The sequence below is a fragment of the Lolium rigidum genome, chromosome 3, assembly GCF_022539505.1.
Source record: "Lolium rigidum isolate FL_2022 chromosome 3, APGP_CSIRO_Lrig_0.1, whole genome shotgun sequence".
Classification (NCBI taxonomy): domain Eukaryota; kingdom Viridiplantae; phylum Streptophyta; class Magnoliopsida; order Poales; family Poaceae; genus Lolium; species Lolium rigidum.
This window is the reverse complement of record NC_061510.1, coordinates 215,265,596-215,337,684: the sequence shown is the minus strand read 5'-3', so window position 1 is coordinate 215,337,684 and position 72,089 is coordinate 215,265,596. Positions and strand designations below refer to the sequence as shown.

Here is a 72,089-nt window from a genome sequence, read left to right as displayed (position 1 = left end):
GGGGCTTGCAACCCAATGGGAACGGGTCTAGCTGGTTATGGTCGAAGCCTCCTTCTGAAAGATCTTGTCTCATTTCTTCTCTTGGGAAGGGTGGGTCGTAAGGTGAAAGTGCACAACCTCTCGAGAGTAAACCTAAGATCTTAGCCGTGTCCCCGGTTACGGACAATTTGAGCTTTCTAGGTAGGGAATGTACGGAAGAATCTCATCACCTTTTCTGAATAAGTTAAAATTTGAGTAGCAACTGTCGGATAGTACATGGGAGATGTAACCATGATACTGTTTATGACATCATTATGAGTTTTTGTAAAATGTTTTGATTTGAAATAAATTGTAGGATAAAATTGGCTTTGCGCAAATTTGCCTGAACTCCACTTGCCAAATATCATGTAGATAGTCATGCCCAAAACTGCCACCATATAAGTGTCATTTGCCAGTACATCATTGTACTGACCTCCATTCGTGGGGCTGCATATTCAAACGTGCAGGTTCGTCTGAGGAGGATTACTAGGTAGGATCTCGAGTCTACATTCCAACATGTCTGCCTGTGGCGCATGAAGACAATGGAGGCTCACTGCAGTTATTTTTCCGTTGTGTTTGCTTTGAACATTTATATTTGAGCTAGTCTATTTTGGCTATGCAATTTGTAAGACTTTATTTTATCTCCTGAGGATCTGCGTTGTAATAAATTTGATACTATTGCTATGATTACTACATCTGAAATGTGTGTGCTATCAGTGATCCCGGGAATAGCACTATACACAGGTATCTTGCCTTTATTTAAAAGGTAGGGTGCTACAGAATGGTATCAGAGCGTAGTGTTGCCTGTAGGATCGAGACCCTAGGATTCGGAAAACCATAGGATAAAACTTATTTGAGTTATAATTTTGAAAATCTAAATTCTTCACTTATCTATTCATTTGATTCTATTCTAACCTTGCCTCACTTTTCGAAATATAGATGGGCACCTTCACCAAGCTCTGGGTCCCTTACCCCGAGGACGACACCCCTTTCAGTGACACGCTGTCTCGGGTGTGCAGGTCTCTGAGTATACTGATACGTCTCCGACGTATCGATAATTTCTTATGTTCTATGCCATATTATTGATGATACCTACATGTTTTATGCACACTTTATGTCATATTCGTGCATTTTCTCGGAACTAACCTATTAACAAGATGCCGAAGTGCCGGTTCTCGTTTTCTGCTGTTTTTGGTTTCAGAAATCCTAGTAACGAAATATTCTCGGAATTGGACGAAACGAAGACCCAGGGGCCTATTTTTCCACGGAGCTTCCGGAAGACCGAAGAACACACGAAGTGGGGCCACGAGGTGGCGACACCACAAGGCGGCGCGGCCCGGGGGGCCCGCGCCGCCCTATGGTGTGGCCCCCTCGTCCGGCCCCCGACTCTGCCCTTCCGCCTACTTAAAGCCTCCGTCGCGAAACCCCCGATGCGAAAACCCACGATACGGAAAACCTTACCGAGACGCCGCCGCCGCCGATCCCATCTCGGGGGATTCTGGAGATCTCCTCCGGCACCCTGCCGGAGAGGGGATTCATCTCCCGGAGGACTCTACACCGCCATGGTCGCCTCCGGAGTGATAAGTGAGTAGTTCACCCCTGGACTATGGGTCCATAGCAGTAGCTAGATGGTTGTCTTCTCCTCATTGTGCTTCATTGTTGGATCTTGTGAGCTGCCTAACATGATCAAGATCATCTATCCGTAATTCTATATGTTGTGTTTGTCGGGATCCGATGGATAGAGAATACCATGTCATGTTAATTATCAAGTTATTACACATGTGTTGTTTATGATCTTGCATGCTCTCCGTTACTAGTAGAGGCTCCGGCCAAGTTTTTACTTTTAACTCCAAGAGGGAGTATTTATGCTCGATAGTGGGTTCATGCCTGCATTGACACCGGGACGAGTGACGTAAAGTTCTAAGGTTGTGTTGTGCTGTTGCCACTAGGGATAAAACATTGGCGCTATGTCCGAGGATGTAGTTGTTGATTACATTACGCACCATACTTAATGCAATTGTCCGTTGCTTTGCAACTTAATACTCGGAGGGGGTTCGGATGATAACCTCGAAGGTGGACTTTTTAGGCATAGATGCAGTTGGATGGCGGTCTATGTACTTTGTCGTAATGCCCAATTAAATCTCACTATACTTATCATGTCATGTATGTGCATTGTTATGCCCTCTCTATTTGTCAATTGCCCGACTGTAATTTGTTCACCCAACATGCTTTTATCTTATGGGAGAGACACCTCTAGTGAACTGTGGACCCCGGTCCATTCTTTTAATACTGAAATACAAATCTGCTCGCAATACTTGTTTTTACTATTTTCTCTCGCAAACAATCATCTTCCACACAATACGGTTAATCCTTTGTTACAGCAAGCCGGTGAGATTGACAACCTCACTGTTTCGTTGGGGCAAAGTACTTTGGTTGTGTTGTGCAGGTTCCACGTTGGCGCCGGAATCTCCGGTGTTGCGCCGCACTACATCCCGCCGCCATCAACCTTCAACGTGCTTCTTGACTCCTACTGGTTCGATTAAACCTTGGTTTCTAACGAGGGAAACTTGCCGCTGTGCGCATCACACCTTCCTCTTGGGGTTCCCAACGGACGTGTCAACTACACGCATCAAGCAAATTTCCGGCGCCGTTGTCGGGGAGATCAAGACACGCCTGCAAGGGGAGTCTCCACTTCCCAATCTCTTTACTTTGTTTTTGTCTTGCTTTATTTTATTTACTACTTTGTTTGCTGCACTTATATCAAAACACAAAAAAATTAGTTGCTAGCTTTACTTTATTTACTGTCTTGTTTGCTATATCAAAAACACAAAAAAATTAGTTTACTTGCATTTACTTTATCTAGTTTGCTTTATTTACTATTGCTAAAATGGCCAACCCTGAAAATACTAAGTTGTGTGACTTCACTAGCACAAATAATAATGATTTCTTATGCACACCTATTGCTCCACCTGCTACTACAGCGGAATTCTTTGAAATTAAACCTCGCTTTACTAAATCTTGTTATGCGAGAGCAATTTTCCAGTGTTAGTTCGATGATGCTGCTGCCCATCTCAATAATTTTGTTGAACTATGTGAAATGCAAAAATATAAAGATGTAGATGGTGACATTATAAAATTAAAATTGTTCCCTTTCTCATTAAGAGGAAGAGCTAAAGATTGGTTGCTATCTCTGCCTAAGAATAGTATTGATTCATGGACTAAATGCAAGGATGCTTTTATTGGTAGATATTATCCCCCTGCTAAAATTATATCTTTGAGGAGTAGCATAATGAATTTTAAACAATTGGATAATGAACATGTTGCTCAAGCTTGGGAAAGAATGAAATCTCTCGGTTAAAAATTGCCCAACCCATGGACTCGACTACTTGGATGATCATCCAAACCTTCTATGCAGGACTAAATTTTTCTTCGCGGAATTTATTGGATTCAGCTGCTGGAGGTACCTTTATGTCCATCACTCTTGGTGAAGCAACAAAGCTTCTTGATAATATGATGGTTAATTACTCTGAATGGCACACGGAAAGAGCTCCACAAGGTAAGAAGGTAAATTCTGTTGAAGAATCCTCTTCCTTGAATGATAAAGTTGATGCTATTATGTCTATGCTTGCGAATGATAGGACTAATGTTGATCCTAATAATGTTCCATTAGCTTCATTGGTTGCCCAAGAAGAACATGTTGATGTAAACTTCATTAAAAATAATAATTTCAACAACAATGCTTATCGGAATAATTCTAGTAATAACTATAGGCCATATCCTTATAATAATGGTAACGGTTATGCTAATTCTTATGGGAATTCTTACAACAATAATAGGAATACACCCCCTGGACTTGAAGCCATGCTTAAAGAATTTATTAGTACACAAACTGCCTTTAACAAATCTGTTGAGGAAAAGCTCAATAAAATTGATATTCTTGTTTCTAGAGTTGATAGTCTTGCCTCCGATGTTGATCTTTTGAAATCGAAAGTTATGCCTAATAGGGATATTGAAAATAAAATTGTTACTACAGCAAATGCCATCCAAGTTAGAATTAATGAGAATATAAGATTAATGGCTGAACTGCGTGCTAGGTGGGATAGAGAAGAAAATGAAAAACTAGCTAAAAAGGAAAATGTAGCTAAAGTTTGGACTATTACCACCACAAGTAATGTTGATTCTTCATATGTTGCTGCACCTCCTACTATCAATGGTAAAATAATTGGTGTTGGCAATGCTTCTACTCCTAGTGCAAAGCGCGCAAAATTACTCGAAACTGCTAAAACTGCTGAAACTGCCTGTGATAAAACTGCTGAAATTTTTTCCAACCTTGGGGATGATAATCCCATTGCTTTAGATTGTAATGATTTAGATTTTGATGATTGCCATATCTCTGAAGTCATAAAGTTCTTGCAAAAACATGCTAAGAGTCCCAATGCTAGTGCTATAAATTTGGCTTTCACAAAACATATTACAAATGCTCTCATAAAAGCTAGAGAAGAGAAACTAAAACTTGAAACTTCTATTCCTAGAAAGCTAGAGGATGGTTGGGAGCCCATCATTAAAATGAGAGTCAAAGATTTTGATTGTAATGCCTTATGTGATCTTGGTGCAAGTATTTCTGTTATGCCTAAAAAAGTCTATGATATGCTTGACTTGCCACCATTGAAGAATTGTTATTTGGATGTTAATCTCGCTGATAATGCTAAAAAGAAACCTTTGGGGAGAGTTGATAATGTTCATATTATGGTTAACAATAACCTTGTCCCCGTTGATTTTGTTGTCTTGGATATTGAATGCAATGCATCTTGCCCCATTATATTGGGAAGACCTTTTCTCCGAACCGTTGGTGCTACTATTGATATGAAGGAAGGTAATATTAAATATCAATTTCCTCTCAAGAAAGGTATGGAACACTTCCCTAGAAAGAGAATGAAGTTACCTTATGATTCTATTATTAGAACAAATTATGATGTTGATGCTTCATCTCTCGATGTTACTTGATATACACTTTCGCGCCTAGGCTGAAAGGCGTTAAAGAAAAGCGCTTATGGGAGACAACCCATGTTTTTACTCCAGTATTTTTGTTTTATATTTGTGTCTTGGAAGTTGTTTACTACTGTAGCAACCTCTCCTTATCTTAGTTTTATGTTTTGTTGTGCCAAGTAAAGTCTTTGATAGAAAAGTAAGTACTAGATTTGGATTACTGCGCGAGTTCCAGATTTCTTTCTTTGTCACGAATCTGGGTCTATCTCCCTGTAGGTAGCTCAGAAAATTACGCCAACTTACGAGCATGATCCACAGATATGTACGCAACTTTCATTCAATTTGAGCATTTTCGTTTGAGCAAGTCTGGTGGCCTAATAAAATCCATCTTTACGGATCAGTTCTGTTTTGACAGATTCTGTCTTTTATTTCGCATTGCCTCTTTTGCTATGTTGGATGAATTTCTTTGATCCACTAATATCCAGTAGCTTTATGCAATGTCCAGAAGTGTTAAGAATGATTGTGTCACCTCTGAACATGTTAATTTTTATTATGCACTAACCCTCTAATGAGTTGTTTCGAGTTTGGTGTGGAGGAAGTTTTCAAGGATCAAGAGAGGAGTATGATGCAATATGATCAAGGAGAGTGAAAGCTCTAAGCTTGGGGATGCCCGGTGGTTCACCCCTGCATATTATAAGAAGACTCAAGCGTCTAAGCTTAGGGATGCCCAAGGCATCCCCTTCTTCATCGACAACATTATCAGGTTCCTCCCCGAAACTATATTTTTATTCGGCCACATCTTATGTACTTTGCTTGGAGCGTCGGTTTGTTTTTGTTTTTTTGTTTTGTTTGAATAAAATGGATCCTAGCATTCACTTTATGGGAGAGAGACACGCTCCGCTGTTGCATATGGACAAATATGTCCTTAGGCTCTACTCATAGTATTCATGGCGAAGTTTCATCTTCGTTAAATTGTTATATGGTTGGAATTGGAAAATGATACATGTAGTAACTCTAAAATGTCTTGGATAATTTGATACTTGGCAATTGTTGTGCTCATGTTTAAGCTCTTGCATCATATACTTTGCACCCATTAATGAAGAAATACTTAGAGCTTGCTAATTTGGTTTGCATATTTGGTTTCTCTAGAGTCTAGATAACATCTAGTATTGAGTTTTGAACAACAAGGAAGACGGTATGGAGTCTTATAATGTTTACCATATGTCTTTTATGTGAGTTTTGCTTGTACCGTTCATCCTTGTGTTTGTTTCAAATAACCTTGCTAGCCTAAACCTTGTATCGAGAGGGAATACTTCTCATGCATCCCAAATCCTTGAGCCAACCACTATGCCATTTGTGTCCACCATACCTACCTACTACATGGTATTTATCCGCCATTCCAAAGTAAATTGCTTGAGTGCTACCTTTAAAATTCCATCATTCACCTTTGCAATATATAGCTCATGGGACAAATAGCTTAAAAACTATTGTAGTATTGAATATGTATTTATGCACTTTATCTCTTATTAAGTTGCTTGTTGAGCGATAACCATGTTTACGGGGACGCCATCAACTATTCTTTGTTGGATATCATGTGAGTTGCTATGCATGTCCGTCTTGTCCGAAGCAAGAGAGATCTACCACCTTCATGGTTGGAGCATGCATGTTGTTAGAGAAGAACTTTGGGCCGCTAACTAAAGCCATGATTCATGGTGGAAGTTTCGGTTTGGACATATATCCTCAATCTCATATGAGAATAATAATTGTTGCCACATGCTTATGCATTAAAGAGGAGTCCATTATATGTTGTCCATGTTGTCCCGGTATGGATGTCTAAGTTGAGAATAATCAAAAGCGAGAAATCCAAAATGCGAGCTTTCTCCTTAGACCTTTGTACGAGGCGGCATGGAGGTACCCCATTGTGACACTTGGTCAAAACATGTGCATTGCAAAGATCCGGTAGTCCAAGTTAATTAGGACAAGGTGCGGGCACTATTAGTATACTATGCATGAGACTTGCAACTTGTAAGATATAATGTACATAACTCATATGCTTTATTACTACCGTTGACAAAATTGTTTCATGTTTTCAAAATAAAAGCTCTAGCACAAATATAGCAATCGATGCTTTCCTCTTTGAAGGACCATTCTCTTTACTTTTATGTTGAGTCAGTTCACCTATTTCTCTCCACCTCAAGAAGCAAACACTTGTGTGAACTGTGCATTGATTCCTACATACTTGCATATTGTACTTGTTATATTACTCTATGTTGACAATTATCCATGAGATATACATGTTACAAGTTGAAAGCAACCGCTGAAACTTAATCTTCCTTTGTGTTGCTTCAATGCCTTTACTTTGATTTATTGCTTTATGAGTTAACTCTTATGCAAGACTTATTAATACTTGTCTTGAAGTACTATTCATGAAAAGTCTTTGCTTTATGATTCACTTGTTTACTCATGTCATTACCATTGTTTTGATCGCTGCATCCACTACATATGTTTACAAATAGTATGATCAAAGTTATGATGGCATATCACTTCAGAAATTATCTTTGTTATCGTTTTACCTCGCTCGGGACGAGCGAGAACTAAGCTTGGGGATGCTTGATACGTCTCCGACGTATCGATAATTTCTTATGTTCTATGCCATATTATTGATGATACCTACATGTTTTATGCACACTTTATGTCATATTCGTGCATTTTCCGGAACTAACCTATTAACAAGATGCCGAAGTGCCGGTTCTCGTTTTTCGCTGTTTTTGGTTTCGAAATCCTAGTAACGAAATATTCTCGGAATTGGACGAAACGAAGACCCGGGGGCCTATTTTTCCACGGAGCTTCCGGAAGACCGAAGAACACACGAAGTGGGGCCACGAGGTGGCGACACCACAAGGCGGCGCGGCCCGGGGGGCCCGCGCCGCCCTATGGTGTGGGCCCCTCGTCAGGCCCCCGACTCTGCCCTTCCGCCTACTTAAAGCCTCCGTCGCGAAACCCCTGATGCGAAAAACCACGATACGGAAAACCTTACTGAGACGCCGCCGATCCCATCTCGGGGGATTCTGGAGATCTCCTCCGGCACCCTGCCGGAGAGGGGATTCATCTCCCGGAGGACTCTACACCGCCATGGTCGCCTCCGGAGTGATGAGTGAGTAGTTCACCCCTGGACTATGGGTCCATAGCAGTAGCTAGATGGTTGTCTTATCCTCATTGTGCTTCATTGTTGGATCTTGTGAGCTGCCTAACATGATCAAGATCATCTATCTGTAATTCTATATGTTGTGTTTGTCGGGATCCGATGGATAGAGAATACCATGTCATGTTAATTATCAAGTTATTACACATGTGTTGTTTATGATCTTGCATGCTCTCCGTTACTAGTAGAGGCTCTGGCCAAGTTTTTACTTTTAACTCCAAGAGGGAGTATTTATGCTCGATAGTGGGTTCATGCCTGCATTGACACCGGGACGAGTGACAGAAAGTTCTAAGGTTGTGTTGTGCTTGTTGCCACTAGGGATAAAACATTGGCGCTATGTCCGAGGATGTAGTTGTTGATTACATTACGCACCATACTTAATGCAATTGTCTCGTTGCTTTGCAACTTAATACTGGAGGGGTTCGGATGATAACCTCGAAGGTGGACTTTTTAGGCATAGATGCGGTTGGATGGCGGTCTATGTACTTTGTCGTAATGCCCAATTAAATCTCACTATACTTATCATGTCATGTATGTGCATTGTTATGCCCTCTCTATTTGTCAATTGCCCGACTGTAATTTGTTCACCCAACATGCTTTTATCTTATGGGAGAGACACCTCTAGTGAGCTGTGGACCCCGAGTCCATTCTTTTAATACTTGAAATACAAATCTGCTGCAATACTTGTTTTTACTATTTTCTCTGCAAACAATCATCTTCCACACAATACGGTTAATCCTTTGTTACAGCAAGCCGGTGAGATTGACAACCTCACTCGTTTCGTTGGGGCAAAGTACTTTGGTTGTGTTGTGCAGGTTCCACGTTGGCGCCGGAATCTCCGGTGTTGCGCCGCACTACATCCCGCCGCCATCAACCTTCAACGTGCTTCTTGACTCCTACTGGTTCGATTAAACCTTGGTTTCTAACTGAGGGAAACTTGCCGATGTGCGCATCACACCTTCCTCTTGGGGTTCCCAACGGACGTGTCAACTACACGCATCATATACGCGCACCCATGTTCCGCGGGAGAGCCGTGATATCTGATGTACACGTCGTGGAACGCTGGGAGATCGAGACCACCATTGAGGGACGTCTTGTTCAGCCAGTTACCGACACCGTGGTCTACCTGAAGACGTATCCAGACTGGGAAGATGGAGTAGTGATGGCAATGCAGGAGGCATTAGCGCGCATCGTCTACAGGTACGAGAACGACATCGATGAGGATTCGGACATCCAATGACTTCGGACGTCGCAACTCCGCGGGATTTTGCTTCGAGGACTAAGGGAAATCGTGAAGGCATGACATGGACGGCAATCCAGTTCGAGGACATGGAGAGGTACGCCCGGAAGATGGAGCATCACCTGCTTATGGAGATGAACAACGCGTGACTCGACCAAGCAAATCCTCCAGGAGAACAATCTGAAGTATTATGAGCTGAAGGAACGAGAGGGATGAACTAGATGCTGAGGTTGTTCAACTCAAGGCGGAGAATGAAAAGCTACAGGATGAGACCTTCAAACAGCAGGCGATAATCTTGGCACTACAGGCGCAGTGCGCGCATCTGGTCAAACAGATACCACCATCGCCACCTCATCCAGCTACTCAGGAGGCAACGACTGTTGAGGGGAACGATTTGAAGAGGAAAGCAAGCGAGGAAGGAAGCCCACTATCTTGCTATGGAGCCGTCAAGAGACGTTAGAAGACCCCTCTAGATTTTTAGAATTCTCATTACGCTCTTATGTATTGTCCTACTACTTGATGTAAGGCAGTACCGTATATCTTAGTCGTATTTTCAAAACTCGATAAGTTTATGTAAAGTTTGAATTTCAAAGTTTTCAGTGTTTTTGTTTGGTTGTGTGCCTTGTTTGTGCATGGGTAGGAAACTTTACTTCCTAGATCTGTCTGTCTTGTTTCTTATCTATGCTAAAACTGTATCAGATGCCGCCAAGACGTGACCCAACTCAGGACGCTCTGAATCAGATGATGACAGCTCAGGCACAGCTCATGCAGTTGATGACCCAGTTCATCCAAACCGCCCAGAATAACAACAACAATCCACCACCACCACCACCTCCACCACCGCCGCCACCTCCACCACCACCACCACCCCCAGTGGATAGACTCGCCAGATTTCTGAGGCTCCGACCAGCTAAGTTCTCCAGTGCCACTGAACCTATTGTAGCTGATGACTGGTTGCGCTCTGTCAACAAGGACTTAGTCACCTGCGAGTGCACGGAGGCTGAGAAGATTAGGTTCACCGCTCACCTGCTGGAAGGACCTGCTGCGATGTGGTGGGAGACTTATCAACTCACCCATCCTATAGATGACTTAGACTGGGAAACCTTCAAGGAGGGATTCCGTATCGCCCACATCTCCTCGGGCATTATGAATCTCAAGAGAGACGAATTCCGCGATCCGAGACGAGGAGGGAGGACTCTGAAGGAATACATGGATGACTTCTGCACCTTGGCGAGGTATGCCCCTGATGACATTGACACAGATGCTAAGAGGAAGGAGAAGTTCCTCAATGGACTAAAGGGAGAACTGAAGATTCCATTGACTGTAGCTTACGCACCCAGTTACCAGTCCCTACTTGATCAAGCCATCGCCCTGGACAATAATATTAAGAAGGAGGAGAACCGCAAGAGGAAGTTTGGCAATAAGGGTCACACTGAGCCATTCCACAAGAAGCACCATCCTTCTGAAGGCAGTGGGAGTCACAACTCACACAAGCATAATGGTCATTTCGGTAAAGGGAATGGCAACAACTACAATTGTCATGGGCACAATGAAGGATTCAAGGGAGACCATTCCAATGGAAATCAAAATGGAAACAATGGCCAGCACCGCCACAATTCAAGGGACTTGTCCCATATCACCTGCTTCAAGTGTAACAAGACCGGACACTTTGCCAATGACTGTCCGGAGAATAAGCTTGTTGATGCCACCAAACCTAATCCACTCCAGAAGGGACAAGCGAACCACCTGTATGTGGAGGAAGTGGTGAATGAACCTAGCACTATGATGGGTATGTCTTCACTCAACTCGTTACATCATTAGTTTTAATTGATAGTGGCGCATCGCATTCATTCATATCAATGGTTCGATTTACATCCCAATTGCATATTGGTGAAATTAGGCTAAACATCTTAAGGGGGTTAGCCTAGATCAGATACTCAGGGTAAAGGAATACTCGCGCCAATACTATATAGTTCTGTTCAGTGGAGTCACCATAGCGACGAAGAGGCAGCTTGGGCAGATAAAGAAAATCTTCGAGAATATCACCCACACCTATTTGCTAGCCTTTTCGAAGCCCGAGGACGTGCTTCATCTTAAGGGGGTTAGTCTGTAACATCCCAGGTTTTTCAAAATTAAAAACTTGCATGCATTCATGTCATTGTTGCATTTGTTTGGTCACATAAAATAATAAGCACAATATGAAACAACTATAGCTTTAAAATCCTAGTGCAAAACTCTTAATTTTCCTACCATGCCATTTTGGCAAAAATCATGTACTATTGTGTCCAAGTCAAAGCCCTGAATTTTACAAAATTTTAGAAACTGGTTTGACCCTATTTGGATTCCTAAATCAAAAGTTATGATGAAAACAGTAAAAAGAAAAAAATGAAAAATGAAAAGAACAAAAAAAAAAAAAACGGTTCGGACTGGCCGAGTCGGGCCAGCCCGACCGCATCGGCCCAAACGGCCTGGCAGACACGGCCCGCGCACGAACCGCCCCCCCCCCCCTTTTTTCCGTTTCTCTCACTGACCGGTGGGACCCACCTACACGCGGGGCCCACACGTCAGCGTCGTCCCCTACCTCGTGTCCGAGGCGGACACTGCCGCCGCCGTCGCCTTGACCTAGATGGGCGCGGAGCCATCCCCACCGTCCGAGGCATCCTCGACGTCCGTGCCCCCGCCCTTAAATACCCCGCGACCCCCGCGCTCTTTTCCCCACACCGCCCCGGCCGCCGCGCCGCCGACGCCGGTGATTGCTCGCCGTAGTGCCGCGCGCACCGCCGCCTTCAGCCGCAGCTCCCGGCCGCCCTAGGCCACCATTGGCCGCGCCACCACCACCATAGTCCCTGCCGCTCCGAGCCGCACGCCGTAGCCACCCCCACCGCCGCCAGAAGCCGTCGTAGCCGCCGTGCCGTCGTCTACCGAGCCGCCCCGCCGCCCCATCGTCGCCGGCTAGGTAAGCTCGGGCCCCTTTTCTTTTCTTTTTTTTTTCCTTTTATTTTCACGCGTTAGATCTAGATCTGGCGGCGCAGATTAGATCCCCATACCGAATCGGTATGGGCGAATCAGATCGCGCCGCGTGGCAGTCCTAGTCAGCGCCCCCGGTCAATTTAGTCAAACGCGGTTTGAATTCGATTTTCAAATCTCAGATTCGATGTAGAACTTGTAAATTCAATATAAAATCAACCACTGGGCCAAATTTTACAAATTTTATATTTTTGGAAAGCTTACAATCTGTAGAACACCATTATGCCATAATATAGTATATGTACTGTGTTAGATTTCGCGTCAAAATTCAAATAGAGAAATAGACCATATTTCACTATAAAAATTGTATAAAATAATCTACTGGTTCAAATTTGATGATTCTGTAGTTTCTGGAATCCTCAGAACTTGTACTTCAACTTGGCATAGGAGTTGTACAACTTTGATACGTGCACAAACTTTCTTTAGTAAAATCTATCCGAATCAGTATTTCGAAGATAATTCAAATTCTATAAATCGTTTTCGAATAATTCCAATTGCACTACTTTTGTATTACTGTATCCTATCCAGGGAGGTCAAACTCATATTTTTACAACACATAATGCTTGCAGTAGCTATTTATTAAGATTGTATATGTTAAGTAGATACTCGGTAAATGATTTTTCTAAATCAAATTAAATGTCCAGAATATTTTATTAACATGACACCTATCGAAAGCACATGATGCAACACTTACACGCCACCTCTCTTGTGAAATTAAATTGTTGCATAGCATGCATGCATACATGTCTATGATTGTGCATATCGAATGTTTGTTTATTCTTGTTGTGCTTGTTTGAGTAGATCGTGGAGGAGGTCAAGGTGGTGCTTGTGATTGCTGTGATTGTGCGGGTTGCTTTGATCAAGGCAAGTGACACTCAAATCCTACCTATTTTATTATGCATTAGTGTTTTTCAAAACTAGTATGCATGGTAGGATTTTGTTTTCGAAAGTTATGCTATGCTTGTTAATCCCAGTAGTGTGTAGCTACCCTTGAACCATTGCTAGGATTTTTAGTTTGCCTAGCAATAACAAAATGCCACTGCTGGTTTTGATTATTCTGGATTGGGAGTATTGAGAATTAAAATTAACAACCCTAATGAAACACCTGGGTGGATTGGTTGTGTGGTGGGCGGCTGCTCAGGGCTCGGATCCCTGGGGATGGACCAGTGGACGGGTGGGTGCCTGAGAGCGCGCGGTTGAATAGTGGTTGCCACCCAGGATTAAAGAGATTAATATGTCGTCCATGTTTTAGTTAGCTTCCAGTGCAGCCTTATGGTATTATGGGCTCTGCCGGGATTAAGTAAGTTGTGAGGCCAAACTTGTTGCTAGACATGATGATGGGGCTTGCAACCCAATGGGAACGGGTCTAGCTGGTTATGGTCGAAGCCTCCTTCTGAAAGATCTTGTCTCATTTCTTCTCTTGGGAAGGGTGGGTCGTAAGGTGAAAGTGCACAACCTCTCGAGAGTAAACCTAAGATCTTAGCCGTGTCCCCGGTTACGGACAATTTGAGCTTTCTAGGCAGGGAATGTACGGAAGAATCTCATCACCTTTTCGAATAAGTTAAAATTTGAGTAGCAAGCTGTCGGATAGTACATGGGAGATGTAACCATGATACTGTTTATGACATCATTATGAGTTTTTGTAAAATGTTTTGATTTGAAATAAATTGTAGGATAAAATTGGCTTTGCGCAAATTTGCCTGAACTCCACTTGCCAAATATCATGTAGATAGTCATGCCCAAAACTGCCACCATATAAGTGTCATTTGCTAGTACATCATTGTACTGACCTCCATTCGTGGGGCTGCATATTCAAACGTGCAGGTTCGTCTGAGGAGGATTACTAGGTAGGATCTCGAGTCTACATTCCAACATGTCTGCCTGTGGCGCATGAAGACAATGGAGGCTCACTCGTAGTTATTTTTCCGTTGTGTTTGCTTTGAACATTTATATTTGAGCTAGTCTATTCCGGCTATGCAATTTGTAAGACTTTATTTTATCTCCCGAGGATCTGCGTTGTAATAAATTTGATACTATTGCTATGATTACTACATCTGAAATGTGTGTGCTATCAGTGATCCCGGGAATAGCACTATACACAGGTATCTTGCCTTTATTTAAAAGGTAGGGTGCTACAAAGGGGATGCCTTGGGCATCCCCAAGCTTAGATGCTTGAGTCTTCTTGAATTATGCAGGGATGAACCACGGGGGCATCCCCAAGCTTAGACTTTTCACTTTTCTTGATCATATTGTATCATCCTCCTCTCTTGACCCTTGAAAACTTCCTCCACACCAAACTCAAAACAAACTCATTAGAGGGTTAGTGCATAATTGAAAATTCATATATTCAGAGGTGACATAATCATTCTTAACACTTATGGAAATTGCACAAAGCTACTGAAAGTTAATGGAACAAAGAAATCCATCAAACATAGCAAAACAGGCAATGCGAAATAAAAGGCAGAATCTATCAAAACAAAACAGTCCGTAAAGACAAATTTTTTTGAGGCACTTAACTTACTCAGATGAAAAAGCTCAAATTGAATGAAAGTTGCGTACATATCTGAGGATCACACACGTAAATTGGCAGATTTTTCTGAGTTACCTACAGATAGGCCTATTGAAATTCGTGACAGCAAGAAATCTGTTTCTGCGCAGTAATCCAAATCTAGTATCATCTTTACTATCAAAGACTTTACTTGGTACAATAATGCAATAAAATAAAGATAAGGCTAACCATAGTGCTAGTATCATAGCTAGTATCATGCATCCTAGCCCCACCAGAAATGCTGATGTGACAGGTAATTATGGATGAGAGAGAAGATTAGAGTATCATAGGTAAATACTGTATCATAGCGCACATCACGAGAAAAGTTAGTATGAAATAAATCTTGTACACAAATTTGTATTGAGATTCTACAAATCAATTAATATAGCAAAACTATGATACTAGTCTATGATACTATGCATTATGGATCTAGTATCATAGAAAAGTATCATATACATGATACTACTATATGATACTACCCACTATGGCCAGCCTAAGGAGAGGTTGCTACAGTAGTAACAACTTCCAAGACACAACAAAACAGTAGCAAAATAAAAACATGGGTTATCTCCCAAGAAGTGCTTTCTTTATAGCCATTAAGATGGGCTCAGTAATTTTAATGATGCACTCGCAAGAAATAAGAGTTGAAGCAAAAGAGAGCATCAAAAGCAAATAAGAAACAATTTTAAGTCTAACCCACTTCCTATGCATAGGAATCTTGTACACAAATAAATTCATGAGGAGAAAAGTGACAAGCATAGGAAGATAAAACACGAGTATCTTCAAAATTTTCAGCATATAGAGGGGAAACTTAATATTATTAAGACGCATATAACCATGTTTCCCTCTCTCATAATAACTTTCAGTAGCATCATTGATGAAATCCACAATATAACCATCACATAAAGCATTCTTATTCACATGCATAAAAGTATCATTACTCTCCACATAAGCATAGTCATTCTTATTAATTGTAGTGGGAGCAAATTCAACAAGGTAGCTATCATTATCACCATAATCATCAAAAATAGGAGGCATAGTATAATCATAATTAATTTTCTCCTCAATAGTAGGTGGATGATAGTCATCATTGTAGTCATCATATATAGGAGGTAAAGTATCATCAAAGTAAACTTTCTCCTCCATGCTTGGCGGACTAAAAATATCATGCTCATCAAAACCAGCTTCCCCAAGCTTAGAATTTTCCATAGCATTAGCAACAATGGTGCTCGAAGCGTTCATAGTAATATCATTGCTACTAGCATGCAAATAAGGTTCCATAGGTTTTTTTAATTTTCGCATCAAACAATCCATGTCTTAACTCAGGAAATAGAATAAAAATCTCACTGTTATTGTCTATTATGCCTAACTAGTGAAAACAAGAAACAAAAAGATGCAATTGCAGGATCTAAAGGAAATAGCTTCGAGCACTCACACACCGGCAAGAGTGCTAGGAAATAGCTTAGTAGTCGGAGGATGTGAATACCTTTTACCTTACCTCCCCGGCAACGGCGCCAGAAAATAGCTTGCTGTCCACAACTGGCGCGTGGTTGACGTGGGAGGTAGAAACCTCTATGGTGTAGCTTTTCTTCGTTCCCCGGCAACGGCGTCAGAAAATAGCTTGATGTCTACGCACGCTTCTATTTCTATAGACAGTGTTGGGCCTCCAAGAGCATAGGTTTGTAGAACAGGAGCAAGTTTCCCTTAAGTGAATCACCCAAGGTTTATCGAACTCAAGGAGGTAGAGGACAAAGATATCCCTCTCAAGCAACCTTGCAATTACGATACAAGAAGTCTCTTGTGTTCCCAACACACCTAATACACTTCTCAGATGTATAGGTGCACTAGTTCGGCGAAGAGATAGTGAAATACAAGTGATATGGATGAATATGAGTGGTAATAACAATCTGAATAAAATATGGCAGCAAGTAAACATGCAGTAGAACAGTAAATAAACGGAGATTCGATGCTTGGAAACAAGGCCTAGGGATCATACTTTCACTAGTGGACACTCTCAACATTGATCACATAACTGAATAAACAAATACTACTTTCTCTACACTCTCTTGTTGGATGACAAACACCATTCATTGTGTAGGGCTACAAGAGCTCCCTCAAGCCGGAGTTAACAAGCTCCACAACATTCGGTGTTCATATTTAAGTAACCTTAGAGTGCATAATAGACCATTGCAATTATACCGAGTACTAACATAGCATGCACACTGTCACCGTCAGGCTATGAAAGGGGGAATAGATCGCATCAATACTATCATAGTAATAATTAACTTCATAATCTACAAGAGATTACAATCATAACCTATGCCAAGTACTACATGATGCACACACTGTCAACATTACATTATGGAGGAGGAATAGAATACTTTAATAACATCACTAGAGTAGCACATAGATGATATTCAACTAGATCACAAAGCTCATGATCACATAAAGATCACATAAGAGAGAGAGAGAGAGAGAGAGAGAGAGATGAACCACATAGCTACGGTATAGCCCTTAGCCTCAGGGGAGAACTACTCCCTCCTCATCATAGGAGACAGCAGCGGTGATGAAGATGGCGGTGGTGTCGATGGAGATGCCTTCCGGGGGCAATTCCCCGTCCCGGCGGCGTGCCGGAACAGAGACTTTTGTCCCCCAAATCTTGGCTTCGCGATGGCGGCGGCTCTGGAACTTTTCTCGTATCATGGCTTATTCGTCTAGGGTTTTCGCGACGGAGACCTTAAGTAGGCGGAAGGGCAGCCTCAGAGGGGCCCTGGTGGGGCCACACCATAGGGGGGCGCGCCCCACCCCTTGGCCGCGCCGCCCTGGCGTGTGGGGTCCCCTGGCTCCTCTCTGGCCCTTCTTCGGTGCTCTGGAACCTTCCGGGAAAAATAAGATGCTGGGCGTTGATTTCGTCCAATTCCGAGAATATTTCCTTACTAGGATTTCTGGAACCAAAAACAGCAGAAAACAGGAACTAACACTTCAGTATCTCGTTAATAGGTTAGTTCCGGAAAATGCATATAGATGATGTAAAGTGTGTATAAAACATGTGAGTATCATCATAAAAGTAGCATGGAACATAAGAAATTATAGATACGTTTGAGATGTATCAGCCATCTTAGAAAATCGATCCACAACAACAAATATACTATCCCTCCCCTTCTGTGTACGAGGCAATACCAAAACGAAATCCATAGAAATATCATCTCAACGTACACTAGGAACAGGAAGAGGCATATATAAACCATGTGGATTAAGTCGAGATTTAGCTTTTTGACATGTAGTGCAGCGTGCCACAAAACTCTCAACATCTCGACGCGTACGTGGCCAAAAGAAGTGTGAAGCAAGTACATCCTCCGTCTTTTTCACACCAAAGTGTCCCATCAATCCTCCTCCATGCGCCTCCTGCAACAACAAAAGATGAACGGAACTATTCGTGATGCATAGCTTGTTAGCACGGAACACAAATCCATCATTGAGGATGAATTTGTTCCATTATCTACCATCTTTACAATTCAGCAACACATCTTTAAAATCAGCATCATGCAAGTATTATTCCTTTATAGTTTCTAATCCAAAAATCTTAAAGTGAAATTGAGATAGCATAATATAACGGCTCGACAAAGCATCAGCAATAACATTATCTTTACCCTTTTTGTGTTTGATAACATAAGGAAAAGACTCAATAAATTCAACCCACTTTGCATGGCGACGATTCAACTTAGCTTGACTACGAATATGCTTCAAAGATTCATGATCGAATGTATAACAAATTCTTTAGGCCATAAATAATGTTGCCAAGTTTCTAATGTCCGAACCAGCGCATATAATTCTTTATCATAAGTAGAATAGTTCAGACTAGGCCCACTCAAATTCTCACTAAAGTATGCAACAGGTTTGCCCTGTTGTAATAACACACCTCCCAAACCAATTCCACTAGCATCACATTCAAGCTCAAAAGTCTTATTGAAATCAGGAAGTTGGAGTAATGGGGCATGTGTTAACTTATCTTTCAGTATCATGAAGGCTTCTTATTGTGCATCGCCCCAAACAAAGGGCACATCCTTCTTTGTAAGCTCATTCAGCGACGCAACAATGGATCCAAAATCTTTCACAAAGAGCCTATAGAAACCAGCGAGGCCAAGAAAACTCCTCACTTGTGTGACCATCTTTGGCTGCGGCCAACTCTCAATTGCCTCAATATTGGCTGGATCAACTTCAATACCCTGCGCAGTAACAACATAGCCAAGAAACACAACTTGATTGGTGCAAAAGATGCATTTCTCAAGATTACCATACAAACGTGCATCACCTAAATCATTGAAAACAACACGTAAATGATCCAAATGATCCTCCAAACATTTGCTATAAATTAGAATATCATCAAAGTATACCACCACAAAACGTCCAATAAAAAAACGTAAAACTTCGTTCATCATTCTCATGAAAGTACTAGGTGCATTAGTTAAACCAAAAGGCATTACTAACCACTCATATAAACCGAACTTAGTTTTAAACGTTGTTTTCCGTTCATCTCCTAATTGCATACGAATTTGGTGATAACACTACGCAAATCAACTTTAGAGAACATAATAGAACCACTCAATTCATCAAGCATATCATCTAAACGAGGTATAGGATGATGGTAATGGTAGTATTATTAATAGCTCTACAATCAGTACACATGCGTGAAGAACCATCTTTCTTAGGTACCAAGATAATAGGAACAGCACATGGGCTAAGAGACTCACGAATGTAACATTTATCTTGTAGAACCTGAATTTGTCGCTGAATCTCTTTGGTCTCTTCATGATTGGTACGATATGGCGCACGGTTGGGCAGCGAAGCACCTGGAATCAAGTCAATCTGGTGTTCTATCCCACAGATAGCTGGTAGTCCAGGTGGAACATCTTGTGGGAACACATCAATGAATTCCTGCAAAAGGTTAGCAACCGCAGGTGGCAAATAAGGAGGCATATCCTCAAATGAAAATATAACTTCTTTGCAAATAATAGCATACCATTGAGTAGTGTTCACATCAAGTTCAGCAATATCAGATTTGCTAGCAAGCAAACAAGGATTTTTCAAGCGAATTTCAGTAGCATGGTTCGAATCAGATTTAGTATTAGTCTTATGTGGCACAAAATCTGCAGCAACAATCTGATTTTCACTCTTATGTTTCTCCTCGTTTTTTACTCTACTAGCTCTAGCAAGATCATCTTTTAATATTTGTTCATGAGTCATAGGTTTGTGACCAATTTTATTTCCATCATGCATAAGAGAATACTGATTAGTTTTACCATTATGAACAGATTCTCTATCAAATTGCGAAGGTCTACCAAGTTACAAAGAACAAGCTTGCATAGGTACAACATCACAATCCACAAAATCAGCATATCTACCAATAGTAAAATGCACACAAGTAGTTCTTGTTACCTTGAGCTTCCGAGAGCTCTCAAACCATTGAATGTAATATGGATGTGTGCGCTGTCTTGTAGGAAGAGAAAGCTTCTCCACCATGTCAACGCTAGCCAGATTATTGCAACTCCCTCTGTCAATGATGATCCATATAGCTCGCTCTTTTACAACGCCTCTTGTTTAAAATAGGTTGTGGCGTTGATCATGCTCAGATTTGTTCAATTGCACGCTCAACACACGCTGTGCAACTAAGTTCCTGTACTGATCAGCAGTGTCAGCTTCCATTACCTCCATCTCTCTCCCAGAATCAGAATTGGCGTCATCACGTGCAGCAATAAGGGTCAATGTATCTTCGTTAAAGTCACTTGCAGAATCATATTCTCCATCTTCACGCACCAACATCACACGCTTGGTTCTGCATTCTCTTTCTATGTGTCCAAAGCCCAAGCATTTGCGACATTGAATGCCGCGCGTCTTCCTCGTGGAGTCCATGGAAGAGGAACTCCGAGGAGGACCAGCTGATGGTGGTGGAGTATGCTTTTGACGGTAAAGCACACGTCCGTTGGGAACCCCAAGAGGAAGGTATGATGAGTACAACAGTGAGTTTTCCCTCAGTAAGAAACTAAGGTTATCGAACCAGTAGGAGATGAAGATCATGTGAAGGTTGTTGGTGAAGGAGTGTAGTGCGGCGCAACACCAGGGATTCCGGTGCCAACGTGGAACCGCACAACACAATCAAACTACTTTGCTCCAACTTAACAGTGAGGTTGTCAATCTCACCGGCTTGCTGAAAACAAAGGATTAAACGTATGGTGTGAAAAATGATGTTTGCTTGCAGAAAACAAAAGAGAACAATGATTGCAGTAGGTTGTATTTCAGATGTAAAAGAATGGACCGGGGTCCACAGTTCACTAGTGGTGTCTCTCCAACAAGATAAATAACATGTTGGGTAAACAAATTACAGTTGGGCAATTGATAAATAGAGAGGGCATAACAATGCACATACATATCATGATGACTATTATGAGATTTACTTAGGGCATTACGACAAAAAACATAGACCGCCATCCAGCATGCATCTATGCCTAAAAAGTCCACCTTCGGGTTAGCATCCGCACCCCTTCTAGTATTAAGTTGCAAGCAACAGACAATTGCATTAAGTACTGTGTGTAATGTAAACAATACAAATATCCTTAGACAAAGCATTGATGTTTTATCCCTAGTGGCAATAACACATCCACAACCTTAGGGGTTCTTGTCACTCCCAGCATTCAATGGAGACATGACCCACTATCTAGCATAAATACTCCCTCTTGGAGTTACAAGTATCAACTTGGCCAGAGCCTCTACTAGCAACGGAGAGCATGCAAGATCATAAACAACACATATATGATAGATCAATAATCAACTTGACATAGTATTCCATATTCATCGGATCACAACAAACACAACATGTAGCATTACAAATAGATGATCTTGATCATGATAGGCAGCTCACAAGATCGAAACATGATGGCACAATAGGAGAAGACAACCATCTAGCTACTGCTATGGACCCATAGTCCAAAGATGAACTACTCACGCATCAGTCTGGAGGCGAGCATGGTGATGTAGAGCCCTCCGGTGATGATTCCCCTCTCCAACAGGGTGCCGGAGGAGATCTTCTGAACCCCCGAGTTAGGGTTGACGGCGATGGCGTCTCTGGAACTGTTCTGGTATTTTGGCTCTCGGTACTAGGGTTTTCGGGGACGAAGGAATAAATAGGCGAAGGGGCAGCGTCGGGGGAGCCAGGGGACTCCTTCCCCACGTCTCGGCGCGGCAGTGGGGCCCCCGCGCCGCCATATGGGGAGCGCCCCCTGCTGGCCTTCCTCGGCTCCTCTTCGGTCTTCTGGAACACTCCGTGGAAAATAGGGCCGTGGGCTTTTGTTTCGTCCAATTCCGAGAATATTTGTAAAACAACTTTTCTGAAATCAAAAACAGCAGAAAACAGAACTGGCACTGTGGCATCTTGTTAATAGGTTAGTCCCAGAAAATGCATAAAAACATTATAAAGTGTGAATAAAACATGTAGGTATTATCATAAAACTAGCATGGAACATAAGAAATTATAGATACGTTGGAGACGTATCAGAGTAGCAGTAGGTAGTGCTCGTGATGCAGGCGCGGTGTACTTGGAGGTAGTAGGTGCTGGTACGAGATGGTGGCGCTGATTTTCGCGGAGACCACGACGATGTATGACATGTAGAAATATATTAGCTCTTCTCCATGGTAGTTGACGATCCTGCACTTCACATTCAGCTTTGCAAGCAAGATGAAACAAGTGAGTAATAGTATTGTACTCCTTATAATCGAGAATATTTGAATCTCTTTATTCAAACCATCAAAGAAACGTGCAAGCATAGCCTCATTATCCTCTACAATACCACAACGAATCATGCAGTTTGCAATTCTTGATAATAGTCTTCTACATAATTTTTTCCTTGTTCTAAGCGAGACAATTTTTTCAGCAAGTCACGTTGATAATGTGGAGGAACAAAACGAGTGCGCATAGCAAGTTTTAAACCAACCCAAGTAGTAGGAATATTAGCATGGTGTACTCTACAATGCTCAGACCACCAAATAGATGCAAAATCTGTAAACTCACAAGTAGCAGCACTAACACGCAAATGATCAGGATAGCGTAAACATGCAAAGTGTTGCTCTACTTCCAATTCGCAAGTAACGTATGCATCAGGATTATATCTACCCTTAAATGGCGGAATATTCAGTTTCAGTTTAGAAACGTGATCATCATCACGTACCGGGCGTAGAGGTGGACGAGCGTTGCGGTTTAGTTGTCGTGGACGACCAGGTGCAGGTTGTTCGACCTCCTCTCCATCCAGCACGTTCTCATCTACCTGCTCGTCGTCGTCCCCTCCATAATCTTCATATCATTCATCAGAAAGTGCTTCAGGTGCGGCTGCAGCAGCAGGAGCGGTACCCGCAGGAATGTCCGCAGGAGGAACGGGGCGTGCACGGCGTCGCACGTTGTCGCGAGGCTGCGGTAATCGATTCAACAACTCCTGGAACTTGCGTCGAGCTTGGAGTTGAAGGCTTCCTCGAGGCCATCGATCTTGTCCAGCGCATCGGTGAGTTTGACGTCAACATCACCAAGGCGCGCGTCCACGTCTTGTGCATGCTCGTCCAAGATATGGGTGAAGTGAGCATGCATCTCTGCATTCGTCATCTTATCCGGGTCAACGGTCGCCAACTCTGTGCCTGTCATGGTTAGTATGCAACAAGCAACAATGTATATGCCTACAAACTACGGAATATGGTGGTTCACGCGTAATCCGTCAAGCAAAATACGAAGCTCTTACAAGTTCTTACCAAATAGTAGGAAGGCGATGTGGCAACCAGCAGGAATCAGCGTCTTCAAAGATTGCCAAAGCGATTACCAGGTGTCGACACCAAGCACGTGGAGACAATATGTAGAGCTATAGGAAGGCTAATATGGTAGCAAACAACAAATGTCAAAACAGCAATGCAATATTGAAAGTATGCTCAACCACAGTACTGTGCTGGTCATAGGCTAGACCGTACTAGAGACCCGAGCCTAGTTCACCAACGACGTCACGGCGCGGCACACAAGCAACGAGCAGCGATGAAGTAATATATGGTGGCGGTTGGCTCCAACAAGCACAAAGGAATAACTCAAAAGCAAGATATAAGTGAAGAACACAGGAAATTCCGGGTAGTAAACTTAAAAGTCCAAAATCTCAACCTTCCCGGCGTTTTTTGGCAATTCTAAGAGTCCAGAAAGCCGTACAACGTCTACGTTGTTGTGGCTGGATAGAACTTTTTCTCCCGCACGTTTTGAGTGGTCGAACGTCCAAAACGGAGTTCGTATGCAAAAGTTATGGCCGGTCAAAGTTTGTTGTCCAAAACTGCCTAATTCGGACTAAAAACGTCCTTACTAGTGGAAATCGTGGTCAACCCGAATTGGACGCGGATTTGACTTTTTTTTTTGCAATTTTTTTTTCTTCTACTCACAATCGGAAGGCGGCAATTATCTGGACACGACTATGGCGGAAGTATAAGGCGGGTGTATATGGCGATGGCGGAAGTATAAGGTGGGTGTATATGACAGGTGTATATGGCGATGATCTGCGTATGGTGCGAGCGGCGGCGTGACTAATATGACCAGAACTCGAAACTCTAAAGGAACTAGACGCTAAGACCAGCAACTCGACATGAAGATGCAGACACAAATTCAACTATGCAAAACTGAAAAGACAATGCAAAGACGTGGCAGGGGGCTTATGGGACGATGATCTAAAACCCTGAAAGTATTTTTAGCTTTTTCGTGGTTTATGGGTATGATGGCAGATGCAATCAAGACTAGGAAAACTGGTAAATCTCACCGAGCAACCTGAAATCTGATACCACTTGATAGGGCAAAGGTGTCCGATCTTTCGATGAGAGTATGATAACTTCGATTTGTTGGTGGAGTTCGTGATTAACGATCCGACTACACGTGCAAAGCTCGTGCGCCAATGCAATCGCTAGGACAATCTCCGAGAGTTACTGATCTTGCGGATGCACGATCAGCCTGACCAGCGAGGGTCTTAATTCCTACCTGAAATCGAGAACAAGTAAGAACTAATATTGCAATCAGAATATTGCGGATGAAGATGAAAGCTTTATTGAATAAGGTGGGATTCTGAATAGTCGGTCTTGTTCTGGGTGTTGGCCTCAAAAGAAGTACACGAGAGTTGCAGCAATGGCTAACTTTTAATCTAATCAAAATCCGAATCTAAACGTGACGGCTATGGGGGTATTTAAAGGAGGAAAATGTGGGGTTTCGGTCAGCCATACGTATGGTAGCCGAACCAAACCCTAGAAGGCCTTTCCCCCTTCAATACGGACTCTAAAAAGTGGCTGACTTAATTCCTGCGAAAATTACATGGGCCTGGCCCAAAACTAATGATGTCGCAGCACCATGTACTCATATGGACGAAATTATGAAGTGGGAAACTCTATATTTCGTCCATGTCTTCATCTCCAATTATGGTGGCTTCAAAGTTCTGAAATCTCCAGTCGGGGCGTCCTCTTCAATCCTCACATGTTTGTTGTCATCTCTTCCATGCGTGATCATGCTCTAATGCTTGTCCTCCTCATCCATGCTAGGTCCATCATTCCTAAGAGTAAGAAACACATCTGATTTAGGCAGCATCATATTCTCATGTATGTGAGGAATAGTTCCAATAAACGAAAGTACCTGGTAGTTAAGTTGTTTGGCACGAGCTCGAGTGATTGGTCTTGTATTTGTGTGGTTGTAGGTACAGCGGTTGTATCAATAAATGGGATGTTCTCATCAACATCGGTCTAGTTAAAGGGATGTCGAGCAGGAGGAGCATGTGGTGAAGAATCAAAAAGGCGCAACCGGTGGCGGAGATGAGAAAAAGGAGCAGCCGGTGGCGAGAACTTGTGAAGGTCTGGTTGGAGGAAACGAGCAGTCTACTAACACCTTCGATTCGGATTACCGGATTGCAGTACTAAAAAAATTCCTTCAGATCCTAGGTTTATCGAATCCATGGAAAGATCAATTTTGGTGTAACATCACTCAGGCGAAACTTCTAGTATTTGTTACTTCATGTCTTACCGGACAAACGTTTTCTTGTGAATGGTTGTGTATCGATGATTGGAGATAAGCCTAGGCTGTAGGTTTCCTCATGCAGTTGTGCGTTAGTAGATGAGACACGTGCAACATCATAATCAAGGTTAACGGTACAACATTGATGTGAGCAGTGTGTCCTAATATGCACCATGATGCCGCATCCCGCGGTTTTCATGGATCAATTATCCATCCCAATTTTTTTCGCATGCCACGTGGTATTAAGATCCATTGTTGCATGACTAGAGCATGCCTAGAGCTCAATTAACTCATATTTAGTTAAATCTCAATTGTACCCAAGTCTGAGTTGCATGACTTTTGTTTAAGTTGCAACTCATTCGTAACTTCTCGGATAGCACTAATTCAAATACGATATTTACTTAAATCCAAGGGCTTACATATTATTTTCGCAGTTGCATGCTAGGTAATCTGAAAAAATCTCGGTTGCAATCAACTAGGTTAGCATGAATCACGACGCAACCTCTAGGAGTCAACTGAGACTTGGCAAAATAAAATACTACATCTATCTATAAAAGGATGTCACAAATTTGGCTAAATTTAGATTATCTAGATACTTTTTTATAAATTATTTTAAATTTAAACAAATCTCCAATATTCTTTTATAAAAGGGGGAGTGGAAAACATTGTCTCGAGTTGCGAGAGTAGCGAATGTCCCGTACACGTGACATCACGTGTAAGTTCTGTCCATTGAATTCACTATAACATGTGCTTTGCGATTCGTGCTAGAAAATTTTATTCTGTTTCATCAAGTATCAGGATTCTGAAACATATTGATATAGATCATCAAAATTAATTGATTACATGCACGGGAGGTCCCATGCATGGGACAAAGTCATTTCCCCTCGAGTAGAATTTTTTGCATGCTCCTAAATTTCTCTACGGAAATCTCCCTTTCTTTAGGCCTCTTCTCTCCTCTACCCATCACTATACCCAAAACTTCCAAGATCCGCTTATTCCTCCCTTATCGTTGTGTATATTCTGAACAAACACACTAGCCACATTGGATACGTGCCCGTTGTCCTCTTCTCCCGCGCACCTCTTCCTCAACCAAAATCAATCAGATGCAACAACAGTGTCTCAATTCATCACGTCGTGTTGATCGATCCACTTCGGTCTGATCATACCATAATCAATCAAGGTACATGCATGCATGTAATTGACAAATTGATCATTAATTGTTGGGTGTTAATTTCTTGTTCCATGTTGATTGGTTTGTTCTTGATGTGTTGTAGGTTTTGATCGATCGTTGATCAATACCATGGCGATCAAGGGCAACTCGGGGGAGTACAGGGCTCGGAGCCCGCTGGCCATGGTGGTCGCCGTCCTGCTGTGCTGCTTCTTCTACGTGCTCGGCGCCTGGCAGCGCAGCGGCTACGGCAAGGGCGACCGCATCGCGGTGGCGGTGACCCGACAGACGGCCTGCGCCGACGCCTCCGCGGCCGGGCTCAGCTTCGAGACGCACCACGCCGGCGCGAACCTGTCGACGTCCGGCCTTGGTGAGCCACCGCCAACGTTCGCGCCGTGCGCGGCGGCGCTGGCTGACCACACCCCGTGCCACGACCAGGACCGGGCCATGAAGTTCCCGCGGAAGAACATGGTGTACCGGGAGCGGCACTGCCCGTCGGACGGCGAGCGGCTGCGGTGCCTCGTCCCGGCGCCGCCGGGGTACGTCACACCGTTCCCGTGGCCCAAGAGCCGAGACTACGTGCCCTACGCCAACGCGCCGTACAAGAGCCTCACCGTCGAGAAGGCCGTCCAGAACTGGGTCCAGTACGAGGGCGCCGTTTTCCGCTTCCCCGGGGGCGGCACCCAGTTCCCGCACGGCGCCGACAAGTACATCGACCAGCTCGCAAACGTCGTCCCTTTCGCCGACGGCACCGTCCGCACCGTGCTCGACACCGGCTGCGGCGTAAGCACATTCGTTCCATTGTCGCGTTGCCATTACACTTTGGTTACATCGATCTTGTTGACGTATGCCCATGTCAGGTGGCGAGCCTGGGCGCGTATCTGGATTCCCGTGGCGTGATCGCCATGTCCTTCGCGCCGCGGGACTCGCACGAGGCGCAGGTGCAGTTCGCGCTAGAGCGTGGCGTGCCGGCCTTCATCGGCGTCCTCGGTTCCGTCAAGCTCCCCTTCCCTTCGAGCTCATTCGACATGGCGCACTGTTCCCGCTGCCTCATCCGCTGGTCCGACAACGGTGAGACAGCACTCGACTGCTCGGTCTCAAGTCCATACACGCATGCCATTGGCACGACTCATGAGATTGATCGATAAAGCTTCGATGCAGGCGGGATGTACATGATGGAGGTGGACCGTGTTCTCCGGCCAGGCGGGTACTGGGTGCTCTCCGGCCCGCCGATCAACTGGAAGGCCAACTACCGGAAGTGGGAGCGCACCAAGGAGGATCTCTCCGGCGAGCAGAAGAGGATCGAAGAGTACGCAGAGATGCTCTGCTGGGAGAAGCTCACCGAGATGAACGAGGTCGGCGTGTGGCGGAAGCGGACGGACACGGCCGCGTGCCCAGCCAGGCCGGCGGCGGTCCGGACCTGCGACCCGGCCAATCCCGACGACGTCTGGTAATAGAAATGCCACTAGTAGTAGTACTCTTGCTCTGGTAAATGTCAACAGTCAAGATCGTCTTCTTGGCCGTTGATTCGTGAGGGACGGTTTGTACCATGCCACGTCGCTTTCAGCGGCACACGGCAAGGATTGCACTGAAAAACTGTTGGGTACAGGTACAAGAACATGGAGACGTGCATCACGCCGTCCACCGCCGCCGCCGGAGGACAGCTGCAGCCATTCCCGGCGCGGCTGAAGGCCGTTCCACCACGGATAAGTTCAGGCGCCATTCCTGGGTTTACCGTCGAGTCGTACGAGGAGGAGAACCGGCAGTGGGAGAAGCATGTCAAGGCTTACAGGAAGGTCAACTACAAGCTTGACACGGAGCGGTACCGGAACATCCTGGACATGAATGCCGGCGTGGGTGGCTTCGCCGCGGCCCTCTTCTCCCCAAAGTCTTGGGTCATGAACGTCGTGCCCACCGCCGCCCAGCTCTCTACCCTCGGTGTCATCTACGAGAGGGGCCTCATCGGCATCTACCATGACTGGTAAGTAAGCTCCCCTTGCCTGCCTTCCTCTGAAACATCATGTGAAGTAATGTTTCTTGGTTTCTGCTCCTTGTTGTTCTTCAGGTGTGAGGCCTTCTCAACTTACCCAAGGACCTACGACCTCATCCATGCCAATGGAGTATTCAGCCTCTACAGGGACAGGTGAGTCACTCACAGAAATGAGTGTGCCCTTTGAAGTGCTGTGTCAACTTTCTAAGAATCCGATGGCTGGATCAGGTGCAAGATGGAGGACATCATGCTAGAGATGGACCGGATTCTGCGCCCCGAGGGCACGGTGATCCTCCGGGACGACATCGACGTCCTGCTGCAGGTGCAGAAGGTGGCCACCGGAATGCGTTGGAAGACGATGATGGCAAACCACGAGGACAGCCCACACATCCCAGAGAAGGTGCTCTACGCCGTCAAGCGTTACTGGACAGCCGACGGCGATAACAGTTCTGAAGAGAACGGAAGTTCATCAGAGGGCAAAGGCTCAGATGTATGAAATGATGAGTGAGCACTGCAGCTCAGGAAGCAACCTGATTTGGGATATGCATGCGATTATGTTGAATTCATGCTGAGTTTTTCTAGAGTGTAGAAGGGAGATCAGCAGGTCTATTCCATTTATTATAACTAGGATGGAACTTTTTCTTCTTTTTTGGAGAAGGTAGGATGAACAATTCTAATGCTTCATACAAGGTGCCTGAGTTTGACAGATTTCACAAACGTGCTGTTACACTAAGAAATTGCATTTTCATGTGCCATTTTCACCGGATTGAACTATTATTTTCATAATAAGGTATGATATTTTGCATAGATAAGTTATTAATCAAACACACAGGGAACACGCAAGAGTGCGGTTATGGACAGATAACCTTAAAATTGCATTATTTTCCTCTTCAAACTAAACAATTCTATCTGCAATGTTTTGTACTCTGGTGATCCACCTTGCTGTTGAGAACCTCAGCAAAAATATATCGCAGACTATCGAGTTCTCCAGATTACAAATTTGGCTAGCCTGCACCAAAATTATATGCAAACATAATTGTACGTTATTCGAATAAAAGCTTCAAATATAGCGAAACTAGTTGGGTTTTTTTTTGACGTTGAAACTAAACTAGTAGGTTTGAACTATTGGTGAGTGGCTTCTTGGTATTTACAGGGGAGCTGTTCCCCAAGTACTGATCTTTAACACTGTCAGTTGGCTAACCGTTTTTTCACTATTTTCTATTTCTCGGCGAACCACTGCTTCTGCTTTCTTCTTGTGATGCTCTTGGAAGGCTGAGGCGAAGCTGTCCAGGCAAGGAAACAGCATGTCCCAAGGAAGTAGCTGGGTTGCTTCTATGTCGGGAAGATTCTCGATCTGGTGATGCTGATGTCCCTGGGAAGAGCTGGAGCTCCCGAGGCCGTGATGCTACCTGACCAGAACCAACAGACTGATGTCTCTGATTCTGCAGTGGAGATGGTGTGTTCATTGGGTGTGCCAAGGGCAGGGTGCTTAAACTAGAATCATTGCCCCATATATGATTTCGCGTCGGTTGAGTTGCTAAATGAGCGCTGCTGCTCCCAATTGGATGTGACATCCCAAGGCTGCTTGGATTGAGGCTGTTGTTTCTCATCCTTGCACAAAGCTCATTCTGTAGTTCTATTATTTGGGCTTTCAGTGTAGCATTCTCGTCTTGCAGCTCGTTCTTCTCTGAACCGACCTGTTGATAAGTGTAAATTAGGCTTAACAGTGAAGGTAATGCAAGTAACCTGAAACAACTACAAACATTTGATAAATCAAGCAAGCAGCAATATTGTAGCAGCAGCAACCTCTTATTTAAAAGGAAACACGTTAACGGCAATTATTTTATATGTCAGTTGATTGCAATGAAGGCATTGGCTACAAGTACAACAAATACATATTTTTTAGAAGCAACACACACGCAAGATATTCATCCTTGTGGTGAAGAAGGAAGCAGTTATCATGTAGGGCATATTTTGGGGTTTCAAAGGTCATCATTGACCCTTTGGAGTTGGTCTATAATTTGTTTGCGTTGGTCAAGTAACACAAGAATCCATGTAGCATACAATATGTTCAAAATTTGGAGCAGAAGTATACAAGCACTTTTATTTTGAAAACTCACATATTGGCGCTCAGTTAGAAGAGCAGACTGTTCCTTTCTAAGAGATTCTACTTGAGTAAACAAATCTCGCAGTACCCGTGCAGCATCACCCAAAACTGTAGCTTTTCCACTATTTTGTCGATCATGATCTGTAATAACAGAACTATTTCTATTAGAAACAATATGTAGAATATATCTGTACAAGAAACAACAATAAGCATGCAGGAGGTAAAGGTACAGGTTAAAACTGAGTAATGGTTAGTGCTAGCATGAATAATGCTGGTGGATAATTGCATACAAATCATTATCCATTGTTGCATAATTTATTCGTCATGTGCAACAAACATATAAAGGAGAATGAAAACAATGGATTTTACTTATTTTCGGAATGTCTAATAAAAACCTTCTATATGGTCTAAATAACAAGTTAATGTCAACTTTCCCCTTCAGAATTTTGTTCTCAGAGCAACATGTGGTGGACCACTCAAAAGTGAGCTTCGAAACAAACAGAAAAGCCAGCCCTTTCACAAGGGAATATTTAGCAATTTCAACAAAATGGGACCCATGTAGACTTTTAGAATCCTGGAAAGCTAGGATGAGAAAAACAGGAAGATGGTGCACACTATGTGTGCAACCTGTGCATGCCTATGACACAACAGCATATAATTAAAGAGGGAATCAACATATGCTCTTTCAGTTGCCGCATCAATACTATGAACACATACTACGCATAAGATATGTATGATCACTATAATAAACACATAACCTAATTTTAAGGTTTAACTTTGTCCTCTCTGGGATCTATATATAGTGTATTGTTTGCCAGTTGCCATCAAGTAATTAAAAAGGGGCACATGAGTCCAAGTGGAGGGAACAGAATCAAGTAATCTATGTGCAATAATTGGTATTTTTCTCAAAAGGGAAAATTAGATATGTACCAGATGGTCATTGATTAATGATGCATTGTACTAACCTAGCATACTGCTGAGCTCAACAAAAAGGTCATTCAACTGGTCACGCTTAAGTTTCTCTCGTTCAGCTTTATGATTTTTCTTTGGAGTTTTTTCCTGGGATCTTTGGTTAGGAGCCCTGCACCAAAAAAATTCTTCAGAATAAGAAAAAAATGTATACGAGGGAGGAGGGTAGCATTTATAGGAAATTAAGATGTGAAATTAATGACCACGCCTAGGTTCAGAATAATACGAAGGTGCAAATTTACAAATTTGGCAAACTTCAGGACATGGACAAAGACTAGGTCTAAGCAACTCTGTGTTGATATATATTCCCAGCCCTTCTCCATCAGTTCGTACTTTTGGGTGATCTGGCTGATACATGAATTTAATATGGTATTAGAGCCAAGAGGTCTCAAGTTCAAGACCCAGCCAGACATCCAAAATTTAATACTCTGTACTCTGAAAAATATTCTAATATCAAAGTAGCATGAAACACATCTCTGGATTTCTCAACAAAATTGTTGTTTTAAACTTCAAAAACTAATCGCTTTAATAGAAACTCACGATACACTTGTACCTGATATCTATGCAACATAGCCTACAGTTCATACAACAATGCCTAACTGCAAGTCTTTATGGCAAGTACTGCCCCCAGATTTATATTGCCGATCACAAGATAAATGAGCAGGATGGAACTGCGGCACCATGTGCTTAATTTCGTGTTTTAATTCCTAAATCACCTTCAGTTTTAGAAGTTTCTTCTATTTTATGTTTGTATTTATAGGAAATTTGATCTCATGGATTTCTCTGTTTGTGCTCTGTACATATGGCATTTTCTTTTAAGGCTTGTGCCAGCTCAGAGAACATAATCCTTATTATTGGAAACACACAAAGAAAAACACAACTTTTAGTGGGCCCATACACCCAAAATCATCAAAATTCTAGCCCTTACATGATGCAGATGCAATATAATCAGGTGAAATGTAGAGTCTACTGGAGCAGATGAGCCTCCTCATGTACAAGAATAACTGAATAAGTAACACATCACTTATGGTCTTTTAACAGATTAGCGAACAGATCCACTTGGAAACATAAATATTGATCAGCATGCAGCTTTATGGTTATAAAACAGATTTAGAATATGAAGAGCAGAACTGGTTTGAACTAGGAGGATGGTCACAAAGAACTGAACAGGGTAAGTTTGAGCGCATTTTATCAGTAACTAAGTCAGTGTCACAACTTAAACTTTTGGCTAATTGGCCAAAGTAAGAAGGTGAAATGAATTACAGTTATATAAAGCTAGGTAAATAGCTAAGTAAATGAAAAGTGGAAAGAAGAAGAGAGGTAATTAAAGACCAACCCATCAACACGCTTTTCGGCAGCAGAATTTGAGCTGCCAGGCAGTGAACCTGAGCTGTCCGTATCAGCCACCATCCCAAGGTTTTGGTTCCTGCATAACACGAAAAGAGATAAAGCTCAAATCCAAGTAACAAGAAGGGCAGGCTAATGTAAATCTCTGACTACAAGGAATGTCAAGTTTAGTCCATTTACAGACTCCACGGTCTCTTGTGAAGTGGTACCATGGAGAATCCAAAGTTCTTAATACAATCGAGAACTAGTACAGAACCATGGACATTTTTACAGGAGATAATAAATGCTGCAAATAATACCATCAAGATACTACCAACTTTTCATTTGGAGGAAGTTCATGTCAACAACAGACAGCCTATATGGATCCATAAAATTCCATACCAATATATAAGGCCTGAGACGATACTAGTATCAATCATAACCCACCTACCCAAAAAAAACAAAACATCAACAACTCCTTACTCATAACAACCTTTTCAAAACCATCAACCGCCCTAACAGTGAATCATAAAACCAATTGATTCATATTACCTATGATCTACAAAGAATCCGGTAGACCATATCCGCCTAACAACATGACTATTCCAACTAGAAAAGCTTCACGGCGAACACCATGATACAATCTACAAGAAGAACACGAAAAATCATATGGAGCTGCTCATGCTGCGCTAGGCCCAGAACTCCCCACTGAATCTCAACCCACACCCCCAAGACCAAGAGAGCAGCTCTCCTCGCCGTACTTCTCACCAGCTTTGACCCTCGATCAGCGCGCATAACTAGCCCTAGCAAGCCATAGCTAGAACAGAAATAAAGCCATGTATACGATCTGCCCCCACCAAATCAGCTGAAGGAATTCACATAACAGTATTTGGTTGCCCTACCTCAGTTTCGGTGGATCTTGATCCGCTGCGGCCGGCCGGCCTGAGCCTGAGGAGGGTGGAGGCGTGGAGGCGAGCGGGAGCGGGAGGGGGGGCCGCCTAACTGGGGGAGGAGACGAGGAGAGGGGTCAGAGGAGGGAGGCGAGCACGCGACGAGCGTGTGGCGGCCACCCACGCCCTCACACTTGTGTGATGCATGCGCCAGCGAGGTGACACATGGCGGTGCGCGTCGCCGTCGGACCCACGGGGATTCCGGTGTCTGATTGACACGCCGGGGGGTGGGGATCGATCATCGGATCATCATCACCCTCCCGGTGGACCGGGATTGGGGATAAATAGTCACATGCTCTGCTGGCACTAGTGTAGTAGACCTTTTGCCTGGGCTGGGGTGGGCTTGGATAGGGGGCCCATCCTTTCCAAGACCTATCATGTCAGTTCAAAATTTATGGGCTATGTCATTTTTTAGAACAAAGTATAATAAGATTATTTTTTTCAGTATGTTACAGTTTTTGGAATAAAGTCATGATCACATATTGAATCATTCGAATACATCATGATCTCGTTAGAGTTTTCGTGTGTTTAGATTCATTTCCCCCAATAACCAAGTTTTCTCGAATTAATTGCTATGGTTGAAGAGCACTGGTTGTGGCATACTTTTTGCAGATGGAATGTGCATTTCACAAATCAAGCGCTAGAATTGCGTAGAAAGGTAGGTTCAGAACAATTTTCATTTCTGGAATGAGCTAGATAACGCTGGAATGATTAGCACGGCCCGATCATTCTCATCTGCCATAGGTACCACGCGGTCCATCCTCCCTCAATCATACATCTTGACTTCCAAAAGGAGGTGGAAGCCGTTTGATATGGATAACACCAGGAGGGAGAGGCACGGTAACCTACAAAGATCTATAGAAGTAGGTTTCGCTTTGATCCATCCCAAATATCAATGTGAAGAAGAACCACAACCTCATTGGCTACACCATGAGATAGTCAATATATATAGTTGAGAGATAAGGAATTTCTAAATTCCATTTCCAAATCCTTTGAAGATTGGGAATTGTTTAATCGGTCATGTTACTGCTATATGACTGGAAGATGTATCATGATGGTTTCCCTTTCATTTTATATGTATATCTTGTACGACATCTTTGTCATGTGCGAGTATTAATTTCCTATTTGCACGAGATGTGTATGGGATTAATGGAAGGTAGTACATTTTCTAAAAAAAAACATATTTATTCTAAGTCATTGATATGCTTGCAGCGAATTTAAAATCGCACATATAATTGTTGGGATATTGAATGTGTGTTCATCTACCAAACGTACATGATGATCTCGACTTATTCAATTGGTTCAGTATATTACACCATCTGTATCTCAATCTTCATCAAGAAACTCCACAAGCATCCAAAAAAATCACGTGTTGGTTATGTCAGTTTATAATGTTAAGCAATCAAAATGTTCATGGAAATGAAAGACATCAGGAGACTAACTAGCATGATATTTGGGACACGTGCGTATTTTTTATTTCGTAGAGGTACCTGTCTTCTTTATTTCACCTCTTCACACCAATTGCTTGCACTATCCTTCCGACAGATACCTTGATGTATTATCATTTAAAGATACATGTTCGACTAAAAAGGCAGATTTTTAGAGGCTATGATTATTGTGATAGTTTTCTTACCATGCCAGTCCTACCATAGGGCGTCGGTGGCTGATTGGTTCAACCAAATCTGTCCATCATTGTTTGTTATATTGGTGTGTGTGTTAGTTTTGTGTGGCTTGGTAACGTACTGATGTTCGTTAGTTGGGGGGTCGATTCTATTTTTACACTGGCATGAGCCTATAATTGTCATTGGCCCTGCCAAAACTTAGCCCACCAAAAAGTGTATCGATTTAGTTTCCAGCGGTGAAAAAACTAACTAATGATTATGTTATATCCACCTTTATCTTAGCCACTCACTCTCCTCCTCTTGCTTCACTTCTTCACACGGTCGCAGCTTTCACCTACCCGGTCCATTTCCTTGCTACGTCGTCTAATTCCCTATGGTGACCTCAACACTAGGCGATAGAGGTCAAACACAAATCGGCTCGGATCTAGATAAAAAAGGGGATCTGAGATGCGAAATTGATAGAGGGTTGGGTGAGAAGCAGAGACGCAAAAGTATGAGCTAGTTTGGAATTTCTTTATAGCATTCATGTCGGTAGAAGCATCGACTTAGTTTTTTAACCCCACTCTACTTATACTTACAAGTGGGACCAGTGCCACCACTCTCAGTTCAAATAAGTGTTCTCTTACTTGTACTATTATGTATATAATATTTTGAAGTAGTTTGGGTATCCCACAACTTTCCATATATTATGTTTTAAAAAATAAAACATGTCAATGATTCAAGATTCGAGATGCATGATCGTTCATTTGTGAACTTTTCCTTTCAACGATTCTTTGAAGAGTTGTGCAGAGACAAATTGTGCACATCTGATGTTATTTTAGAACATAAAACATTTTCTTATTTTACGTATCACACAAACCTACCTTGTCATGACCTAAAAATTTAAAAGCTCATAATTTACCCAATCATTTAGATCTGCAACAATGTTTAGATATTTTTGTAACTTTTATTTGTAACTATGTTCAATAACTATGTTTTTTTTTGGCTCTAAAACCTTGTCTTGGCGTACCACATGGGGTGGCATAGCTTTGCCCTAAAGTTTACATGCACTTCATCCAATAATATATCTTCAAAAGCATTGGATATTTTGAGAGCTCTTACGTATAGTATTTATTTTTCTCACATCAACCTAGTGAGAAGCATATTCCCTAGTCATATTCATTCCATTCTCATTTGGTTTCTTTTTTATAATTGCAATACATTTCTTCCGTTTTCTTGAAGATCTTCGTTAGTCATTGTAATTGTGTGCTTTAGTAAACAATGGAGCTACAACAAAATTTGTTTTTTTAGGTGGATACTACTAGGAGTTCAAACACAATGGAACATCTATAAATTGCCAACGAGCTTATAACTCTACACCTATAAACAAATAATTTTGATGGACATAACCTATTTCGTAAGCCATACCGACAACTAGATTGAAAATGGTTTTGATTGATAATTTATGCACCGATCACATATGTTTTTAGCAACAATTTTTATATTACCATGAAGTCAAAGATACCCGAGAAACACTTTAATTCAAAAAATGGACGCGCAAATATGAATTGTGAGAATTTCAGTCTTCAACAACGGCCCAATTTATTGCTAGTACTCATTAGAAAGCATCAACCATACCATATGTACAGATAAAACTTGTATAACATAACATCAGAAATTAAACATCTCCAAAAAAAGGCAACATATTAAGATATAAAATATGATACCAACTAAGTAAGATTTATAAAATGCATAGTAAAATTTATAAGAAAAGATGGATGATGGATTATGTATTGTGCTCGACTAAGTATGTTCATGAAAGATTATTTACACTAAATTTGTATCATGATAATAAATGATAACTTGAGAAGTACTTAACATGATCATGTAGTATAAAATATTGTAATTTGAGTTCAATTATCCAACTATGGACAAACATTAAGAAGTATGCATGTATCTATGCACATACACCTAAAATACATGTTTAACTTTAGTGATACACCAGTAGAAAACATGTCTTTTGTTGTGAGTTGTCCGGAGCATTAGACCAGGCTGTGTTAAAAACTCGGACTAATGTGCCATTAGTCCCGATTCCAACGGCTAGGGACACCGCACGGTTTTAGTCCCGATTCAAATGAACCTTTAGTCCAGGTTGGAGGCACCACCTCTTTAAATTCAAAATTAGAATTCCTTTTAGATGTAGGTAGGTTAGGTGATCTGGTTATTATGAAAAATTACAATCATGAATTTGGCTTTTTGTTTTGCAAAAATCGTTGTATTATTTTGGTAAAATGGGATTATCTTTTGCATACGAACTCGAAAAAAAAGTTTAATATATGAAAATGTATGTACACGAAAAGTTACATCTGAATTAACCAGGGTTTACTCATTAGCCATTTTTTAGATTCTCAAACTGCCAAACGAAAATATGAAAAATTTCAGGTTTTAGGTTCTACAAAAAAAATTATTTATTTATTCAAAGATTATTATTACATCATTACTTTTATTTATTAAAAGAATTATTTAAAATTCAAACAATAAAGAAGTGGGACATCGTGACCAACAAGTTAATAGGATGGATATGATAGTAATATCAATAACATTCGCAAAGAGTGGGAAGTTTGACCACGAGTAAGTAATTTGACTAGAAATTCTAGAAAAAAAAAGAGGGAGTCGAAAAAATTGGATAAAAATAGATGTAATGGCCTTTAGTCCCAATTGGTGTTACAAACTAGGACTAAAGGTCCTCCGCCCCGGCGCGTGCCCGCAGCCCACGTGGAGGGTCTTTAGTCCCGGTATGTAACACAACCAGGTCTAAAGAGTGGGGCTTTAGTCCATATTTCATAGTTCCGGTTGGGAAACCGGGACTAAAGGCCCTTCCCAACCGGACAATAGACCCGTTTTCTAGTAGTGATACATAAGGTTTCACATACATCACCACACCATGGTTATTGTCAACGTGCTCGACATACATGAAGGCCAAGGAACCTACATAAAAAATACCCCCTCTTATCTAATACCATAGCTTTGTGATTGCAACTCTTGGGCTATAAATGCCCCCTCTTATCTTTCATATATGGTTGTACTTGATTTTATACTTGAGAATTTTTATACGCCCCTCGAAGACCCAAGGTCTCCCCGTGTGGGATGGATCTAAAACTCCATTCTAGCTAGGAGATGAGCTACATCCGCCCTAGTTCTACCTTTCCTCATGGATTGAATATAGGGATATTACTTGAGTGGCAAATAAATTTCAACAAAGAGTGGTGTTGACATGAGTTATTTCTCCAATGGTTATCACATTGGTTTGTTGTTGGGGATATGCCAAATAGGTTTATGTGGTGACCCGGCATACCACTGCATGGTGTAGTATGCAAATTTGATATAACACCAATGAAACACCGTTCCACTAGTACTATATCGCTCAGAGTGGTACAACAGAAACATATGCGGGTCCAAGGCATGTCTATAGAATTACAACACTGACTCTTTACAAAAGATCCACACAGCTTCCTACTTTACAATGAGGTAAAACTGCAAATAAACTCCAGAAGAACGACTCGTGGTCGTGGTGGTAGCGGGAATCTACGCGGCGACGACCTCCAGCCGGCCGGCGGCCGATTCCTCTGCTTTCTCTCGGCAGCACTCTTTGCGGTGATTTGTGGAAAACAACATTCTTCTCAGCAACCGATCCTTGGAATCCCATTAGCTCAGGATCCGGTGCATGCAAATTACTTCATGAATTCTAATTATGATAATTTGATTTTTCATGGAAAATTTTGTAGAGTATTTAACTAGCTATAGAGGCTATGAATAGATTCTAGCTAAATAGGAGCTAGGTTTAGGAAGCTAGTTCCCTTCTATGGCTAATCTAGGTTGTATCCTTGTTGGATGTGGTGTTTGTCTCTTCTGATAGGTTCATGTCCCTTGAAGTAGTTGTTGAATCCTCGGTCTTCGGGTTGCACTGTAAATCCTCCTTCGATGCCTCCATATCTAAGCAGGGGAATTTAAGAGTGGGATGAGTACGAGCGTACTCAACAAGTTCATTATAGGAAAGAGGTGTTTAATGCACTAGCTACAACATTAGACCAGAAAGTCTAATACCAATGCAGGTTTTCATAACCATTTCTTCAAAAGGGTTGCTTTTATTCAGAAGAACTATGTCCGTCAGCCTTCACCGGTTTACTTGAATTTCATGGAGTTCCTTTCTGGCAGCGTTCGCAGTTCCAAAACCCGGAACAGGGAGTGACAGGTCACGGTTCATTACACTCTGCAGAGGTGTGTTGCTTTACCCATAAGAGATCTTAACCTTGGTGCCAACCGGGCGCGCAACCCGTCCACACTTCCTTTGGTGTGAGGCCTGGTATAAGGTCTTAGCCAATCATATTCCTCCGCTACCTCGCACACCCACCCTTTGTTGCAATCCCCGACCCTGGGTCCTCTCCGGTGTACTTATACCAATTAAGGATGGCCCCCGACCACGACAACAGTTCTGGGCTAACTACCATAAAATCCTTCGCCGGTAGATGCAACCCATCATAGACCGCATTATCGTGGGGAATTAGAGTGGGATCCCCACCCTCAAGTTGCTCCCGCAAGACACAACTGCTACGGTAAGCGCATCCGTTGATGTACGAGAGGTGGAAATACAATTGACTACTCCGTCCCATTCCAGATCTTATGGTTAACACGAGTTTTACGGCACAAGAATCACTGGACGACATTTGTTGTTTAATACTAGATGGATATAAACCCATTGCAATGGAACCTCCACCATGTCAACACATTCCATGGTTCCATTGCCAACCACATAGTCATATCCATAGTTATGAAAGTAGTACTTTTGCTTTTCATGCAAGAGTGATAAGTATAGTACTTTGCAAGTAATTTGATAAAAAATACTCAAATGACATGAGCAAGCGATGAACTTGTCTTTCTTGGCTGCAAGATTATGCGGACAAGGTCTTTGATCTGCAATAACTCCAAATTCTGAAATAGCATCATCGTTCGGTAAGGATGATGTTTTTAAGATTGGCAAGGATGCAATAATGCATAAGAATGAGATGCAATCGTTCTAAGCGTGTCCTAACCCCGATGATTTAGGATTAGTGAGTTGTAATGATTAGTTCAATGTGTGTTGCACTTTTAGAGTGATTCACAAACAAGGTTCTTATTAGGGTTTTGTTGTTTTAGAATCCTAAACAAGTGGTATAATGCATAATAACAGTCATACCCACCAAGGAATAGTAGTTGTAAAATAAGTAAAGAGCAGTTTGTCACTTTTAAGTCCTATAGTGCATGGTTGATGATTACTTATTATGTAATTCAAAAGGATAACTTTTGAAGAACATGTTCTTTAATAAAGAACAAATATGAAAATTAGGTTTTTGGGGTTCTATGGTGTTCTATGGTTCCAATTGGTTTCTGGAGTAAGGATTAGATGTATCCCAGCAATGTTGGATTCATCAACACCTAGGGCTTGTAAAGTTGAGTTAAGCCTAGGTATCCTAAGCAATTATTTATACATGGTTGCTGTCAAGGTTGGTTATATCTTACTGGTGATAGGTAGCTAGGGTTTATAGGTACTATTAGGTAGGGTTGATGAACACTCTCTATTTACTTCAAAAGAATAACTTTTGAAGAACATACTTCTTAAGAAATAAAAAGTATTATAATTAAGGTTGAGGTTGTCTAGGGTTTGCTATTGGATCCACTAAGTAAGGAATAATTGGCTCCTAAATAGGATGGTTCATAATTATGAAGTACTTGTAGGGTTTAGTGGACTATGGTTATGTAATGGTAAATATTGGGCATACATGCTATTGGAGTTCGTCACAACGGTGTGATGCTAAGTATGGATAAGTAAGGATGATGGTTTTGGTAATAATAACTAGGGTTTGCACTTGGTTGACCCTACATTATCATGTAGGTTTTATTAGGATGAGTTCATGGTATATCAACTTATAAGTACTATGGCTTCTATTATTTTATGGGAACAAGAACAAGTACTTAGTTGCTAATTGTGGGTCTATAATTCAAAAGGAAATAACATGATCACAAGTTATAACCTAGGGTTTAGGTTTATTAGCAATTTAAGGTTCACATAAAATAATAGAGCTAGGGTTCCTAATGGAATTAGGGTTTTAGGTTTCAGATAAGATTATGAAACTACAACTTTATGTATAATGGAACTAGGTTTCCTATTTAACATGCAATTCTTAGATTAATAACTGTTTGCAAAGTTAAAGTTATTAATAACTTTGCAATAAATATAATATTGGATTTGGCATTTAATTATTTTTAAAGATTTTAATAATTAAGGTAATTATTAATCAAGGTTTAAATCCTAATAATATGGATTTAATAAGTTACAATTAAAGAAAATTAGTTTTAATGTTTTCTTTATTTATTTACTGGTTTTTATTTATTTTAAAAACTTTTCTTAATTATTGAATTTCAATTGAAGTTAGAATTATAAGAAAAGGGTTTAATTAATAAGTATTAAACAATTAAATTTTTATTAAAATAAAAAATTTCATATTATATTTTATTGAATAGAGTTTACTTTTCTAAGAATTTTGATATCTTATTTACATTTTTCTGAGTTATAATGGATTTTATAAATATTTGCAAAGTTTCAGCAATTATTGAATTGGAATTAAAATGAAATCTACTAGATATACCCGGGCTGAAGCTACCCAATGACACTGACATGTGGGCCAGTGCCACGCTGGCTGCCACGGTGGCGTCGATGTGGCAACCATGGCCACCACCGGCGGCCAGCCATGGACGGCGCCGACGTTCCTGGGGTCCCGCGGGGATGTGCGTGTGCTCGTCAGAATCAGGGGAATGAGACGAACCAAATGGTGGCGGCGCCGCTGGCTAATCGTCACCGGAGCTTCGCGGCGACGAGGCCGAGCGGAGAAGCTTGCAGGTGTACGGCGCTACGGCGATGCAGGGGTATAGAGAGAGGGCTATGATGCTCTGGAGGTTCAGTGGCTCACCCGAAGCACGATGAGCTTGGTGGCGAGGCGAGAGGAGGTCGCAGTCGCCAGGATTGCTCGATGCCGGCATCGGAGAAGACGACCTGGCGAAGTTGATTGAAGGCGAGTTAGCTCGATTCCTCGCGCACGGTAACCATGTCGAGGACGGCGATTCCAATGGTGGTCACGGCGAGGTCTGGGGCATCCCCAATCGGCGGCGATGGTCGGTGTCCGAGCGGTTAGGGTTTCAGAAATTAGAAGAAACAGACGAACGCGAGCGGCGGAGACTGTGGTGGGGTATTTATACGGTCGAGGACGGTCGTCGACGGTCGCAAGAGTCAGAAATGCCGGGCGGGACGTGGCTCGTCGGCGTTGTGCTGTCGACCATGCGGAGGAAGAAGGAGACGAAGACCTCTTCGTCCTCCTCGCTCTTATCCGAAGCGAAGGGGTACATGGGATGTCTGGGTGGTGGCTTGGGCCGCGTTGGTGGGTTGTGGTGCTGGGCTGCACCATGGGCTGCTCGGTTAGGTAAGTCCATCTCCTCTCCTTTTCTATTTTCTTTTTATTTCTATTTTATTTTTTTCTATTTTCCATATTGTCAATTTACATACTGTTTTGAATTCAAAATTTGAATTCTTGTCTGTTTTGCAGGTTTTTATCAATTTGGCTTTCATGAGGACTATTACAAGGAGCATTGTATTGATGCATTGTTTTTGAATAAACATTAAGTATATGTGGGCCTTGTCACAATTTTAATTAGACAAGAATTTAGGTATTCATTTTAATGTCCTTTCTCATTTGTAATATAACTCCCTATTGAATAATTAAAGTTGATTATTCTTATTCCAAAAGTTTTACAAGTTTTTATTAGGACTTGGTTTCGATTTAGGGAATTGGCCAGTTGCACATGATTTTATGTGAGCTCCATGGTATTAGGGTTTTATAGTTTCTATCATAACCCCCTATTAAAGTTAATACTATCATTATATTTGAAAGTATCTAAGTAGGTATTGTTTTCATCATGGTTGATCTTGGTTACAAAGATGAGTGGTTGATCACCACACATGGGTTTAATCATGGGGTTTAGCACTAAGTGTTTCTTATGTTCCATAATTATGCATAAGTTTTAATTGGTGAGCAATTCTAGGGTTCTAATTATATTCATCTAATGGCAATTGGTTTGAATCCCAATTATGGTCTAAGTTTTTAATTTTGATCACCCAAGTGATACACAAACAAGAATTGAGGTATGGTTTATGGTTTTACTTGTGATCATCAAGTAATTCACAAGTTAGTTGGAAATATGGGTATAGGTTCTATATGTGGTTTAACACTATATTACTTTGGCTAGGGTTGCTCTTCCTCACCACTCATAGGATGGTTCAATCCAAGATCATCTAAATTGATATAGGGGCTGAACTATACAATGGTTTGTCACTATTCAGTTGTTTCTCAAATTAACATATGGGAGATGGTTTTATGGTTACTAGTAGTTCCCCTGTGATTTTATGTGTTGGAATATATCTGCTTAACCAACTAAGGTTTAATTGGTAATTATATATCTCCAAAGCATAGTCATGATTAGACATGATTAACTGATTCCTAATGGCTTCTACTTCAAGTTCTTAAGGTTTATGATCATTACCCCATGGTGATGATCATGCATGGTATGGACTTCCTAAAGTATCACTAGATTTATTTGGATATGGTTATACCAATTACCCCTCTCACTCTACAAGGACTAGCTTGGACTATAATCTAGGTTTCTACTCAAGGAATGATTATATGATTATCTAAGCATGTGGTATGCCTAAGAATTCTACCTTGCTATCTTTTGTAGCTTGTTCTTCAGAAATTCTGATAAACCTGCATCTTGTGGCATGCCTCCACCACCTAGCTGCTTCATCTTGATCCTAACTATTTTAGGGAGTGGCTCAATGTGTTGGCTTTCTTGCAACATGGTGCAAGATGATGAAATGGATGAAGTGTGAGGCTCCCTTTTATAGGCTTGAGTAAGCTCTAGTATCATGACACATAGGTGGGTGACTCTTGTTTTGATTTGATGAGTAAGGTGCTTGGTTGTCATGCTCTTATCCATAGCAATCCTTTAAGCATGAGGTGGCATAGCTTAGGATTCAAGTTATGTAGATATTTTCATCCTATGTGGCATGGGTATTATCCTCTCATGTGATTTGTTTTTGGAGAGCCAAGTGGTTTTTGTTACTAAATGTCTTATGAATGATCTTATGCTTATGAGTGAGTCACTATATCATATGTGATTGTATTTATATTATAATTGGGATCAAAATGTCAAGAATAAGAATTATACCCCAATTTTGAATGATGATGTTTGATTTCACCAAGGCATGATCATATGAGTTTCAAAGTACTCATAGTTTATTTTATTCAAATAGTTTGAACTATAATTCGTAATGTAAACGAATTTAGTTTTGTAATATTCCACATATTTAATAAGTTATGATTGCAATAAGAATGTGTGACTTTTATGCACTTAGGTCCTTGTGTTTTGCTATATTTGGTATTTAGTTTTAAAGTGAATTCAATTGTACCTCAAGGTAGTTGCTTAGCTTTTAAGTGTTAATAATTTAGATTTTGCTTCTTATCTCTTTGATGGTTATATACCTCTCCCATCTCTTGGGTTTAATGATAAGATTTTGTTGGTGTTAAGTTCAAGAGTTTAGTTCAAGAAATACCATGAGGTTCATGGTAGGAATATTTATTTGTTAAATACATGGAAGAGATAAGTCAAGAATGTTTTCTCCATTTTATTGTTACTTGATTTCCAATTGAATAGATGTTCATATGTTATGGCAAGGAATACCATATTATGATCTTTAATAAGATCAAGTAGTTGATCCTTGATTAATATGTATCTTGTGTTGGTTTTAATTCCATTTGATCTAACCCCTTAGATCAAATCATCTCTACCTAAAACAAGGTTTTAACAACGTCACATTGAGGTTTATTGCACTGGACTTGATGAGCTACTTCAATTCCACCAAGGTCAAGTGAAACTTCAATTACTGTGACTGTTTTACTTTAAAGCGCGAAAATTCCCCAGATTTTTTATGCATGAATGCAATGCACACATTTGTTTCCTATATTTTTGTAACCCCAAATACTGGGATATTACAGTCTCTACCCCTTAAACTAAACATCGTCCTCGAAGTTTGAACTCTCTTACGTTTCGGAGTGTGGATCTGACTTGTGCAAACTACGTCTTTTCTCGAACTCCGTGGTGATCTCAGTGGATATAATTGAGTATACCTCTTGTCCAGATTCTTTCTGGAATCCATTAGTATCTGTCTTTGAACCATGGCTTCTTACTTCAATTCCATGATTTCTTTCAATATTATAATCATGTTTCCTTTCCCATTGAAGATTCAATGATTGGGATTTCTTCTGTTACCACTAATCTTAACTGAAGACTAATTTGATAACATACTCCTAATTGGTAAATAGGTCTTTGTTTTCCCTTACTTACCAAAACTGCAATAATGGTATTGGTAAGGTACTTACCATGGAAATGGTCGTGATGATTTATTTCCCTAAGAATGGATTAGACTCATTTAGTCCATCCAATCATGGTTTATGGTTGATACCTATAACTATTTTGGTTTCTTTAGGTTCCATGAAAGGAGTCATTCTATTAGTCTTTGATTTTGGTATGGCTATACTCATTCGGTCTTTTGCTTTCTTTAGCCTTATTTCGTCTCCGATAGTTCCTTCGTCCAACTTCTTTATCTTTGTCTTACTTGAGCTTTCGTACTTCTGAGTAAGTATTACTCACTTTCTCAAGTTATAGTTCACTTCTTACTTCCTCGACGTATAAACCTCGTCTTTTGGTCTGACATCCTTCTGAAAGTATTGTTCAACAATCTTACGAAAATAAGATCGAATTTCCTCTCAGTTCAGACCTTCTACGTCTAGCTTGCTCAAAGTATTGAGTCATTGTACATCCAACTCAATCTTTACTCTTCCCCTTGGAATTTGCTTATGGTCTTCAACTCTTTTTCTTCCAACCATTGGACTTATGGTTAGAATATTAGTCTATGTGTCTAGCTTATGGTTTGTACTTCTCCTAAGGTTTTGCGAAGAATCTTTGTGGTGTATCCACTCAATTGTGGACTTCCAATTTGAATCCTTCGACTGAATATTTATATGTCACAATTATTTGGCTAATAAGGTTTTATTTGTTAACCATCTCTTAGTATAAATAATCCAATTGTGGACTACTTGATACCAATTGTGGCTATTTGTTATCTAAAAGTGTACTCTATTATAGGTTTTGACCAATTGGTCTGGACATCTTCTACTTTATCTCACAATATTGATCCTATACAAACTGTGGTCTTCTAATACCGACTGTGGTCTTCTTATATCTGCTATGGTTTCATAGGTCATATTCCTTCTTTTAGGGTTTATTTTGCAAGAAAACCACTATGAATATAGTATCCAAAGTGATTTTCCATGCATTCCCTCTTCCATAATGACTATGGTTCTACTTCTACTTCTCCTTAATCCTCATATTTCTCATCTTCATGCTTCTACTGTACCAAAGTACTCCTCTATTGAGGTTAAACATGAGTTTCTTATTGTACTTCCTTCAGAGTATTGTACTTACTTCACATAACTTTGATTCCTTTTTATGATGAACCTTCACCTTGTCTTCAGAATCTTCAGAATTCGTCACTTCCTCACACGAATATCATTACCCTCTAGATCTATAGCATTAAGTAAGAACTTGATATTGCAACATGCACTTGCATATCAAAGTCAAACTTCATGTATGTATCTAGTCAAACAATGAAAACCAATAAATCCAAGAAGATTCAGCTTTGTGCATATAATACACACCATCATAGGCCTGAATATAATAGTTGAGTAAGACATCTCGAAACATCAGGCTGAGATGTGTAGTATATAACACCACATAAGATAGGTTTATATTGTGATACTTAGCACGAATATGTGGATTTCTACTATTTGTCTCAACATTTATCTTAATTGCACATTTACAATGAGATAAACTTGAAACAGAGTGGTCTAGGATAGTTAAAATTAACCTAGTTTTCTTTGGAAGTACTAACAAAATAGTATACCATATATACGTGCTATTGAGGACTACTTCCTATGATACCTTTAGTTCTAACATGGCTACTTTGAATGCATATTTATTAGGATATAACTCCTCTACTTGCAAGTGTTTCTACCATGTGGCTAGAGTTCTGATGTACTTGACACAGTTCCCATGGTTTTGGAACATAATTCTTACACTATTGTTTAACATCTAGCTTCTTGTTGTACTTCTCCTACATACTTATGATGTTCTAGTCCACCACATAATGAATCTTAAATGAATCATATATGATTAACAACTCTACCATGTAAGTAAGCATATTTTATTCATATCTCTCTTCCTTACCTCCCATGATGGACTCATCATGGTCTATACTACCTCATATAACTCATAGTTATCACTTACTATCAACTGTTTCACAAGTTTGGGTAAATTTTACTTACCCACCTTCTAGTAGGATATCTTCCTAATATACTTATCTTTATCACTTGAATTATCACTTGATATCGTTCCTATTATAGGTCTTGATAATTCTTATTTAACTATAACATGTGTTGGTATACATCTTCCAATAGGATATCTTCCTTATGGTTGTATCCTCTCTTTGGACTACCATGTATTGTATACCAACTGTGATCTACTCATCTATTGTTTTAAGACTTCATGGGTACTATATGTTTGGGATTAGTTAACTAACTTTACTTAGGAAAGATAGGTAAGAAAGGTTGACTCAAGTGTGTCAGGATTATTCTCAAGTGAATATCCATCTCAAGTTATTAGAAGTATTTTGGTTTAGCATAGTTGACTTAGCTAATACAACTTCCTATAGACACTACCAAACCTATAGGTCTCCTTTAAAGGGTTTTAATCCTAGGGTCAAAGCATTTGCTCTGATACCAACTGTGGTGACCCGGCATACCACTGCATGGTGTAGTATGCAAGTCTGATATAACACCAATGAAACACCGTTCCACTAGTACTATATCGCTCCGAGTGGTACAACAGAAATATATGCGGGTCCAAGGCATGTCCATAGAATTACAACACTGACTCTTTACAAAAGATCCACGCAGCCTCCTACTTTACAATGAGGTAAAACTGCAAATAAACTCCAGAAGAACGACTCGTGGTCTAATCCTATCACGAATTCTTTTTGTAGAGTATTTAACTAGCTATAGAGGCTATGAATATATTCTAGCTAAATAGGAGCTAGGTTTAGGAAGCTAGTTCCCTTCTATGGCTAATCTAGGTTGTATCCTTGTTGGATGTGGTGTTTGTCTCTTCTGATAGGTTCCTGTCCCTTGAAGTAGTTGTTGATCCTCGATCTTCGGGTTGCACTGTAAATCCTCCTTCGATGCCTCCATATCTAAGCAGGGGATTTAAGAGTGGGATGAGTACGAGCGTACTCAACAAGTTCATTATAGGAAAGAGGTGTTTAATGCACTAGCTACAGCATTAGACCAGAAAGTCTAATACCAATGCAGGTTTTCATAACCATTTTTTCAAAAGGGTTGCTTTTATTCAGAAGAACTATGTCTGTCAGCCTTCACCGGTTTACTAGAACTTCATGGAGTTCCTTTCCGGCAGCGTTCACAGTTCCAAAACCCGAAACAGGGAGTGACAGGTCACGATTCATTACACTCTGCAGAGGTGTGTTGCTTTACCCATAAGAGATCTTAACCTTGGTGCCAACCGGGCGCGCAACCCGTCCACACTTCCTTTGGTGCAAGGCTCGGTATAAGGTCTTAACCAATCATATTCCTCCGCTACCTCGCACACCCACCCTTTGTTGCAACCCCCGACCCTGGGTCCTCGCCGGTGTACTTATACCAATTAAGGATGGCCCCCGACCACGACAACAGTTCTGGGCTAACTACCATAAACTCCTTCGCCGGTAGATGCAACCCATCATAGACCGCATTACAGTGGGGAATTAGAGTGGGATCCCCACCCTCAAGTTGCTCCCGCAAGACACAACTGCTACGGTAAGCGCATCTGTTGATGTACGAGAGGTGGAAATACAATTGACTACTCCGTCCCATTCCAGATCTTATGGTTAACACGAGTTTTACGGCACAAGAATCACTGGACGACATTCGTTGTTTAATACTAGATGGATATAAACCCATTGCAATGGAACCTCCACCATGTCAACACATTCCATGGTTCCATTGCCAACCACATAGTCATATTCATAGTTATGAAAGTAGTACTTTTGCTTTTCATGCAAGAGTGATAAGTATAGTACTTTGCAAGTAATTTGATAAAAAATACTCAAATGACATGAGAAAGCGATGAACTTGCCTTTCTTGGCTACAAGATTATGTAGACAAGGTCTTCGATACGCAATAACTCCAAATTCTGAAATAGCATCATCGTCCGGTAAGGACGATGTTTTTAAGATTGGCAAGGATGCAATAATGCATAAGCATGAGATGCAATCGTTCTAAGCGTGTCCTAACCCCGATGATTTAGGATTAGTGAGTTGTAATGATTAGTTTAGTGTGTGTTGCACTTTTAGAGTGATTCACAAACAAGGTTCTTATTATGGTTTTGTTGTTTTAGAATCCTAAACAAGTGGTATAATGCATAATAACAGTCATACACACCAAGGAATAATAGTTGTATAATAAGTAAAGAGCAGTTTGTCACTTTTAAGAACATGTTCTTTAATAAAGAACAAGTATGAAAATTAGGTTTGTGGGGTTCTATGGTGTTCTATGGTTCCAATTGGTTTCTAGAGTAAGGATTAGATGGATCCCAACAATGTTGGATTCATCAACACCTAGGGCTTGTAAAGTTGAGTTAAGCCTAGGTATACTAAGCAATTATTTATACATGGTTGCTGTCAAGGTTGGTTATATCTTACTGGTGATAGGTAGCTAGGGTTTATAGGTACTATTAGGTAGGGTTGATGAACACTCTCTATTTACTTCAAAAGAATAACTTTTGAAGAACATACTTCTTAAGGAATAATAAGTATTACAATTAAGGTTGAGGTTGTCTAGGGTTTGCTATTGGATCCACTAAGTAAGGAATAATTGGCTCCTAAATAGGATGGTTCATAATTATGAAGTACTTGTAGGGTTTAGTGGACTATGGTTATGTAATGGTAAATATTGGGCATAGATGCTATTGGAGTTCAACACAATGGTGTGATGCTAAGTATATAGTTAAGGATGATGGTTTTGGTAATAATAACTAGGGTTTGCACTTGGTTGAACCTACATTATCATCTAGGTTTTATTAGGATGAGTTCATGGTATATCAACTTATAAGTACTATGGCTTCTATTATTTTATGGGAACAAGAACAAGTACTTAGTTGCTAATTGTGGGTCTATAATTCAAAAGGAAATAACCATGATCACAAGTTATGACCTAGGGTTTAGGTTTATTAGCAATTTAAGGTTCACATAAAATAATAGAGCTAGGGTTCCTAATGGAATTAGGGTTTTAGGTTTCACATAAGATTATGAAACTACAACTTTATGTATAATGGAACTAGGTTTCTTATTTAACATGTAATTCTTAGATTAATAACTTGTTTGCAAAGTTGAAGTTATTAATAACTTTGAAATAAATATAATATTGGATTTGGCATTTTATCATGTTTAAAGATTTTAATAATCAAGGTAATTATTCATCAGGGTTTAAATCCCAATAATATGGATTTAATAAGTTACAATTAAATAAAATTAGTTTTAATGTTTTCTTTATTTATTTACTGGTTTTTATTTATTTTAAAAACTTTTCTTAATTATTGAATTTCAATTGAAGTTAGAATTATAAGAAAAGGGCTTAATTAATAAGTATTAAACAATTAAATTTTTATTTAAAATAAAAATTTCATATTATATTTTTATTGAATAGAGTTTACTTTTCTAAGAATTTTGATATCTTATTTACATTTTCTGAGTTATAATGGGTCCCGCGGGGATGTGCATGTGCTCGTCAGAATCAGGGGAATGAGACGAACCAAATGGTGGCGGCGCCGCTGGCTAATCATCACCGGAGCTTCGCCGGCGACGAGGCCGAGCGGAGAAGCTTGCAGGTGTACGGCGCTACGGCGATGCAGGGGCTAGGGAGAGGGCTATGATGATCTGGAGGTTCAGTGGCTCACCAGGAGCACGATGAGCTTGGTGGCGAGGCGAGAGGAGGTCGAAGTCGCCAGGATTGCTCGATGCCGGCGTCGGAGAAGACGACCTGGCGCGATTGATTGAAGGTGAGTTAGCTCGATTCCTTGCGCACGGTAACCATGTCGAGGACGACGATTCCAATGGTGGTCACGACGAGGTCTGGGGCATCCCCAATCGGCGGCGATGGTCGGTGTCCGAGCGGTTAGTGTTTCAGAAATTAGAAGAAACAGAAGAACGCGAGCGGCGGAGACTGTGGTGGGGTATTTATACGGTCGAGGACGATCGTCGACGGTTGCAGGAGTCAGAAATGGCGGTCGGGACGTGGCTCGCCGGCGTTGTGCTGTCGACCATGCGGAGGAAGAAGGAGACGAAGACCTCTTCATCCTCCTCGCTCTTATCCAAAGCGAAGGGGTACGTGGGCTGTCTGGGTGGTGGCTTGGGCCGCGTTGGTGGGCTGTGGTGCTGGGCTGCACCATGGGCTGCTCGGTTAGGTAAGTCCATCTCCTCTCCTTTTCTATTTTCTTTTTTATTTCTGTTTTATTTTTTTCTATTTTCCATATTGTTAATTTAAATACTGTTTTGAATTCAAAATTTGAATTCTTGTCTGTTTTGCAGGTGTTTATCAATTTGGCTTTCATGAGGACTATTACATGGAGCATTGTATTGCTGCATTGTTTTTGAATAAAGATTAAGTATATGTGGGCCTTGTCACAATTTTTAATTAGACAAGAATTTAGGTATTCATTTTAATGTCCTTTCTCGTTTGTAATATAACTCCCTATTGAATAGTTAAGTTGATTATTCTTATTCCAAAAGTTTTAGAAGTTTTTATTAGGACCTGGTTTCCATTTAGGGAATTGGCCAGTTGCACATGATTTTATGTGAGCTCCATGGTATTAGGGTTTTATAGTTTCTATCATAACCCCCCTATTAAAGTTAATACTTTCATTATATTTGAAAGTATCTAAGTAGGTATTGTTTCCATCATGGTTGATCTTGGTTACAAAGATGAGTGGTTGATCACCACATATGGGTTTAATCATGGGGTTTAGCACTAAGTGTTTCTTATGTTCCATAATTATGCATAAGTTTTAATTGGTGAGCAATTCTAGGGTTCTAATTATATTCATCTAATGGAAATTGGTTTGAATCCCAATTATGGTCTAAGTTTTTAATTTTGATCACCCAAGTGATACACAAACAAGAATTGAGGTATGGTTTAGGGTTTTACTTGTGATCATCAAGTAATTCACAAGTTAGTTGGAAATATGGGTATAGGTTCTATATGTGGTTTAACACTATATTACTTTGGCTAGGGTTGCTCTTCCTCACCACTCATAGGATGGTTCAATCCAAGATCATCTAAATTGATATAGGGGCTGAACTATACAATGGTTTGTCACTATCCAGTTGTTTCTCTAATTAACATATGGGAGATGGTTTTATGGTTACTAGTAGTTCCCCTGTGATTTTATGTGTTGGAATATATCTGCTTAACCAACTAAGGTTTAATTGGTAATTATATATCTCCAAAGCATAGTCATGATTAGACATGATTAACTGATTCCTAATGGCTTCTACTTCAAGTTCTTAAGGTTTATGATCATTGCCCCATGGTGATGATCATGCATGGTATGGACTTCCTAAAGTATCACTAGATTTATTTGGATATGGTTATACCAATTACCCCTCCCACTCTACAAGGACTTGGACTATAATCTAGGTTTCTACTCAAGGAATGATGATATGATTATCTAAGCATGTGGTCTGCCTAAGAATTCTACCTTGCTATCTTTTGTAGCTTGTTCTTCAGAAATTCTGATAAACCTGCATCTTGTGGCATGCCTCCACCACCTAGTTGCTTCATCTTGATCCTAACTATTTTAGGGAGTGGCTCAATGTGTTGGCTTTCTTGCAACATGGTGCAAGATGATGAAATGGATGAAGTGTGAGGCTCCCTTTTATAGGCTTGAGTAAGCTCTAGTATCATGACACATAGGTGGGTGACTCTTGTTTTGATTTGATGAGTAAGGTGCTTGGTTGTCATGCTCTCATCCATAGCAATCCTTTAAGCATGAGGTGGCATAGCTTAGGATTCAAGTTATGTAGATATTTTCATCCTATGTGGCATGGGTATTATCCTCTCATGTGATTTGTTTTTGGAGAGCCAAGTGGTTTTTGTTACTAAATGTCTTATTAATGATCTTATGCTTATGGGTGAGTCACTATATCATATGTGATTGTATTTATATTATAATTGGGATCAAAATGTCAAGAATAAGAATTATACCCCAATTTTGAATGATGATGTTTGATTTCACCAAGGCATGATCATATGAGTTTCAAAGTACTCATAGTTTATTTTATTCAAATAGTTTGAACTATAATTCGTAATGTAAACGAATTTAGTTTTGTAATATTCCACATATTTAATAAGTTATGATTGCAATAAGAATGTGTGGCTTTTATGCACTTAGGTCCTTGTGTTTTGCTATATTTGGTATTTAGTTTTAAAGTGAATTCAATTGTACCTCAAGGTAGTTGCTTAGCTTTTAAGTGTTAATAATTTAGAGTTTTCTTCTTATCTCTTTGATGGTTATATACCTCTCCCATCTCTTGGGTTTAATGATAAGCTTTTGTTGGTGTTAAGTTCAACAGTTTAGTTCAAGAAATACCATGAGGTTCATGGTAGGAATATTTATTTGTTAAAGACATGGAAGAGATAAGTCAATAATGTTTTCTCCATTTTATTGTTACTTGATTTCCAATTGAATAGATGTTCATATGTTATGGCAAGGAATACCATATTATGATCTTTAATAAGATCAAGTAGTTGATCCTTGATTAATATGTATCTTGTGTTGGTTTTAATTCCATTTGATCTAACCCCTTAGATCAAATCATCTCTACCTAAAACAAGGTTTTAACAAAGTCACATTGAGGTTTATTGCACCGGACTTGATGAGCTACTTCAATTCCACCAAGGTCAAGTGAAACTTCAGTTACTGTGACTGTTTTACTTTAAAGCGCGAAAATTCCCCGGATTTTCTATGCATGAATGCAATGCACACATTTGTTTCCTATATTTTTGTAACCCCAAATACTGGGATATTACAGTTTACCCATGACAGTGTCTCATTCTGGCAAGATTAGGTGACCCAAGGATAGTGGTTGGGCCTATGGCCTAACCGGGTGTCATAGTTGCTGATTGACCAAGGTGAAAAGTCCAGCCAAGATAACGCACGGCGGATTCGTACCTATATTGCTAGGCGGATCAGTGCCTACATATGTAGGCAGATCCGTACTGACATTGCTAGGAGAGTCCGTACCTACATATGCTAGGCGGATCTGTGCCGACCTAGGCAAGACAAAAGACTTGATGTGGTATTAGGATAGATCTAACAGTATCCGACAAGGACTTCACCATGTAACCCTAGATCTTGGCGCCTTTATAAGTTGGATCCTAGGAGCCCTTGAGGCAGGTACAACATACACTAGAGCCAATCCTCTCATTGTAATCGTGCATTTGTTTCCCTTGTAGTGAATTATAGCAGCACGTAGTGTTTCACCGTAGGGTTTCACCAACGTTGTGAGATACAAATCTAGGTAACTCGTGTCTCATCCTCCCAGTATCTCCCTACCTTATGCCCGCCTCTCTCTCTCTTTCGACGCCATGAGGTACTCTCTATGGCGTACTCATCAATCAAACAACATGTGTGTCGAGGGTGCTCCTCGGCAATGCCCTCCGATAGGGGCTTAGGGTTGGTGGAATCCTGCAGGCTGACACGAGACATCGGTTCACAGACAAGCGGGGAGAGCGATTTATCCAGGTTCGGGGCCCTCGATGAGGTAAAACCCTTACGTCCTGCCTGTCTGTTCTTGATTATGATGATAATGGGTTACAATGGGGTGCCGAATAGTTCGGCTGTGATCTCGTCGAGATGGCTAAGTACTGGGATAACCTAGCTCTAAGCTTCTGTTGGCTAAGATCGCTAAGATTGATTGTGTCCCTCGACAGCCCCTCTCCTGGCCTTTATATAGGAGGCCAGGTCTCAAGAGGTCTAATCGAGTACGACTGGGTTTACAGTAGATCTATCTCTAAGCTTTCCTTGTTCGGTTCCTTTCGTGTCTTGCACTTCAAGGAATCTTCCACCGCGTCTCCCTTGGCGGCCCATCTTGCCGTCGAATGCCTTCATGGGCCTCCAACTAGGTAATATAGGGTAGGGCAACATTAGTTACCCGAAGGGTAATGCCCACGTCAGTAGCCCCGAGTGTCTAGCCGAAGGTAGTTCGGGTAGAGACTAAAGCACGCCTCCTCCCAAGGTTCTTCTCCTTGATTGTTCTTGTTCTTCTTAAATCTGCATCATCTTCTTCTGTCGGGTGCGCGTCAGCGCTCCCGATGGGAGTAGCCCCCGAGTCTAGGTACGGATGCTTGTAATCCGTGCGTAGACTCAAGTTGAACCACTCGAACGTTTTACTCTGCCGAAGTTTTTTTTCTGTGAGTCTCCGTATTCATCCGATATATTTTCCACATGCAAGGGATGATAAGTAACGTGCCCAACTTTTGTTGGTTAACTGCCGATGGCAAAACAACGCTACCCTACACAGAATCAAGTCCCCGGGCATGATCCTGGAGTGCAAAAAAGTTCTATCGGGTGCGCGTCCAGCGCTCCCGATGGGAGTAGCCCCCGAGTCTGGGCTCGGGTGCTTGTAACCGAGCGCAGACTAGGGTCGAACAATTGTCCCTTTCTTCAAATCCTCATTTTATCGGGTGCGCGTCAGCGCTTCCGATGGGAGTAGCCCCCGAGTCTAAGTGCGGATGCTTCTTAGTCTGTGCTTAGACTCAAAATTTTCATCCGATAACTTTTCATTTTTTCATCGAATGCTTTTAGCATTTTTCATGACGTCATTGATGATGCTTTGCTGATATCTCGATTCTGACTGACAGGGCGTAACCTGCTGGGCCTATTCTTTCTCTGTCCGGCCCTTTTCGCACAGTCACCAAGGCATCTCCTCGATTCTTGCGACCTTCAATAAAAAATATTACTGAATGGAACGGAGGCAATGACACGTGCCCCACTCAGCTCTCAAGTCCCCCTTAAGATCTCCAAAGGGCGAAAAAAATCCCTAATCCTCTTCCGCATTTTCCGTAGCATCTCTTCGTTCTCCTCCTTCTTCCTCCCTTCGCTGCTGCTGCGCCGCCACCACTATTTTTCCGATTTTCCCCGGATCTCACAATGGTGAAGAAGAAGGGCGTTACTGCCGCCACCAGTTCTACTAGCGGAGGCGCCGCCGCCAAATCCTCCTCGACTCTTCCGAAGAGAAGCGCCCCGAGCGCTCCTCTCCCAACTCCGGCGCCGCTAGCGCCGTCAAGTTCGGTGGCCAAGCCCGGAGATTGGGTAGCGTCGACCGTCACCAAGCGTGACGAAAAGAGATCCCGAAGCCTCGGATTAATCTCCTCCGACGAGGGGAATGTGATCTTTCCAGGTGCGATTTCTCGGCCTAATCCCCCTGCTGGCTTTACCGTGATGTTCTTATCGTTCCTGTATCGAGGTCTTTCGCTTCCCGCTCATGAATTCCTCCTCCATCTCCTGCAAACTTACGAAATCCAATTATGGCAACTCACTCCCAACTCAATCCTCCACGTTGCTGTGTTCATCACCCTTTGCGAGGCGTTTCTGGGTATCAAACCTCACTTCGGACTGTGGAAAAAGATCTTCTATGTGAAGAGATACAGCAGTAGTAATGGATTTTTTGTCACCGGGGGAGTAGGGTTTGTAGCCCGTTCAGAGGTTAATTACTTCAATTTCCCAATGCGAGAATCTGTGCAAGGGTGGAGGCTGAAATGGTTTTACGTTAAGGATTCCCTGTCACCCGAATCTCAACTTCCTTGCTTTGTCGATGTCTCCGAAGCCAAGCCCAAGAATTCTTGGAAGAACATTCTCTCACCCGACGAAAAAGTAGTAGCCGATGAATTATTTGCCAAATTTCTTCGAATCAAGGAGGCCGATGGCCAAACTATGATCGGCACAGAGGTGGCAGCGGTGTTCTTGAAACGTCGAGTCCAACCAGTCATGGCCAGAGTGCACCCGATGTGGTTGTATTCAGGCCCAAAGGATGAAACCAGGATTAATGATGCCGAACTGTCGGAAAAGGAGTTGCTTGACGAAGTTCGTCGCCTTACTTCTTTTAGTCAGGAAGACTCGATCCCGTTGATATCTTCTTACACTCCTCTTGATGCTGATCATCCGCCGCCGGAGGTAACTCTTTTTCTGATGTCCTTACTATGCTATTTTCACTTTAGCCAATATGATTGCTTTTTATTCTTACTTGTTCTTCCTTTTAACAGGCCCCCATAGCCTCTGGAAACTTACATGATTCGCCAAATGATACTTCTGAGGGAAGAGGCTCCTCCGCTCCTGTCGAGTTTCCCACTGTCGAGCACGCAGGCCCAGAGAGTGAGCGTGACGATGCGATAGATTCTGAGAATGTTCACACCGACCTTCCTCCTTCAGCCGATGATGCTTGCGATACAGAGGGATCAGTGTGTAGCGATGACGCTGATCAAGATGCCTTTGTTAATGCAGTTGTGGAGGCGACCAGGGCTTCGCCCGTGAAGAGATCAACCGGCGGCTTTGCCGACGAAGACGATCTCTTCGATATGTAAGCACTTTCTTCCCTGAAGCCATAGCTTGTCCTTTTATTCTTCACACCTTTTTCTTTTATAACCTCTGTCGACCATTTCCTTTTTTCAGTGACGAAGGTTTCGCCGATGCTATTCCGCCGGCCGCTGCTGCGTCCGAAGCTTCAGCTCCTAAGGCAGCTCCCACAGCCCAGGCATCGACTGCTTCTTCCCTTTCGAAGGGAAAAGATGCTCCTGCCGCCACCACGACTCCTCCTTCGGTAGGTCCTTTTTAAATACGTCGTGGATTTCCTGAAATGTGCCTTTTCTAACGATTCTTTGCAAAACATTCTTTTTTCCTTAAGGATCTTCGAAGTGTTATTTCCTCTTTGGTGGCCTTCGCTTCCCAGTTCATTTCTCTGGAAGCAGACAAGGTTCGACTGCAGAAGGAAGTCGAATCCTCTTCCTCGAAGCTGGAGGGCGCAGTCAAGATAGCTGCCAAGGCCCGCCACGAAATTGACTCCCTGAAGGAGGAGCTGGGTAAGCTGAAGGAAAAGCTGAAGGAGGAGGAGGCGTCAAGGTTGGCTGCCGAAGCTCAAGCAGCCGAAAGGGATGAACTCCTTCGCCACTCTTCTTTGGCTCTACTTGGTAAGCTTTTTTCATACATCTCTGTCGATTATTGTTCTTATGGATTTGTTCCTTTGTCAATGATCTTTTCCAATTCACTTTCTTGCAGAGGCCGCCAACATTCCTGCTGCCGCCTTGGACAAAGTTCCAAACAATTCTCCGGCAAATGGTGTGTCGATGGCTCTCGCCTCCCACCAGCTTACGCGGGAGCTTCTTGAAAAAGGAAAAGGTGCCCTGGCGCGGATGCACCTGATGATTTTCCCCAAGATCAAGGAGGACAAAACCCTGGGGCAGCTGATCGATGCCTTTGCGGTTGACACCAAGGAGGTTATCGAGGTATTCAAGCGTACTTCGCGCACCTTTGGTGCCCTCCTTGCCTTCCAGCTTATGATGGGTTACGGCTTTAAGGGTGACATCGAAGAAATGACTAAGGAGCTGCCGAAAGAGCAAGACGGGCAGTTTGTTGACTTAAGCACCTTTAAATCGTCTCGCCCTTACTTGTGCTCGCCAGCTCCTTGAGCTAGTTTCGTCAAGGAAGTCGTCGGCTGGACCCAGTTTATCGACTCAGACCCAAGCCCCTTGATTTTTGTAACAAACTTATGCTTGAGCTGATACGAAACATTGTTCTGATGCAAAACTTGTGCTTGTAATAAACTCTGTGCTAGCAATGTTGCTAGCACGCCTTTGTTATGATATTTCTACTTGCACTTCTCCCGATGGGAGTTACTTCGGATGCTCAACTTAGCCATATCCGTCATCCTTTTTAACGTTGTTTCCTGCAGGTTTTCCCAGTGCCCTCATTTGTCGAAGACTCTTCGGGTGTTCTTCCTGAGGGTGATCGGATCCAGCGTATGAAGGATCGGATCACTCAGATGGAAAAGGATCTGCGCAGCACTTATGCTTTAGCTGCTATTATAAATAAGAAGAGCGAGATTGCAGCCGAAGTGGAGCGGTACGCTCTTACTGAGCTACATAAAGCTACCGAGAGTTTGAACTGTAAGCTTCCTGATTCCTTTGTCCTTTTGTCAACAACGCCTTGTCTGATCTTTTGTTGATTCCTTTGCCAGTCATAGCTTTGAACCGAGCGGAAGAGAACAAGCGGATTCATGAGCGAGTGCATGCTTTAACCTAGCTATCCTCATCCGAAGAGATTTTCTGGCGGGAACACTCGAAGGCTTCGGCTGTCGCAAAATTTCAGGATCGGGTTCAGCAAGTCCATCATTTCTTCGACAAGTGCTACAAAGCTATGAGGGTGGTGTGGAAGACGATGTTCCCTTTAAACGCAGTTCCCCCTACGCTGATGTCTTTGATGTCTGAGTTTGGGAACGCCAAGAAGATTCAGGACTTGGTACGAGCTCAGGTTTTCGCGGGGGCCGGGTTGACGCTTGCCCTTGTGCTTGCACGGTACCCCTCGGTGGATCTGCTTGCTATTGCCAACGCTGTTGGTGACTTCGATACTTTGTATCCGAGGGTATTGCTTCCTGCCAATATAATTGTCGACAAGCTTGAAGGGCATTCGAGGGTACCTGAAGAAAGAGAAGCTCCACAAGGTTGACTTCGTGGATTAGGGTTGCTTTTGTAAATAGATTGTTTTGACTGTTTTACCCAAGTGTTTGGATTGATTAGCCAAGAATTCTTATTCGGTAGATACATGTATATGTACTTTTACCGTAGTGGTGCCGTTGGCAATTTTGGAAGGAGCAAATCTTAATTGCCCGCTTGAGAATTTTTCGTATTTGTTGGTCAGCAAACGTTTGAGTGATCAGCTCGTGTTGCAGGTCTTGCTAAACCCGTTGTATGTGCAACTTTGCTTTCAACCGATGTATGTTGCGACAGTCATTCCCGAATTTTTCGGGTGCAATGATTCTGCCGATGAGCCCGTTGTTCTTTGATATTACCATAAGTAGAATATCGAACGTGGGTTGTATGTATGTCCAAAATTCTTGCTATTTTCGGCACTCGTAGAGGCATCTATAGCAAAGGGAAAGGTTAACACCTTTGTTTGTTTTTGTATCTTTTAGCACTCGTACAGGCTTTTCTTTTGGAGCACGATCTTTCTGCCTCGTACTATGTTTGCATAGTGATGCGGCTGAGATGTTTTTGAAATACTGCAATGCTTAACAAAGGATCGAAACTTAAGTTCTCATTAATAAGGTAAGCACGAGACTAGAGGGCGAAAAGGAAGGCCCTGTTGATATAAGGGAAAAAATTAAACGCTAATAAATTGCTTAAGCAAGGAAGGGGTTCTTCTCATCTTCTGCCTTTTTCACCGCGTTAGTGGTTGCCGCGGCGTTGTTGACTTCACCAGTGGCTGCGGCGGTGGTTGCCGGCGTCTTCTGTCGTCCTCCCGTGCCTTCTCGCGCCACTCGGCCGCTCGAAACTTTTGCTGCCGTCATGCCTGCTTCGCCGCCGAAGCTTCAGGGGCAAGGTTGGCTGGCTTCTTCTAGCGATCCATTGAAAGTCGTGATCACAATTGTCCGAGCGTGAGAAACTTCCATAGACTGTGATGTTCGTCCCGTTGTTCCCAGGCATTTTCAGCTTGAGGTATGCATAGTGCGGCACCGCCATGAACTTGGCATAAGCTGGTCTCCCGAGTATGGCGTGATACTGTGATTCCCAGTTCACTACCTCGAACTCGATCTTCTCTTTCCTGAAATTGTCGGTTTTACCAAAGACGACGTTCAGGTAAACTTTGCCGAGAGAGTAGCCCGGTGCAGTTGGGAGAATCCCATGGAAGCAGTATCTGTTTCTTCTAGCATCTTCATGGTGATCCCCATACTTTTGATTGTGTCGACGAATATCAGGTTTAATCCGCTTCCACCATCCATGAAAACTTTGCTCATCTTGAACCCCCCGATTTGTGCCTCGACTACTAAGGCAGCGTGTCCCGGTTTTGGTATGGTCATCGGGTGATCTGCTTGACTGAACATAATGTTCTGAGAGGACCATTCGACATACTCGGGGATGTTTGCCATGATGCTTTCTGCCAGGTTAATCTCTCGGGTGAGCTTCTTCATCTCTCTTCTTGAGACACCTGTCCTATGGATCATGCTCATCTGCCCCCGTGGTGGTGGAAACGCCTCGTTGGGTTGATGAGGTTGAGCCTGCTGGACTTGGTGCTGCGGTGGGGGTGGAGGTGGTGGTGATAGCGGTTGCTGGCCTCCCTGCTGGATGAGTTTATGCATGTCAATGAACTGCCGATAGTCCCTGAGTAGGTGACTCGACTTTGTTTTCCCATCCTTAGAATCGGTATACGAGTACAGGTAACAGGGAGCGTTGATCTGCTCAGCGTAAGGCAGTTCGGGGGCCCTCTGCTGCCGAGGTTTATAATTGCCTCGGTTCCCGGAGTTGTTCCGATTACCGTCCTGTCGATCGTCTCTTCTGTTGTCGTACCGATCATCCTGCCGATCAGAGTACCCTGCGGCTACCAGGTTGTTGTCATCATAGTTGCGGTTCTTCCTTCTCTTGTGGCGATCCCTTCGGCCACCCGAATCGTGCTTCGGCTGGTCATCGTCTTCGTCGTCACTGCGCTGTCGTGGCCTTCGCACGTTGTCCTCGCCATCAGCCCAGCTGTTGGCGATTTCCATTAACTTGGTTATGGTTTTAGGCTTTTTACGCCCGAGTTCCTCTATGTAACTCTCACGCCGGACGCCGTCGCTGAAAATGTCAATTGCTCTGTCGACAGACACATCTTCGGCAGCGTTTAGGAGTTTGGTGAATCTCCCGATGTACGAGCGCATCGACTCCTTCTTCTTCTGCTGGCAGTTCCGTAGCTCTTTAATCCCGGCGGGTCTCTTGTATGTTGCTTGGAAATTGGCAACGAAGGCGTCTACTAGATCGTCCCACGATTTGATGGAACCCTTCGGCAGCCCCCTTAGCCAGGCTCGCGCTGAATCTTTGAGATAGAGCTGTAAGCACTGCATTGCCGCTATTTGGTTCCCCTTATGTAGTATTACAGTCTGCAGGTAGTCGTCTATCCAAGATCTTGGCTCTTGCTGCCCGTCGTATTTGGCAGCGTCGGTAGGTGTGGGCTTGAACTTCCTGGGTGGCATTGCTTCGCAGATTCTGTGACTTAAACAGTCGGCTCCCCTGAGCTCGCCGTCGTACTCCTGATCCTCATCCGAAGAATCGCTGTCGTTCTCGTTCCTAGCGGCGCGTCGTCGCCTTGCTTTATCGATCCTGCTCTGGGTGATTTCATCCCGAGCGTCTCTCGCATGATGCTTCGAGCCGCTGGCCTGCAGTGTGGTTTTTTTCCTTTTGTGGAACTAGATTATTTCCCAGTATCGCAAGACTTTCCAGGGCGCCTCGATGAGCTTGGGCCATGGACCCTTCAGGGCGTTGGTTGATGAGGTATGCAGCAAGGTTGGCAGTTGCTCCTGCAACGGTTTTCGGTCGTGGCATGCATGCGGTGTCCGTAGTCATAAAGGACTTGGTCAGGTTCGACATGATTTCTCTGGCATCATCTTTCGAGAGCCTGGACAGTCTCGACCTGTGCTTGCCTGCCCCTTGAGTATTTCGAGAGGCGCTCGCCTGCGAGCCTCTTCGCTGCTCACTGGATCGATCTGCCGCAGATAGGCGTCTCTCGAGAGAGGCTTGCTCCTTTGACAGGTACTCTCGATTTTTCTCTAGTATAGAGCGATAAGCATTGAGGGTTCCGACTGAGGTTCCTGCGGGGAGCGGTGTGTTGTTGAGTACTGCTGCCCTGGCGGCTGCCCACTCCTCGTCTGCGATGGTGTAATCGCTGTCGTGGTTGCTGGCGCTGTTGTCGAAGCTCGCCCGCCTACTAGAACGAGGAGTGTGGTCTCCGTTTCCTCCGTGCCTTGTGTTTCCTGTGTTATTGGCGACACAGACCTGATGGTGCGCCGTTCTTCGGGTAGTTCCTTGGACGATGTTGTCGATACTGTCCTCTCCCGATGAATACTGGGCATTGCAGATGAACGGCGTGTCGCTCGATCCCAGCCCGTGCATGGTGTCGCAGTTCAAGCAATAGTACGAAGTTAACTCCGAAGATGTGGGATCGTCAGATCCTACCGACATGGAAGACACGGAACGGGGAGTCGAGGGTGCGGGTAAGCTCGTCGAGCCTGTCAGGCCAGCCGAAAGGTCGAGTGATGATGAAGCGCTTGGACTCATCGATCCGGAGGTGGGCGATTCCAGCAGTCGAAGGATTCCTTCTGCGTTGAGGTTGTAGTGGACGCTGCCGAAAGTCATCTCCATGTTTCCTTGTAGATCTGAGAAGTTCGAGCGGGAAGAATCGCTGTGTGGGGTGAACTCATAGGAGCCGAACCGAATCGGGCTTCCCAGGTTTGGCGATGACGGTGTCGATGAAGTTGCTGATGAAGTGGCCGGTGAAGTCGTCGGTGTCATGATTGGATCTGCCGATGACCGATCTTGCGCCGACAGGCTTCCCACAGACGGCGCCAATTGTCGAGGGTGCTCCTCGGCAATGCCCTCCGATAGGGGCTTAGGGTTGGTGGAATCCTGCAGGCTGACACGAGACATCGGTTCACGGACAAGCGGGGAGAGCAATTTACCCAGGTTCGGGGCCCTCGATGAGGTAAAACCCTTACGTCCTGCTCGTCCGTTCTTGATTATGATGATAATGGGTTACAATGGGGTGCCGAATAGTTCGGCTGTGATCTCGTCGAGATGGCTAAGTCACTGGGATAACCTAGCTCTAAGCTTCGTTGGCTAAGATCGCTAAGATTGATTGTGTCCCTCGACAGCCCCTCTCCTGGCCTTTATATAGGAGGCCAGGTCTCAAGAGGTCTAATCGAGTACGACTGGGTTTACAGTAGATCTATCTCTAAGCTTTCCTTGTTCGGTTCCTTCCGTGTCTTGCACTTCAAGGAATCTTCCACCGCGTCTCCCTTGGCGGCCCATCTTACCGTCGAATGCCTTCATGGGCCTCCAACTAGGAAATATAGGGTAGGGCAACATTAGTTACCCGAAGGGTAATGCCCACGTCAATGTGTGTTGTTAAATCTTAGATCTTGAGTAGGCATCCCTACCTACCCCTTAAGCATTCTGGATCATTAACATCAGAATCCTCTAGTGGTATTCTTTAGTTTTGCCAAAGCATGTTGCTCTACAAGTAAAATTTAATCTAGGAAAAATTCTAAGAAACCTCGAACTCTTGATCGACCCCATATGATAGGCATAAAGCGTTGGTCAGTGATTTCTATTGACTGGAATGTTGCATGTTGATGGTGCTTATCGAGTTATCGTAACGCTGACTTCACACTGTTGGGGAACCCCAAGAGGAAGGTATGATGAGCACAGTAGCAATTTTTCCCTCAGTAAGAAACCAACGTTTAATCGACCAGTAGGAGAAAGATGTGACTTCTCAAGGTGTTGCTAGCTGACTAGTGGCAGGGCGCACTACCGGCGTCAGCAACAATGTGAAACCTGCACACAACACAACCAAAGTACTCTGCCCCAACTTACAGTGGTTTGCTGAACACAAAGGATTAGACGTATCGAATGGAAGGAGATGTTTGCAGAAAGTAAACAGAACAAGATTGCAGTTGAATTTATCAGTAAAGGAAATAGGACCGGGGTCCACAGTTCACTAGAGGCCGGTGTCTCTCCACAAAGAAATAGCATGTTGGGTGAACGAATTACAGCTGGGCAATTGATATAATATCGACCAATACATGACAAGATGATTACTATGAGTTACATAGAGCGTAATTTAACTGCGTCTATGACTAATAATCCGCCTTCAGGTTAGCGTCCGCACCCCTTTCAGTATTAAGTTGCAAGCAATAGACTATCGCATTAAGCAATGTGTGTAAAGTAAACAATATAATTACCCTCGGATAAAACATTGTTGTTTTCTCTAGTAGCAACAACACATCTACAATCTTAGAAGTTATAAAGTCACTCTCCCAGAAAACTAGAGACATGAACCTACTATCGAGCATAAATACCCCTTCTTGGAGTCACAAGTGTCCACTTGGCCAGAGTTTCTACTAGCAACGGAGAGCATGCAAGATCACAAATAACATATGACATGAATATATAATCAATCTCAACATAGTATACAATATTCATCGGATCTCAGCAAACTAAACATATAGGATTACATAAAGATGATCTTGATTATGTAGGGCAGCTCACAATATCTATACATGAAGCACAAAGTGGAGAAGACAACCATCTAGCTACTGCTATGGACCCATAGTCCAGGGATGAACTACTCACGCATCACTTCGGAGGCGGGCATGGCGATGTAGATGCTTCCGGCGATGATTTCCCCCTCCGGCAGGGTGCCGGGAAGAGCTTCAGAACCCCCTGAGATGGGTTCTGCGATGGCGGCTGATACGTCTCCAACGTATCTATAATTTCTTATGTTCCATGCTAGTTTTATGACAATACCTACATGTTTTCTTCACACTTTATATCATTTTTATGCATTTTCCGGGACTAACCTATTAACAAGATGCCGAAGCGCCAGTTCTTGTTTTCTGCTATTTTTGGTTTCAGAAATTCTACACAGGAAATATTCTCGGAATTGGACCCCACAAAGACAAAAGTCAATATTTTGCCGAGACGGACCCAGAGAGCCAGAGAAGGGCCAGAGGGGGGCCAAGGGGCCCCCACACCATAGGGGGCCGCGGGCCCACCCCTGGCCGCGCCACCAGGTGGGGAGGGCACCCTGGGGCCCCTTCGAGGCCGCCCTTCCGCCTATATATTCTCCTAGATGCGAAAACCATAAAGATATCGGTCTTCCTCCACGAAAAGTTACGTAGCCGCCGCCATCGTGAAGCCAAGTTCGGGGGACAGAAGTCTCTGTTCCGGCACGCCGCCGGGACGGGGAATTGCCCCCGGAGTCATCTCCATCGACAACACCGCCATCTTCATCGCCGTTGCTGTCTCCCATGATGAGGAGGGAGTAGTTCTCCCCAGAGGCTGAGGGCTCTACCGGTAGCTATGTGGTTCATCTCTCTCTCCCATGGTGTGATCTTTATGTGATCATGAGCTTTGTAATCTAGTTGAATATATAGATGTTACTCTTGTCTATTATGCACTCTAGAGGTTACTTTAATATGAACTCCGGAGTCACTCTCCACGGTGTGATGGTGACAGTGTGCGCATCGTGTGTGATTCCTTTATGACGTTGTGGAGCTTGTTTACTCCGGCTTGAGGTGTGCTTTTGCAGCCCTACACAATGAATGGTGTTTTTTATCCAACAAGAGAGTGTTTGAGAGTAGCATTTATTTATTCAATTATGTGATCATTGTTGAGAGTGTCCACTAGTGAAAGTATGATCCCTAGGCCTTGTTTCTAAGCATTGAAACACCGTTTCCAACAAGTTACGCTACATGTTCGCTTGCTGCCATTTTTATTTCAGATTGCAATTACTACTTATAATCATCCATATTACTTGTATTTCACTATCTCTTCGCCGAACTAGTGCACCTATACATCCGACAAGTGTATTAGGTGTGTTGGGGACACAAGAGACTTCTTGTATCTTAATTGCGGGGTTGCTTGAGAGGGATATCTTTGACCTCTACCTCCCTGAGTTCGATAAACCTTGGGTGATTCACTTAAGGGAAACTTGCTGCTTGTTCTACAAACCTACTGCTCTTGGAGGCCCAACACCTGTCTACGGGAATAGAAGCGTGTGTAGACATCAAGTTATTTTTACGGCGCCGTTGCCGGGGAGGTAAGGTAAAAGGTATTCACATCCTCCGACTAGTAAGCTATTTCCTAGCACTGTTGCCGGTGTGTGAGTGCTCGAAGCTATTTCCTTTAGATTCTACAATTATATCTTTTTGTTTCTTGTTTTTATTTTTCAGTAGTTAGGCTTAATGGAAAAAAAAAAATTAGAGATCTTTATAGTATCTATCTTGAGTTAGGACATGAGGTGTTTGAAGAGAAAATTAAAAAACCTATGGAACTTTATATGCATGCTAATGGCAATGTTATTAGTATCAATGCTTTGAACACCATTGTTGCTAATGCTATGGAAAATTCTAAGTTTGGGGAAGCTGGTTTTGATGAGCATGATATTTTTAGTCTCCCAAGCATGGATGAGAAAATTTACTTTGATGATACTTTACCTCCTATATATGATGATTACAATGATGACTATCATATTTTCAGTCCACCTACTATTGAGGAGAAAAATAATTATGATTACAATATGCCTCCTATATATGATGATTATGGTGATGAGAATAATAATGATAGCTATTTTATTGAATTTTCTTCCACTACAATTAATAGTAATGACTATGCTTATGTGGAGAGTAATAATTTTATGCATGTAGCTCATGATAAGAATGTTTCATGTGATAGTTATATTGTTGAGTTTGTTCATGATGCTACTGAAAATCTTTATGAGAGAGGACAATATGGTTGTAGGGATTTTCATGTTACTAAAACACCTCTCTTTTTGCTGAAAATCTTGAAGTTGCGTTTGTCTTGTTTTCCTATGCTTATTGCATTATGCTTACACGACTTGTTTATTTAAAAGATTCCTTTTCATAGGAAGTGGGTTAGACTAAAAAGTGTTTCTGATTTGCTTTTGATGCTCTCTTTTGCTTCAACTCTTATTTCTTGCGAGAGCATCATTAAAATTACTGAGCCCATCTTAATGGCTATAAAGAAAGCACTTCTTGGGAGATAACCCATGTTTTTATTTTCCTACTGTTTTGTTGTGTCTTGGAAGTTGTTACTACTGTAGCCACCTCTCCTTATCATGTTTATTTCGTTTTTGTGCCAAGTAAAGTCTTTGATACAAAGTTGATACTAGATTTGGATTTATGCGCAGGAATAGATTTTTAGCTGTCACGAATTTGAGTTGTTCTCTTTGTAGAAAAATCTAAAAATCGTGAAAAAATTCATGAGTAATCCTCAGATATGTACGCAACTTTCATTCAACTGGAGCTTTTCCATATGAGCATGTTAAGTGCCTCAAAAAAATTCTTCTTTATGGACTGTTCTGTTTTGACAGATTCTGCCTTTTATTTCGCATTGCCTCTTTTACTGTGTTTGAGTGGGTTTCTTTGCTCCATTAAATTTCAGTAACCTTGGGTAATGTCCAGAAGTGTTGGGAATGATTGTGTCCTTGCTGAACATGTGAATTTTTGATTATGCACTAACCCTCTAATGAGATTGCTTTGAATTTGGTGTGAAGGAAGTTTTCAAGGATCAAAAGAGGAGGATGATATAATATGATCAAGAAGAGTGAAAAGTCTAAGCTTGGGGATGCCCCCGTGGTTCATCCCTGCATATTTCCAGAAGACTCAAGCATCAAAGCTTGGGGATGCCCAAGGCATCCCCTTCTTCATCAATAACTTATCAGGTCACCTCTAGTGAAACTATATTTTAATTCCGTCACATCTTATGTGCTTTACTTGGAGCGTCTGTGTGCTTTTATTTTCGTTTTGTTATCTTATTTCTCTGGATAAGTTGGATCCTATCTATCTTGTTTGGGAGGGAGACACGCTCCGCTTTTTCATTTGAATACTCCTATTCTTCACTTATATTTGTCGAGTATTCAGTTTTCGCACTGTGTAGCTTCTAGCTCTTGGTTTTCATGTATCTCTTATTCAGAGCTATTAGTTATTTTATAGAAAGTACTCTCTTACTTCACTTATATTTGTTTTGAGAGTTTCTTGCTATTTGGTTGGAAACAGAAAATGCTTCATGTGGTAGTTGGTATATTGTCTTGAATAATTTGATACTTGGCAATTGTTTTGAGCTCTCAAGTATATCATGTTTAAGCTCTTGCATTATGTAGTATAAACCTATTAGTGGAGAACTACCGTAGAGCTTGTTGAAATTTGGTTTGCATGATCGGTCTCTCTAAGGTCTAGATATTTTCTGGTAAAAGTGTTTGAGCAACAAGGAAGACAGTGTAGAGTCTTATAATGCTTGCAATATGTTCTTATGTAAGTTTTGCTGTACCGGGTCATACTTGTGTTTGCTTCAAACAACCTTGCTAGCCAAAGCCTTGTACTGAGAGGGAATGCTTCTCGTTCATCAAAAACCTTGAGCCAAAACCTATGCCATTTGTGTCCACCATAACTACCTACTATGTGGTATTTTTCTGCCATTCCAAGTAAATACTTCATGTGCTACCTTTAAACAATTCAAAACTTTATTACTCCTTATTTGTGTCAATGTTTTATAGCTCATGAGGAAGTATGTGGTGTTTTATCTTTCAATCTTGTTGGGCAAACTTTCACCAATGGACTAGTGGCACATCCGCTTATCCAATAATTTTGCAAAAAGAGCTGGCAACGGGGTTCCCAGCCCCAATTAATTAACTTTCATTAATAATTCTCTTCACATGTTTTGCCCTGATTTATCAGTAAGCAACTTAATTTTGCAATAGACACTCCTCCATGGTATGTGAAATGTTGGAAGGCACCCGAGGATTCGGTTAGCCATGGCTTGTGGAAGCAAAAGGTTGGGAGGAGTGTCATCCATAAATAAAACTAAAGTACATGTGTAAACAAAAGAGAAGAGGGATGATCTACCTTGTTTGGTAGAGATAACGTCCTTCATGAGAGCCGCTCTTTGAAAGTCTGTTTGACAAGGGGGTTAGAGTGCCCACTACCATTCGTTGACAACAACAAACACCTCTCAAAACATTATTTTTATGCTCTCTTTATGATTTCAAAACTTGAAAAGCTCTAGCACATGATTTAATCCCTGCTTCCCTCTGTGACGGGCCTTTCTTTTACTTTATGTTGAGTCAGTTTACCTACTTCTTTCTATCTTAGAAGCAAACACTTGTGTCAACTGTGTGCATTGATTCTTACATGCTTGCTTATTGCACTCATCATATTACTTTGTGTTGACAATTATCCATGAGATATACATGTTGAAAGTTGAAAGCAATCGCTGAAACTTAAATCTTTCTTTGTGTTGCTTCAAAACCTTTTATTAAGAATCTATTGCTTTATGAGTTAACTCTTATGCAAGACTTTTTGATGCTTGTCTTGAAGGTACTATTCATGAAAAGTCTTTGCTATATGATTCAGTTGTTTAGTCATTATCTTTTTGTTAGCAAACTACAAACCATTGCTTTGAGTCACTTCATTCATCTCATATGCTTTACAATAGTATTGATCAAGATTATGTTGGTAGCATGTCACTTCAGAAATTATTCTTTTTATCGTTTACCTACTCGAGGGCGAGTAGGAACTAAGCTTGGGATGCTTGATACGTCTCCAACGTATCTATAATTTCTTTTGTTCACACTTTATATCATTTTTATGCATTTTCCGGGACTAACCTATTAACAAGATGCCGAATCGTCAGTTCCTATTTTCTGCTGTTTTTGGTTTCAGAAATTCTACACAGGAAATATGTGGTGACCCGGCATACCACTGCATGGTGTAGTATGCAAGTCTGATATAACACCAATGAAACACCGTTCCACTAGTATTATATCGCTCAGAGTGGTACA

General features: G+C 42.1%; 2 protein-coding genes across 2 annotated transcripts; one reads left to right on the top strand and one right to left on the bottom strand.

The window, feature by feature from the left end:
- The first annotated feature begins 27,110 nt into the window (after nucleotides 1-27,110).
- Nucleotides 27,111-29,728, top strand: LOC124696051 (probable methyltransferase PMT2). Its single transcript, XM_047228834.1, has 7 exons — nucleotides 27,111-27,254; nucleotides 27,349-28,025; nucleotides 28,103-28,313; nucleotides 28,404-28,692; nucleotides 28,852-29,223; nucleotides 29,308-29,385; nucleotides 29,461-29,728. Exons 2-7 carry the CDS (start codon nucleotides 27,375-27,377, stop codon nucleotides 29,726-29,728), a joined length of 1,869 nt encoding a protein of 622 aa, XP_047084790.1. The 5' UTR covers nucleotides 27,111-27,254; nucleotides 27,349-27,374.
- Nucleotides 29,729-30,066: 338 nt separating this feature from the next.
- Nucleotides 30,067-34,668, bottom strand: LOC124698962 (transcription factor BHLH062-like). Its single transcript, XM_047231341.1, has 5 exons — nucleotides 34,537-34,668; nucleotides 33,645-33,734; nucleotides 32,305-32,420; nucleotides 31,353-31,480; nucleotides 30,067-30,929 (listed from the first exon to the last, which is right to left on the bottom strand). Exons 2-5 carry the CDS (start codon nucleotides 33,716-33,718, stop codon nucleotides 30,444-30,446), a joined length of 804 nt encoding a protein of 267 aa, XP_047087297.1. The 5' UTR covers nucleotides 33,719-33,734; nucleotides 34,537-34,668; the 3' UTR covers nucleotides 30,067-30,443.
- Between the last annotated feature and the right edge of the window lie 37,421 nt (nucleotides 34,669-72,089).

Bases quoted from the DNA above. Each gene is read 5' to 3' on its own strand.
- LOC124696051 (XM_047228834.1), top strand. From the start codon at position 27,375: ATGGCGATCAAGGGCAACTCGGGGGAGTACAGGGCTCGGAGCCCGCTG. The intron at 28,026-28,102 runs GTAAGCACATTC...TGCCCATGTCAG, and splicing joins TGCTCGACACCGGCTGCGGC to GTGGCGAGCCTGGGCGCGTA. The intron at 28,314-28,403 runs GTGAGACAGCAC...GCTTCGATGCAG, and splicing joins CATCCGCTGGTCCGACAACG to GCGGGATGTACATGATGGAG.
- LOC124698962 (XM_047231341.1), bottom strand. From the start codon at position 33,718: ATGGTGGCTGATACGGACAGCTCAGGTTCACTGCCTGGCAGCTCAAAT. The intron at 32,421-33,644 runs GTTGGTCTTTAA...TTTTTGGTGCAG, and splicing joins GCCGAAAAGCGTGTTGATGG to GGCTCCTAACCAAAGATCCC. The intron at 30,930-31,352 runs GTGAGTTTTCAA...ACTTATCAACAG, and splicing joins TTCTAACTGAGCGCCAATAT to GTCGGTTCAGAGAAGAACGA.